Genomic DNA, 72,089 nt, shown 5'->3' on the forward strand with positions numbered 1-72,089 from the left:
AGGGCAGCGTACCTGTGAGGACGCCGTGGGGAAGCCGACGCCCTCTTCCCTCAGAGACCTGATGGTGGCGCCCACGAGGCTGAGCTGAGGGTCCTTCTGGAAGGTTTCTGCCCACTCCACCAGCAGAGCCTTGAGCTTCTCACACACCTTGGGGTGGGCCTGCAGGGACGCGGGCACCACGTTTTATTTAGAAACAGACATTCATATCCAAAACCAATACGTCTGTGAACACGAACACAAAAGTGAAACCTGATTCAAATCGGTTAAATACAATGATTTCGTCGCCCCTAGTTGTACTAATATCCTAAAGATACCTCTCTACCTGTAGGCCACCGTAGCTCTGACACACCTGGAAAGGGGCGGGGCTTAGCTGAGGAGTATTTAGTTGCCATAAACCACTAAAACGTGCACTGTGCCTTTAACCTGGTTCAGAGTGAACGTGACCGGAGTCATGAGTTATAAAGATATGTTATGAATAATAATAATAATAATAATCATAATAATGATGTACATACTCTGTTCACAACGCTCCGTACTTCACCAGCAAACTCCCGTGAGCAGATTTCCAAGTGGAATATTTTGCCGCAGTTCGACACGCAAGCGCCGAGCAACTGCAAGAGAAGAAGAGGAAAGACGGTTAAAGAAAGATGAAACAGCTGTTATTACACAGATAGAAAGGAGGGTTTATGTTCCAGCACTCGCATGAATGAGTTAAAACCAATAGGGATTAACAGCAGGTGAAGCGTCTGTAATCTTTAATGTTTTAAAGACGTGAAAGAGCGAGCGCACGACGTCTAAATATAGAGCGCCGTGTGACAGCGGCTGCTCATGATGATCCGCATCTCCCATCATTCCCATCGTTCCCAGTATGGACTCTTCAAACCTTTAACGACGAGATCAACTGCAGCTAAACTGTGAAAACTCACTTTAAAAAGAGTTTGAACCTCAAGAGGATGTTGTAGGCTTTGGTTTGAAAAATATCTATATTCTATTTATTTTATATATCATAAAATTCGGGTTACAAGACGCTACTGTTTTCCTCAACTTTGACCCGTGCGGCTTAAATATCGGTGCGGCTAATATGTGAATTTTTCCGATTCTAAATTTAGCAGCAGTTGCAGAGACAGAGAGCTAGCAACGACCTAGCCGCGAGCTAGCGCGCTAGCCCCAGATGCTGCTGGCTGCACTGTTTGAGCTCAAGTAAACAACACTGAAAATTCTGCACAAAAATAAAAAGTCTCGTCAGCTGCTGATGCAACAGCGGCTTATAAACCGCCGCGGCTTGTTTATGAAATAAATACGACTTTTGTTTTATTTAGTAGATGCGGCTTATAAAAGGGTGCGCCTTATAACCCGGGAACAAAAAGCACAATACTGGTTTGTTTAGAGAATGTTTGTTTGTCAACAATAAAAAGGCAGCGGCTGATGATGTGTGGACTAAACTTTGTTACGAAGATAAAAACTGAATACGAGACGGGAGAATTATGTTGTAAATAATGTGACAAAAGAATAAAACAAAGATCCGTTAATCTAGAAGAGAAGCGGCCGTTTAGTTTTCTTCCGTCCTGTTTTACTGCAGAACAGCGTGACGCTTTGTTTACCAGGATAGAAATAGATATTGATCCGGTCGATATGGATCCATGCACAGAGATCATGATGGATGTTTACGTGTGAAACCTTTAAGTCGGCCAGCAGTGAGGAGAACGTCTGGGGCGAGAGAGGAAAGAAAAGTCTTTACAGAGATGATCTGTAGGTGTTTAATGTGTTTATCCACATGCTTTGTGTATGCAACACCAGAAGACGGACGAAAAATAAGGGCGTCTAGTAATACCTTGTGGGAGGGGCCAAATGTTGGCATGAAGGAATTAAATAAATGAACAAACACGGACGGATAAATAAGTTTTGACCCAGTTTTTTTAATTCCTGCCATGTGACGCATTTTGAGATCAATTGGTGACATAGTTATTCACGTCATAATGTCCCGGTTCGTGACGATGAACATGTTTTTGCGTTGAAGGAAAGTGTATCATCATCATCATCATCATCATCATCATGGCTCACTCACATTGAGGGCCTGCATGGCCACGTGAGGAACTTTGTGGTTGACTCTCTTCATGATGGATCTCAAGCTGTCCTTCGGTCTGAAACACGAGAGAACGGAGAAGTCAGAGCCAATGCAACCCCACACACACACACACGCACAGACACGCACAGACACACAGACACACACACACACACTCCTTACCCATTGGCTGTCGTTCCAATCTTATCGCAGATGTCCATGATGAGCCCCCAGTCATCCACCGTGTTGGTTTCGTTGGTCGCCTTCTCTGGAAACACAGGGTTCACACACTGACCAATGCTTTTCCATGACTTTAAACCAAATGTCACGACAAACATTTAGTGAAGTCTGGGTGTAAACAGTAAAAAGTGAGTAAATGTAGTATTTAAACTAACAATGAGAATACAAAGCATACAGTGAACCTTAAATGACTCAAATGAATGAGACAATAGTTTGATTAAAAGAATAAACATTTATATAGATGCCTGTATGTATGCCTGCTTATATTTTGAGTCTTTCTTTTAAAAGCATATTCATTATTTCAAACTCAGCGTAAATGAACGTCATGAACACATCAATATAACACATTTACATGAACACATGAATATAACACATTTACATGAACACATGAATATAACACATTTACATGACTTCTCCAGGCCTGGAAATAACCATTTTAAAACTCCATGTCGCGAGTGTCTGACCAGAAGCTCAAAGAAACACTTTTTGTTCGTATGAGCCGTCGAGTCGAGAAGCGGTTTAGTCGGCGGCAGCCTCGACGATGACGTCATCGTCTGTTTTTCCTTTGGTTACGTCGTATTCTATAAAAGGTGTAGATTGTTATGAGGCAGTGGAGGAGGCCGTCTTTGTGTCTGCTGCCCTGTGACACGTCAACAGGGAAATCACTCACATGCTCAACTCATAGGAAGTCTTTTACCAACACTCAGAGCAACAAGACGAGCAACAGTTGAGCAACAGTTGAGAGCAACAGTTGAGAGCAACAGTTGAGAGCAACAGTGCTCTTTTGTCTGGTCATATCAGCTCTGTGGTGTCACAGCGACAGATAACTTGGTAGTTTGCATATAATTTTACATTTGACTCCAGATGTATTTTCTTCATTAATTATTTGACCAATGAAATGTAAAATGCTCATCATAGATACTTAAAGCCCAGGGTGACATCTTTAGAGTCCACATCCTTCATATTCACTCAGCTATCACAGAAGAAAAACAGCAATTAACTAAAATAATGTTTAACGAGATTATTTGGCACGTTTGCTTATTTTCACAACAATTAATGGACTAAAAAAAAAAAAAAGCTGCCAACTGGCAAACCCATGAATCCAAGTCAAATAACTTAATTATTAAGTGGAAAGCAAAACTATTAAAACAAATCTTTAAAAAAACATATTTTATTAAGAGGAGATTCTGAAGTTTAACGTCAGTTCTCCTAAAATGGGAAAAATCGACAACCTCAGACACAAATGTTATTTACACTGAACTTATCTGAAAATACTAAACAATAAAAACAACAATACAAAACATGTGTATCGTTTCTGTTTGAGGATTTTATACAAATCTAAACTAAATATACATTTTACATAGAATAACTTGGTGGCAGAATCGAGCAACACAACGTGTTGTCCAACACCAAAATACACAACTCACGTCAACAGACCTAAATGACATAACGACGTCATCCAGTCACTGTGTGACGTCATCAGACACAAAGTTAAGTGACCTAAGCCAATAATCGGATCGATAACCGTATTGGCAACCAGTCGGCTCCACTGTAACGACGTGTCTGAGGCTCGTGCACGTGCGATTGTGAACCACAACTAAATAAAAACACCAGAGAAGAAGAGAAGCCCAGCTGAGCTAACGCTAGCCGCAGTTAGCTCGGACACACTAAGAAAACAACAAACCAGCGGAAAACACATCGCTTTACTTACCGACGTCTTGGTCGAAAGGGTTCTGGGAAAACAAAGGCATCGTGAGGGTTCAAAAAGAAGTCACGCTACGTAACAAAAACAGAGTGTTTGTGTGTGATTTCGAGACTAAAACCTAAACAAATATCGCTTCCTCGTCCATTAGCTTTACACTCGCACCAGTTGCTCTTCCGGTAACGTGGCTGTCTTGATTAACGCCTGATCAGAATGAATTTAAAGGCCATTAGAGGGCAGTTGGTAAAATACGTTTCATATATACGTTTAGTGCGATTGGTGAGAGTTTTATTTATGTTGTTAAAAGTAAAGCACGTCGACGTAAATTATTTAAAAAATGGTTAAATATACCTGGCACTTGATTTGACACCTATGTTTACACAAAGGAGACCAGTGAAACACTGACATCTAGCGGGTGAAAGAGGAACGTCAGCCCGTAAAGATTTATTTAATGACGTCCAACATGTTTACATATTGTTACTCGAGTTAAATCACATACATTGAATTATGTGATTTATTTGTAATTAGTCTGAAAACTCAAGTACAACACAGATAATCAAAGTAATATGAAACGAACAATGAACTTAAATTAAAGTAAAAAGGGACATGACATACTTTAAAAATGTGGCTGAAGAATAGATGTATTAATATATTTATCAGAATCATAACCATTTATTGCAATGTATGTTTTCACATACAAGGAATTTGTATGGCGGGTGGTGCACAACATTAAACAATAAACAGAGTGCAAGAAATGGAAGCATGATTATTTACAATTAAATCTACAAAAGAATAACAAATATAAAATAAAATAAAGTGTGCAGACAACAGATAAGAGTCTTTAAGGTGAAATGTAAGTGGAATGGTAATGTGGCAAGTGTATTTAAATATGAGGTATGAAGTGATGTGCAGGGGAGTGACCAGTATGAAATTGTCTGGGGGTGACTTATTTTTATACATGTATTTATGTTATGTACATATATATTTATGTTTTTATTGGATCTATATATTTATATATATTGGAATATAATAACAATTATTTTTATTTTGAACATTTAATAGAATGTTGATTGAAAACATGTTAATCAACCTTGGCTCAAGACAGTTAGTTTTCTATAGTCCTAAACAGTCTATGGTTCTATTCCATATTAATACACTTATTTATATACATGTATTTATTTATTATGTATACTTATATGTTGTATTTAATTTAATTTTATATATATATATTCATATGTAATTTTTAAAAAACTTAAAAAAAATTTTTTTCCTTGAACATTTAATGTAAATAATTTCTCTGTTAATTGAAAACAGAGGAACTGACAAAGAGTACAACGTTGGCTCAAGATAGTTAGTTTTCTAATCGTCCTAAACAGTCTGTGGACACCCAGGGACAGATCAGCTCATTGTAATCCACGTAAAAACATAAAACTGTCTAAACAAATAAATGAATGAATACAGTTGCACATAGAGGATCTGTTTTTTCTAAAGAAACGTTTGATCGAGAGCGTCTTAAAAAAATCGAAGGCGGATGTACAGAAGAGTCACTTCCGGGTTTAGCCCCTCCCACACCCGTTCCCTTCTCGTTCGTTTCCGGGACTTCCGTGAAACCTGACAGCCGCCGCCGCCGCCGTCCAGGGCCCAACAGAGCGTAGAGGGTTGCAGTCATGTCGGCCGCTGCTCCGGGGACCAGCAAGGCGGTGGGCCACGGCGACGGGGCCGCGAAGAGGAAGAAGGGCCCCGGGGCCCTGGCCACGGCCTACCTGGTCATCTACAACGTTGTCATGACAGCGGGGTAAGGAGCGCGTGTCTCTCGTGCTAATGCTGCTGCGGGTCAGTGTGTGCGCGTGCTGTTGCGCAATACAGCGCTCATTCATTAATTGGAGCAGGATTTATTATTTGTAATGTTGCAGTGCTATTTTTTTATTTTTTTTTGTTGGTGTCAGGGGAGAATTACTATTGATTATTGATCCGCACATTGTATGTATTTATTATTGGAAACATGCACGCAGGGTGTGCAACGGTTAATAACGTCCCCCTCCGTCCAAGGGTTAATACAGATTAACAGACTACAGACTTTAGACTACAGACATCCACCTGTCCTGCTGGTTATGGCGACGAGACAATAAAATACAGTACACTACTATAAATACAAGACAATACCATACTATACAGTACAATACTAGACTACACAATAAATATATACATAATAAGACAGATGGGTGTTTGTCTGGAGCCAGCAGGCTTTTTTATTTATTTATTTAAGTGTGGGTTTTCTTCACGCATGGTCCTATTATGTTTTTTGCAGGACAACTACTGCATTTTGACTTTTATTCATCTCAAAGGTTAAATATACATCTGATTAATGTAATGGAATAAATACATAAATGGATAACAATGAACAAAAAAAGTGCATGGAGAGAAAAAAAAGACCGTTGACATTATAACATGAAAAACAAGGAGTGGAGTTAGGACTAAAACATAACTAATAGGTTTATTAATAGGTTAGTTGATGAATAAAGAAATAATCCCAATCAAGCACACAATGTCAAAGGTCAGTGAACTGACTCTTTAAATGGGAAATTCATACATATTATATATTTGTTTATATATATTTCTATATTAATTAGTTAATATAATGATTTATATACATTTGTTGTATTGTGTACATATTAATGAATTAATATTAGAATAGACATTCTTTGAGTTGTGTGCGTTGGTCAGATAAAAACAAGAAGCCCTCTCTGGTTTTCTCAACTCTTTGTTAAACGTTTCATATAAAGATGTCCTTGTTTTCCGGCCGGTGCCTTCAGGCGGCGTCAGTGAATGTGGGCGTCGTTCTGCTCGACCAGTCGGGTCACATAGCGAGGCCTCGGCACGGGGCGGCTTTGAGTCGGGTGTCGGAGTCCAGGAGCAGCAGACTGGCTCTGGGTGCCGCTCCATGAACGTCACATTCTTTGCAGCTGACCTTTGACCTCTGTAGAGCCACAGCTGTATTATACTAGTTAGTTGGAATTTCAGGAATATTCTTAAAATCTTTGTTCTTAATTTAATGTCTGAATTATGCTCATTATGCAGCAACAACATAAACAATTAATCAGACTCCTCCACTTGCACTACTCTCACTATTACCACCTTTCTGCACTCCTATCCAAAATTAATTGTTCATATATATTATACAGTATATATATTTATATTGTGTGTGTATATATATATGTTAAATGTTAATGCTGATGCTTTGTTTCTGTGTTCTACTCTGTTGTCCTTAATGTCTCTGTTATATTTATCTTGCTTATTTGTATATAATATGGACACACGGGTACGAAGAGAGCAAAGTGTAACTGTGTGTGTGTGTGTGTGTGTGTGTGTGTGTGTGTGTGTGTGTGGACACAGAATTCTGATTCTGAACTAAGATATGTAAAATGTATTGTTAATGATTGATGCTTTGAGGCAGCAGGTGCAAAACAAATAGCTGCATGCAAATGCATTATTTCAATATATTTTTTATTACATTGGATATTATGAGTTGAAACGGGTCACATATACTTAACTAGTTTCTAATATTTGCACAAAAGTAAAAACTTTTTTTTAAATAGTTTGACTTCTAATCTTGTTAGTAGGAAAGTTTATTAAATCCTCACGTCGGGGCAAAGGAGGAATGATAGATTTCTTAATACTGCTTTATATTTAAATATTTTTTGTTTATCAGTATTTCATTTTACTATCATCTTTTGGTTATTAAGTGTCTCGATCAACTGTAAAATATCTGGTATCGGATAGGTTTTCATACATTTTTAGATAATCAAATTATTTGGATCATCGGCAGATATTTTATGTAAAATAATAATAGTAATTTGTACATCATAATATATATATATATATATATATATAGATACAATTTATATATATATATATATATATTTTTTATTAATATACATATTAAAAACAAAATATATATATATTTTTATATGTATATATATATAGATACAATTTATATATATATATATATATTTTTTATTAATATACATATTAAAAACAAAATATATATATTTTTTATATATATATATATATATATATATATATATATATATAGATACAAAATATATATATGTATATTTATTTATATACATATTAAAAACAAAATATATATTTTTCTTTAAATATATATTTTTTATATATGCAGACATAATAAATATATATATATATATATATATATATATATATATATATATATATTTATATATATTTATATATATATATATTTATATATATTTATATATATATATATTTATATATTTTTATATATATATATTTATATATATTTATATATATATATATTTGTGTACACTGCAGCTGGCTGGTGATCGCGGTGGGTCTGGTGAGAGCGTATATGTATTTATATATATATTTATATATTTGTGTACACTGCAGCTGGCTGGTGATCGCGGTGGGTCTGGTGAGAGCGTACCTGGCCAGAGGAAGCTACCACGGTCTGTACTACTCCATCGAGAAGCCTCTGAAGTTCTTCCAGACCGGCGCTCTGCTGGAGGTGAGACACAGGGGACCGTTTATGATGTGACACCGTGTTCCTGTCCTCTCCTTCAGCTAGAATGCACTGGAACTTCCTTTACCAGAGGAGAGGAGATAACGCCGTCCCACAATGCCTTGCGGCGGCAGCATTTAAAGTGACGCAGCATGAAAACAATCGATGTGTTTATCTCACAGGTCTAAGGTTTATTTTCATACGTTCATAAACTGATGAGATTCATGAAGATGATGATGATGATGATGACTCTTTGTGACCTCTCCTTCCCACGTTTCCTAACTCCTCGTGAACTCTCCTTCACACGTTTCCTAAGTTATATGAGTAATAATAATAATAATAATGTTTGTATGAGTTTTAATAATCTTTATGAGTTATAATAATCTTTTATGAGTTATAATAATCTTTTATGAGTTTTAATAATCTTTCTTTCTGTTTTCTTTTCTCAGATTCTGCACTGTGCTGTCGGTGAGTCTCCTTCTGCCTCCGTTAATATCTACATAATACATAAATCACATCATTCAAATAAATATAAATATATAATAAATATTAATGGCTACTCTTCCAATTGTGATTACATTTTAATCTAAATAAAAAATATATATATATATGTATTTTTATATAAACATATATACATTATCTCACATTAATGAGGATTATCATCGACTCCCTGCAGCCGCTTTACACACACACACACACACACACACACACACACACACACACACACAAACACACACACACACACACACATATACACACACACACAAAGAGAGAGCATAAAACAAAACAAAAAACAATAAAAATGCCACTAAAAGATAGAACATATTAATAATTCAAGCATGAATTTCTCTTCTGAAGAAACTCAACTCTTATTCTTTGCTGACATTCAGTTAATTTCAAGCTTTTGTCACTTTCATTACATTTCTAGGAGATTAAATATCATATTTTCTCACAAACAACTGAAGAAATAATAATAACAGGGTAATAAATGATAAATGTTTAGCTGAGAACTTCTTGTGCTCGTGAAATAATATTTCTTCACATCCAATAATAATGAAGAACTGATGATTCTCTTCTTCATTAATTGTTTTAAGTCCTAACCCGTCTTGTCCTCTTTGTCTCAGGCATCGTGCCGTCCTCCGTGGTCCTGACCGGCTTCCAGGTGATGTCCCGGGTCTTCCTCACCTGGGCCGTGACGCACAGCGTCAGGGAGGTAGGGCCGCTTCCCTTCACACCTGTTTTAAGCCCCGCCCCTTGGCGTCAGGGAGGTAGGACCGCTTCCCTTCACACCTGTTTTAAGCCCCGCCCCTCAGCGTCAGGGAGGTAGGGCCGCTTCCCTTCACACCTGTTTTAAGCCCCGCCCCTCAGCGTCAGGGAGGTAGGGCCGCTTCCCTTCACACCTGTTTTAAGCCCCGCCCCTCAGCGTCAGGGAGGTAGGGCCGCTTCCCTTCACACCTGTTTTAAGCCCCGCCCCTCAGCGTCAGGGAGGTAGGACCGCTTCTTTTCACACCTGTTTCAAGCCCCGCCCCTTGGCGTCAGGGAGGTAGGACCGCTTCCCTTCACACCTGTTTTAAGCCCCGCCCCTTGGCGTCAGGGAGGTAGGACCGCTTCCCTTCACACCTGTTTTAAGCCCCGCCCCTTGGCGTCAGGGAGGTAGGACCACTTCCCTTCACACCTGTTTTAAGCCCCGCCCCTTGGCGTCAGGGAGGTAGGACCGCTTCCCTTCACACCTGTTTTAAGCCCCGCCTCTCAGCATCAACGTGTCTCCTGTTCTGCTCCGATAGATCGTAGCGAGTGAGTGACGGCGGATCCGGCTGCAGGTTTGCAGGAATGACTCCGCTGGTTGTTAGTGGCGTGAATAACAGACGCTTCTTCTTCTTCTTCTTCTTCTTTTTCTTTTTCTTCTTCTCCTTCTTCTTCTTCTTCGTGTGTATAACGGTTGCTTCTTTTTCTTCTTCTTCTTCTCCTTCTTTTTCTTCTTTTTCTTCTTCTTCTTCGTGTGTATAACGGTTGCTTCTTTTTCTTCTTCTTCTTCTCCTTCTTTTTCTTCTTCTTCTTCTTCTTCTTCTGCTTCTTCTGCTCCTCCTTCTTCTTCTTCTTCTTCTTCTTCTGCTTCTGCTCCTCCTTCTCCGTATGTATAACGGACGCTCCTCTTCCTCCTCCTCCTCCTCTTCCTCCTCCTCCTCCTCCTCCTCCTCCTCTTCCTCCTCCTCTTCCTCCTCCTCCTCCTCCTTCTTCTTCTCCGCGTGTCTGTCGTTGACGCTCGTCTCTCTCGTTAACATTTTGTCTGCATCGTTCTTCTCTAACACCCGGGACGCTCGAGCGTCTGCCTGCAGTTTGATCTGAAAGCATGAAGAGTGGCTCATGCAGCTCCTCCTCCTCCCCCTCCCCCTCCCCCTCCCCTCCTCCTCTCACCCTGCTGTGTTGGTTGCAGGTGCAGAGTGAGGACAGTGTGCTGCTGTTCGTCTCGGCCTGGACCGTCACAGAGATCATCCGCTACTCGTTCTACACCTTCAGCCTCCTGAACCACCTGCCGTACCTCATCAAGTGGGCCAGGTGGGAGCTTCACCCATACACACAGCTGTATATCTATATTATTACAACAGTTACTGGTTATTATAAGGAGGGTAATTATATGGAATATGACATTATTCAGTGAAATCTGTTGTATGTTCAAAAAAAAGTCTTCTCTTCTGCTCCATGCACATGAAAAAAGTATATTCCGTTGCAGGAAAAAGTGTTTTAGTGGAAAGCAGACATGTGTTTTTGAGTCTTTTCCCATCATGCACCTCCCCTGCAGGTACACCTTCTTCTTCGCTCTGTACCCGATGGGCGTGAGCGGCGAGCTGCTGACCATCTACGCCGCGCTGCCCGTCGTCCAGAAGACGGGGCTCTACTCCGTCACGCTGCCCAACAAGTACAACTTCTCCTTCGACTACCACTCCTTCCTCATCCTCGTCATGGTGTCCTACATCCCGCGTGAGTCACGGAGGTTTCACTTTTATTCAGTTCTTTAATTTAAAACGAGACGGTATTGTTCCTCCAGGAAAAACACAAATGTGTCACTCGTAAAGTGTAAACATTAGGGTTGAAAGATGTTGAAAAAAAATTGCACAATTTTTATATTAGTATTGTAATTTCAATTGCAAAACCTATTAAAGTGGTTTTGATTTCTGAGGTCACGGTTTTCTTAAGTCTGTAGAATATAATGTTGGTCAGCATCACAGTAATTCATTGACATGTTTCTTTGGCTCATATTTCAGGAGGCCATGTTTTGTGACTTGTGCCTCTCAATGTTGTTGTTGTTGTAAAGCTCATTCTGTTGGTAACACACTGCCCCCCCCCCCCCCCCCAAGTCTTCCCCCAGCTTTACTTCCACATGATCCGGCAGAGGAAGAAGGTTCTGGGCCATGTGGAGGACTACAGCAAGGTGGAGTGAGTCCAGCAGCGCCTGGCAGACCTGACGCAGGGCAAAGAACCCAAACAGCCACCAGGAAGAAGAACAACACCCGAGCCGAGTGTTCAAACCCGGCAGCAGATCCAAATTATCAACTTTATTCCTGTTTTTTATTATTATTTCCAGCGGTTGTGTAGAAGCTCACAAATAATCAACCAACTGGTGTTTTTGTTGTCGTTTATATTTATGAAGAATTGTGTTTTAGGGGAGCTGGAACCAAACCGTGGATCAGAAGCACCGAGCTGATCGACACCGATCGGATCAATAACCTTTTAGTCCGTAGAGACAGACGAGTGTAGAGGGAATAGAGAAACACGCAGGTCCAGGCTTCAGCCTGCCGGGTCTGTCGGAGCAACCTGCGATTCATTTTGCTCTTTTTGTTGTCTTCTTTCATTCATTTCAGTCAGAAGTCTGATTACATTCCTGATCAAGTTCAATAAACCTTTTCCATTGTGCGCCTGCATGCTTCTCTATGTGTTGGTGTGTTGTGTCTTCTGAGTTCTCCATTGTTTAATGTGCAGGTGGTTTTAATTATTTATTAATAACAATGTTTATCATCCTTCATCGTCACGTGAACAAACATCCGTCTTCTCTTCACGCCTTTTCTTTATGTTTTTAATCTAATGAAAAAAACAAATTTCATCTCTTTTTTTTAAGCTAAAATAAAGTGACGTTTTATAAAAATAGAGCGTTCACGCTTCATGAAGCTCTAATTAACTGAAGAGCTCGGTGTGTTTTATAAATGTGGTGTTAAAAAACATTTAAAGAACGACGTCATAACTTTTAAGTTTAGGGACATTTAATAAACGGAAAGCACAACTAACGGTAGCAACGAAAAGAAAAACCTGCATTGTAGCCTGAATATATGCCTTTATGGGCTTTTATTTTGAAAGACAGTGTTTGGACGAGCAGCACAAACAACTGTGACTCATTCTCCTCTTCGTGTTGTTTGTAAAGGTCACGTTTGTGGAAGACGTTTCATTTGAGACATGGAGGTGAAACTTTAGTTCATTTCAGTGCAGCGAGAGCTTCGGCCACTAGAGGGCAGCAGAAGCAAAGGTGTTGAGCTGAAGTGGCTCCTTAAAGGGCCAGCGTCTAGACATAAATCTCATGAATATCATTTTAAGCTCATTCTGAAATCCTGAGATGTTTTGAGCACACAAACAGAATTCCTTTCCCGTTCCTTGTACTTGGTTCGGAGGCAGAAGCCGCTGCACCGCCTGCAAGTCTGAATACTAAACTAGTCAGTGAGGCGTTTTGTTGTTTTTGGGTAAATTGGTTGAACTGGCCCTTTAATGTTTTAATGTTTTCACGTCCTATCAGAATCCACTCTTGTCGATGTCACGGATAACTCCGCCTCCTGCTGTTACCTTGACCATGAACCTTTATTCTGTAGCAGAGTGAGCTAGTGAAGTCACCCCTCATGACTGAGCATGGTTTGGGATACTTGTTGGAGACGTGCATGAAGGAACATCTGGATGCTGGAATAAAGATGTGTTACAACCTTTAATCAACTAATACAACAGCATGGCATATGTTCCAGAACTGGGTCAACTGAATAAAGATTTTGATACAAATGTTGTGCATGGGCCAGCAGACTTTGTATAGGTATGAATACTGAGTATATATATTTACAATAAACCAATAATATGGGAAGCATATTCACTATCTTTTTTATGACAACATGTATTAATGTGAGCGATGGGTCTGTGAGCATTTGATATTAGATATATAACTGTCATGTTGTGTCTTTGTGGTCCTTTGAGGTTGTTTTTTTGTCTCTGTAGTTTTTTGTGTCTTTATAGTTTTTTTAAAAATCTCTGTAGTTTACAGACTAGATACACAGAGGAAGACACAGACTAGATACACAGAGGAAGACACAGACTAGATACACAGAGGAAGACAGACTAGATACACAGAGGAAGACACAGACTAGATACACAGAGGAAGACACAGACTAGATACACAGAGAAGACAGACTAGATACACAGAGGAAGACAGACTAGATACACAGAGGAAGACACAGACTAGATACACAGAGAAGACAGACTAGATACACAGAGAAGACAGACTAGATACACAGAGGAAGACACAGACTAGATACACAGAGGAAGACACAGACTAGATACACAGAGGAAGACACAGACTAGATACACAGAGGAAGAGACAGACTAGATACACAGAGGAAGACACAGACTAGATACACAGAGGAAGACACAGACTAGATACACAGAGGAAGAGACAGACTAGATACACAGAGAAGACAGACTAGATACACAGAGAAGACAGACTAGATACACAGAGGAAGACAGACTAGATACACAGAGAAGACAGACTAGATACACAGAGGAAGACACAGACTAGATACACAGAGAAGACAGACTAGATACACAGAGGAAGACAGACTAGATACACAGAGGAAGACACAGACTAGATACACAGAGGAAGACAGACTAGATACACAGAGGAAGACAGACTAGATACACAGAGGAAGACACAAACTAGATACACAGAGGAAGACATAGACTAGATACACAGAGGAAGACAGACTAGATACACAGAGGAAGACACAGACTAGATACACAGAGGAAGACACAGACTAGATACACAGAGGAAGAGACAGACTAGATACACAGAGGAAGACAGACTAGATACACAGAGAAGACAGACTAGATACACAGAGGAAGACAGACTAGATACACAGAGAAGACAGACTAGATACACAGAGGAAGACACAGACTAGATACACAGAGAAGACAGACTAGATACACAGAGGAAGACACAGACTAGATACACAGAGAAGACAGACTAGATACACAGAGGAAGACAGACTAGATACACAGAGAAGACAGACTAGATACACAGAGGAAGACACAGACTAGATACACAGAGAAGACAGACTAGATACACAGAGGAAGACACAGACTAGATACACAGAGGAAGACAGACTAGATACACAGAGGAAGACAGACTAGATACACAGAGGAAGACACAAACTAGATACACAGAGGAAGACATAGACTAGATACACAGAGGAAGACAGACTAGATACACAGAGGAAGACACAGACTAGATACACAGAGGAAGACACAGACTAGATACACAGAGGAAGAGACAGACTAGATACACAGAGGAAGACAGACTAGATACACAGAGGAAGACACAGACTAGATACACAGAGAAGACAGACTAGATACACAGAGGAAGACACAGACTAGATACACAGAGGAAGACACAGACTAGATACACAGAGGAAGACACAGACTAGATACACAGAGAAGACAGACTAGATACACAGAGGAAGACACAGACTAGATACACAGAGGAAGACACAGACTAGATACACAGAGGAAGACACAGACTAGATACACAGAGGAAGACACAGACTAGATACACAGAGAAGACAGACTAGATACACAGAGAAGACAGACTAGATACACAGAGGAAGACACAGACTAGATACACAGAGGAAGACACAGACTAGATACACAGAGGAAGACACAGACTAGATACACAGAGGAAGACACAGACTAGATACACAGAGAAGACAGACTAGATACACAGAGGAAGACACAGACTAGATACACAGAGGAAGACACAGACTAGATACACAGAGAAGACAGACTAGATACACAGAGGAAGACACAGACTAGATACACAGAGAAGACAGACTAGATACACAGAGGAAGACACAGACTAGATACACAGAGGAAGACACAGACTAGATACACAGAGGAAGACACAGACTAGATACACAGAGAAGACAGACTAGATACACAGAGGAAGACACAGACTAGATACACAGAGAAGACAGACTAGATACACAGAGGAAGACAGACTAGATACACAGAGGAAGACACAGACTAGATACACAGAGAAGACAGACTAGATACACAGAGGAAGACACAGACTAGATACACAGAGAAGACAGACTAGATACACAGAGGAAGACACAGACTAGATACACAGAGAAGACATAGACTAGATACACAGAGGAAGACAGACTAGATACACAGAGGAAGAGACAGACTAGATACACAGAGGAAGACACAGACTAGATACACAGAGGAAGAGACAGACTAGATACACAGAGGAAGACACAGACTAGATACACAGAGGAAGACACAGACTAGATACACAGAGGAAGACACACACTAGATACACAGAGGAAGACACAGACTAGATACACAGAGAAGACAGACTAGATACACAGAGGAAGACACAGACTAGATACACAGAGAAGACAGACTAGATACACAGAGGAAGACACAGACTAGATACACAGAGAAGACATAGACTAGATACACAGAGGAAGACAGACTAGATACACAGAGGAAGAGACAGACTAGATACACAGAGGAAGACACAGACTAGATACACAGAGAAGACATAGACTAGATACACAGAGGAAGACAGACTAGATACACAGAGGAAGAGACAGACTAGATACACAGAGGAAGAGACAGACTAGATACACAGAGGAAGAGACAGACTAGATACACAGAGAAGACACAGACTAGATACACAGAGGAAGACACAGACTAGATACACAGAGGAAGACACTAGTGATGGGAATACCGGCTCTTTCGGCTCCCAAATGGCTCTTCAGATTTTTTGGTGCTTAAATTAATCTATTACCAACAATAATGTAAAATGATGCGCAATATGAATTACCAATGTAAAAAAAAACATGCACTATATCAAATGTGTATATAAATACACTTTTATTCATACACTCTACAGATTCTACAGAAAAAATTACAAAGTGCAAAAACAAACGTTTAACTATTTACAAATTAACTTAACTAAGTTTTAACTATTTTAAACTTTTAGCTTTTTAATACTTACATTTAAAGTGAAACAACATACAGAAGCTTACAGAATCACACAACAAAATATAAATCAAAATGTGAAAAACAAAAAGAAAAAAATCAGCATCCAGAGTGTTGTCCTTCAGTGAAGGTTTACATTGAGAAAGACCAGGTGCCTCAGCTTTGAGGGCTGATCCTTCTCTCCGTAATGATCTGCCCTGTTTGAGAAGCTTCTCTCTGAGGGACTGAAGCTGCTACAATGCGCAGTCTCCGTGCGTCACGTGAGTGAGGCGTGGGCCCCTCCCTCCTGGTCGTGTGCTTGCTGTGTGTGTGTGTGTAACTCCCGCCCCTCCCCCCTCTGCTCAGCGCATGCACAGAGACGACGCCACACATGTTGACCAATTAAATGCGGCTTGAGAGAGAGAGAGAGAGAGAGAGAGATTAGGCTCGTTCGAGATGAGCCAGTTCTGCACAGAATCGATCTGCGGCGATCGGCGCGCAATGCATGCCGGTTAGATTTGTGTCCGACTTGCTCCCGACTTGCTCTGACGTCATGCACACATGGTCAACGATACTCTCACGAGACTAAGTCGCTGTCAATTTCAGGAGGCTCGTTGTTAGAGCTGCGCCTCGCCCGGAACCCAGAGAGAGCAGCGGACCAGCAGGAGGCGCTGACAAGAAACTGTGATCAAGTCGGTCAGCTGTCAGCTGTGTAAACGCAGGAAGTCACAGAAAAAGTACTTCCTGTTAGTTCCGAACTTTTGTTTACTTGTAGTTTACAGATCACGTTTGGATTTATTATATGTGTTTATAAATATATATTTATGTAAAAATTAGTGTGTAGCTGCATCCTTTGGTCTTTTGATGTCTGCCTGTGAAATACATTACTACTAGTTTTGATGAGTGTTGTATGAATACGATTTTGTATTAACAACCACACAAGAAATGTTTTTAGATCAAACATGAGACTAATAGTCAACAATCCAGCATTAAGTATTACAACTACACATAAAATAATAGTTTTCTACAACACGTGGTGTTTGCTGTCAGATCTAAGAGCCAATCAGCTCTCTGATGTCGCGAGAGCCAAGCGTTTCCCATCATGCACTGGGCCACATATGTATATATGTATGTTTTAACAGGAGAGGAGGTCACATGAGAAGCACAAGCCTTATAGCCACAATATAACTGTGAAACAGTAGTTGATTAAGAGTAAATAAGTTTTTCTTCTAACACCAGTGCACGTCTCTAATGCTCGTGCACGTCTCTAATGCTCGTGCACGTCTCTAATGCTCGTGCACGTCTCTAATGCTCATGCACACTTGATACAGCACATTTAGAGGAGTTAGCAACAAGGAGGGCGTGTGTGCTGTTGACGGGCGGGGGGGCGCCGTGCTGATCGCGACTGACTCAGTGCAGGTAGGAAATCCACGGCCCGCCCCTGCGTAAACATCATATTCCGCTTCGAAGCGGGCGTGGACCCCAGAGGGTTAATCGTCCTAATTGCTGTGGAAGTGAACCGGGACTTCCCTAGCTGAGCTCATAAGATAGACAACACCCCAGCTGCTCAGGACATTGGGTGTGAGGCGGGTGTGTTCTTGCTGCGTCATTTATAATCACTGTGTAATTAGATTTGATGTAATTAGAAGTATTGCTAGCCTCGCTAGCTAACGCAGCACTGAAGGCTTCACAGCTAAATCTGTATCTAGAGACCAAACATCCAACGCTCGTGAGAAAGCCGGTGGGGTTTTCCAAGAGAAAGGACGATGGGCTCCAGATGCAGGAAAGTTCTGTCTGTCACTAACTGGCTACTCCAGATGTGCTGTGAAAGCCAGCTGTCACAGATATGAAGAGCAGGTGCGGTGTAGAGAGCAAACATGTAAGTCGCTTTGGATAAAAGCGTCAGCTAAATGTAATGTAATTATGTAGCAGCCCTGGGTCAGAATAGCTACGAGACCTGATCTTGCTTATTGTGTCCTCTATTGGGGGACAATACACAGGCCACTGTTGAGGGTTAGGGCCGACAGAACAGTCGACACCATTACAGGTTCTCTTAACGTGCTTCAGCCTCTGCTTGCGGTCAGAGACTAACTCTCAACAGGCTAGTAACACAAACAAAAACAAAATAACACTCATAACATAACAGGATAACATTACATGCCACTCAGTCCGTTACAGTTATAAGTCACGATAAACTGTTCATGAAATCACTTCCTGTTGTCAACTACTGATGGTTCTACACATATTTGGAGCAGTTGCTGCGGCAGTGAAGGTGCTCTGAGGTGTGAGAGAGGAAGGGGGGACTGATGTGTTCATTCTAGCTGCAGTGCACACCAACAACCACCAGGTGGCCCATGTGAGCAGTCAAGATGGCGCTCTGTTGTTCTCCGGCTGCCACACCTCGACACGCATCTAAAGCTGCACAGCTGAAGCCTAAAAAGACGAGGATGAGAGAGATTGTCCTTGAGTAGCCTCCATACCTCCAACACTGCAAGACTAAATTAATCTGAAGCCAATGCTGCAATTGTTGTGCCTATCCTACTACACTTCCCACTACCACCACCAGAACCACAACAACTCAAATTACCAGGACACACACTGGAACGCTGCCATGACATTTGGTCTTCAGACGACTGCAACTGTTGTGATTATTCCAAAACTATTCAGCCCTTTCTCCACCACAACAACCACGACTACTAAAGCTACCAGGACACATGCTGGTAACTTCTGTAATGGACGGCTCAATGGGCAATGCCCCAACCCCGATGACACATTATTTTACAGTTGTGCTGATGAAAGAGCTTTCATCCAACGCTGGCAACTCATTTAGTCTTCAAATACTGAAATTGCATCGAACTCTCTCCCTATTAAACTGATATAACTAATATCGCTCCTTCACCAATGAGGAAGGGAGCTGCCTTTTTTGTCCGGTGGGAGTGGCCAGCTTATCCAGTGAAGTTCAGTAAGCCTGCGCTGGAGCAGGTTCACATTTTTGGATGTGTTGCTATGGTGATTTATTAAAGCTTGCTTCGAGAAACCGAAAAGCCTGACCTACGTCATCTTATCCCGAAAATTAGCCCGCTAACTCAGGAAGCCAGCTACGAGAAATAGGGCCCAGGAGAGGTCCTTAAGCTTAAAGTCATACAATTTCCCAAAAGATATTTGTGTGATGGAGCCTGTAATCTGCTAAATTAGCCATGGACAGACAGAGAGATGCACGCTTCTGAGCGCATGATCTCCCCACTGTGAGAGGATATGTCCTGATTTTAGCAGCTTTTCACTCACATCTGAATATATTTTTGTTTTGTGGGTTTTTGTTTTGGAAACTCTGCGTCTGAATTGTTACTCATGTGCCAGTAGGGGGCGTCCTCTATTATTCTACTACTTTTCCAGACGCTTTAGATTGTTGCCGTCGTGTCGGTATGGAGGTATTTAGGCAGCATCGTGGCTCACCCGTCCCCGGCATGCAGTCCCGGCCCGCGATGAAGAGCTCGTACCCGCAGGCCTGCATCCAACGCTGGCAACTCATTTAGTCTTCAAATACTGAAATTGCATCGACTATCCCAAACATCTACCACAAACAACCCCAAAACAACCAGCACTACCCTCTCTGAAAAACCTGTGAACTCCTGTATTGGAAAGATCAACGGGCACTATGCCAACCCTGTGACCCAAAATGACCTTACAACTTTGCCAATCAGGAAATTGGGTGGGTACGTTGTTGTTGTTGTTGCGAAATGTATAATTACTATGTAATTAGAGGTGCGTCACATGCTGTTCCTCATTTACAAAAGGAAGCTAGACTGGTTTTGTGCATGTTTTGTTACTTCTCAATAGTTTCTGTATTGGACATCATCACAACACGATGTTATTTGAATTATAATTAAAATATAATTGTTCAATTCAGTTTATTTTATATAGCCCAACCTCACAAATACAAGTTTGTCTCAGAGGGCTTTACAGTCTGTAACATAACATCCTGTCCCGGGACCTCACATCGGATCAGGAAAAACTAAAAAAATAAAGATAGTAAAAACCCTTTCACAGGGAAAACAGAAAGAAACCTGAGGGAGAGCAACAGAGGAGGATCCCTCTCCCCGGATGGACAGAATGATGTCATGTGACCAGAATTAATAACAATTCTGGAGCGCCGTTCCAGTTGTAGCCTCAGGTCCGTGTTGTCCGGTGTGGTTTTCTGCTTCTTTAACCGTCTGCTTCAATGTTGAACCTGTTGTTGTGAGATGCTCTTCTACACACCTCTGTGGTAACGAGTGGTTCTGTGAGGTACCAGTCTGGCCAGTCTCCTCTGACTTTGCATTTTTGGAGAGGGCTGGATTTTTGATCTTCTTCCGAAACATTCCAACAGCCACTTTTCTTCTGTGCCAGTTCCATCAGCATAATTAGAGCATTGTGCCTTAATGGCCACACCTCATCAGCTCCCTATTTAAAGCATTGTAGCAATTCAACTGTCAGACATCAGTCCCAGCAGAATTTGCGGAGTTTATAATTACTATGTAATTAGAGGTGCGTCATGTTCCTCATTTACAAAAGGAAGCTAGACTGGTTTTATGCATGTTTTGCTACTTCTCAATAGTTTCTGTATTGGACATCATCATGTCACGATGTTATTTGAAATATAATTAAAATATAATTGTTCAATTCAGTTTATTTTGTATAGCCCAGCATCACAAATACAAGTTTGTCTCAGAGGGCTTTACAGTCTGTAACATAACATCCTGTCCCGGGACCTCACATCGGATCAGGAAAAACTAAAAAAATAAAGATAGTAAAAACCCTTTCACAGGGAAAACAGAAAGAAACCTGAGGGAGAGCAACAGAGGAGGATCCCTCTCCCCGGATGGACAGAATGATGTCATGTGACCAGAATGAACAACGTAACAGAGTTACAGCACATTACATGAATATGACAGACATTATTCATATAATGAGTAGTAGGCATGGACCACGATCCATGAAGCAGAAGGAGGTAGAGAGGAGGGAGGTGAGGGGGGCATCAGCAGGGCCATGGCAGGAGGGGAATCAGACATCATCAGACATCATCAGACATCATCAGACATCATCAGACATCATCAGACATCATCAGACATCAGTCCCAGCAGAGAGACAGTGTGCTGGCCCCATGGAATGAAACAGGGCTGGTGGGGAGGATCCGGCGGAAATCTGACTCGGAGGAGTGGAGGGCGACGGGACGGACCCTAGAGAAGGACCTTTTGACGCACGCCTCAGCTAAAAAGGGTGATCAAATTCTGATTTGGATTATTACAAACTCGTGCATGCGATAAACATATTAAAAACTAGACCGACACCACACACACACCATAGGGTATATTTGGATGAAAATGAAGGTTTTGGAAAATGACCATAAGTCATGTTAACTATTAAAGGTAAGATGTTCCATATTTGATTGACACGGAGCCACACTCTCAAATTTGAGGACGTCTGCTTTACCTGCCCCTCCTGAGAGAGTCAGATGTTGCAGAAGGGTTGGCTCGGTGGGCGTATCAATGAGTGAACCGTAGACAACGCTATTGTCGGTACAGTTGATGACATCACAGTCAAACACGTTTCTGCTGTCTGATTGCTCCCTATAAATTAGCTGTGAAGAGATTTAATGTGCATATTTGGAATTATTCTCACATCGGGCCCTGATGGTCCGATGGTGAGCGGACAAGGAACCGAACAAATAATGAAATATGACGCGGTGGATTTGTCGTACCGTTAGGAGTGGTCTTCAGGAACACGGGGGGAGGGGGGGCGTTACAGCTGACTGATTTTGCTCCACAACATTCACCACGTGTGGAAAGTCACATGCAAGTTGATTCACTACACTGCACCGCACACGTGGCACATGGGAGAGATGCAGATATGAGGAGGTGTGGTTTGGAGTGAATGAGGAAGAGATAGAGGGTTGGTTTATGAGGGACATTTATTGGACCAAGAGTAATGCTGCTGTTCCTGTCTCTGTCTCCCAAGCAAGCTGAGTTGTTAGGGGAGATTCCACATGTTTCCTTGGCCCGAGGCCAGGAATGGAGAAGAGGGCATGGCTGGCTGGCTGCGCACGCAGACTCTGCTTTCTGATCTCAGGCCTTCATGAGCTCCTCAGGACCGGTACAGTAAACAGTACGGGAAATAAATATTCACAGGTTTAGTGATTATTTGAGAAAGTACAATACGATGCTGCTTCACTGAAACAGTTGGCTGGACACAGTATAATGTATGACACCAGAGGGTCTGAGAATAACTACTGGCGTTAGTTAGTAAGTTATGCTAAGTAATGGTGATAGGAGGCAGATCTCCAGTACAGGGCACCTATTCCGAGGCCCGGGTGGAGGTACAATGTGGTTTCTGTACTTCTGTGCAGTAATAATTGTGTTCTCTATCACCAGAAGGGGCAACTGGGCAACACCAATTATAGTGAAATAGAACCAGCAACCACAGTCGTGTTTGAACCGACAGAGCACACATCAGAGGAGTGTGCCAAAGCTCAAAAACATTTTACACATCGTTAGTTGTTTAATCTGTTTTTCTAACTCATTCCAAGTTAAATTGTTCAAAGATGAAACCTTCTGTAAGCATGTTGCGTCATAAGGATTTTCCTCCGACAGACTTTGAAGTTCTAAAGTATCTCACTTTCACTGATTGCTTTGAATCAGAGAACACTGAGCACAATTTGGACATTAAATAAAACGTATTTGGAATCCACATGGAACACAACAGTGCTGTAATACGTCACAATAAAGGGCTGAATTTGGCTGAGAAGAAATATGCGAATGATCGCAAGGCTGACGTCTCGTTCGAATGAACGAGACGTTTGAGGCGGTTCAGCCTTTGAGGAACCGACATAGCCTGACGTCAATCATCTCGGTAATTTAAGATGGATAATAGGACATTTGATCGACTTGTTGAACCAGGTACGAGAAACAGGTCCCAGGACACCTACTGGAAATCCCTGTCATGGACAAAATGATGGGCAACGCGCCAACCCTGATGACACTTTAGTTTTCCTGCTGTGCCGATGAAAGAGCCTACATCCAACCCTGATGACACAGTAGTTTTCCTGCTGTGCCGATGAAAGAGCCTACATCCAACGCTGCCAACTCATCTGATCAGGAATTTTGCTCAGGACATTGGGTGTGTTCTTGCTGCGGAATTTATAATCACTGAGTAACTAGATGTGCCTTTCATGATGAGACTTAAATACTTGGTTATCTAACCTCTAACCTTAAGGTTCCATACTACAGCAAATGTCCCACTGACTCAGCATTAGACTCTGCATCGTGTGAAGATGCTTTTGGATGCAGCGCTCAACAGCAGAGGTCTTCAACAGGGTTTTTAGTTGATTATACATTTGTTTCATTTTTTTCATATCCAACATCTTGTAGCGAATGGATAAATGGAGGTGCTAGCGATACTAGCATCGGGCTGATGTGACCCTCTGCCCTGGCAACCTCCATCCATCCGAGGATAGATACGTTGTGTGCTCCTCATCAGTGTCAGACGTCTCACTAATGTCAGCATAGGCCATGAATGTGTGCATCCACATGGCTTGAGGATCCACTGTCCCCCTCTGTGTATGTTTAAAAAAGACATCTTTCCATTATTGTAATAGTTCAGTATTGTATGCAAGATAACATGTAACGTTTACGCATGGCAGTGGGACTAATAGGACATTACTCATTTCCGTATGTTTAAAATAAAAACATGAATAGCTTGAATAGATGATTATCATGCAATTGACAGACAATGTTTGTATTGACATGGTATCAGTTGACAAGGTACATTTATAAATGGCAGTGGCACAATCACTGTACCTTGCACATGTTTAAAATAAAAACATGAATATGTGAACCTGTGTATTATTTGACTAGCTTAGTATTGAATGCACAATAACTAGGTATGTTTATACATGGCACTAGGCCTAATGTAACATAAAACACAATGTTATACAATATACATAGTCGGGGGTCCCTGCTCCATCTCTATCAGTTTGGGGTCTTTGGCCTGAAACACGTTGAAGACACCTGCTCTACAGAGATGTAAGTTCACGTTCATCATATGTCAGGATAATATGTTCATAGGAATCAATGTGTGTTCTGAACTACTGGTGGTGCTACTCTTAACTGGAGGAAGTGCTGTGGCGGTGAAGGTGTATTCATGATAGAGACACAAGATGGACTCGTTTATGAAAATGTGGACTGCAAAATCATTTCAATGTACACTCACTGGCCAGATCAGCAGACATGTACAATCAAATGCATTTTAACAGTCATATAATAAGTGCTTTATAGCACATGCTCTGCAAAGAGCAGGCAATGTTTTTCCAGTCTTCTATTGTCCAATTCTGGAGCGCCGTTCCAGTTGTAGCCTCAGGTCCGTGTTGTCCGGTGTGGTTTTCTGCTTCTTTAACCGTCTGCTTCAATGTTGAACATGTTGTTGTGAGATGCTCTTCTACACACCTCTGTGGTAACGAGTGGTTCTGTGAGGTACCAGTCTGGCCAGTCTCCTCTGACGCATGGCATCAACTTTGCATTGGACTGGATTTTTGATCTTCTTCCAAAACATTCCTACAGCATTAGGGTCATTGTGCCTTAATGGCCACGCCTCATCAGCTCCCTATTTAAAGCATCGTAGCAATACATCTGTCAGACATCAGTCCCAGCAGAGAGACAGTGTGCTTCTTTCACCATTTGTAAGTATACCTTTACTTTGATCTTACAACAACTTTGTGTTATTACATGTATTGCTATCACATACAGGGATACTTATGTGTGGGCAGATGCTGAGCACCACCATGTCCTTCCTACTCTATACATATACTTTTGCATTTGATATCTGTATTGTACATCTTTCTCTGCATTATTGTCACTAAATTTGACAATTTGAATGTTAGTCTTGGTGAGACTGGAGACTATCCCTTCATATGTTGGTGGGAGCTGACTATATCAGTGTCTGTTGGCGACATCATATCTGCACAAATACACCACCTGTGTGAAATGTGTCAACAATTATTGTTTAATTAAACCTTTGCTTCGTGGCCCTGCTGGAACAACCACAACATATGAAACTGACCCACTGTGCGGTTGTCTGACTCAAAAACTATTGTGGATCACGTTATTAATAATAGCTCAGAGGATTTGTCTAGTTCATAATTCTGTTCATATTTCTCCTGCTGCATATTAATCCAATGCTTCTGTTTCTGCCCACACAGTGGCAACATGTGCAACCTCGTCCTAACTGCAGGTAAGATTGTTAAATTGAATGAAATGTACTTCTGTTGATTATTCATCAGAATCAGAATAATTTATTGCCAAGTATGTTTACACATACAAGGAATTTGTCCTGGCGGGACGTGCACAACATTTAACATTTAACAATAAATATAAAACAGAGTGCAATAAAAAGGGAGCATGAATATTTACAATTGGGTCTACAGAATTTAAAAATTAAAGTTATAATTCAAATAAAGTGCACGGAATGAAGTGATTGTGTGAAAGTGTAAGAAAACATACAACAGTTTCATTTAAAGAAGGTAAAACTAAATTCCATTCAACTGGGTGACTGCAGAAATCTCAGAGAGTATTCTCTCATTAACAGACAAATACAGATACAGACTAGTGGACGAAGGATATAAGACCTGTGTTGTAATCTTCATCTATGCACTGACCTGGGGTCTGTACCACGGAGCATTATTTGAGGTCAGCAAGGTAACTTCAGGGTTCAGTCTCCATGGGACAGTTCAAAGTGACTCAAAGTGACAGCTGGCAAGAAATGAATTTGTAAATGGACGGATTTAGAATATGGCTGCTTCATCTTGAGAGCAAGATAGCTGTGTATATGAATGAATGTGTGTATTCTGGTGAAGTATTGTTTAACTTCTACGTATTTGTCCGATATTATAGTTTTCTCTTCGCTCTGCTGACGGCAGACCTGTCCCCCTTTTTATGTGAACGCGCTCGTGACACAGAAGAAACCCTGGGATGGTTTACTGAGTTGATAACCAGCGGCTGTTCGGTTTAGTTGAACCAGATAACTGAAACATACCCTGGGTATGCTGAACTCCCTTTGTGGTTCAGGTCCCTGTTAAGCTTTGTTGAAGCCGATACTAACCAGTCTGTCACTTTCAAGGTCTCTGTGTGGTCATCGCCAGCTTGGGTAAGTTTATAAACATGTATAATTCATAATCAACAGTCTTACTATTCCATGCATTACGTCCTTAACTCAACAAGCGTTGGATAACCAGGAAGTGATGGGGTGGTGGTTTTCAGTGTTTATATGATGCAATGCCATCATCTTCAATGTCATCCACTTTTACTACATTTATACATTTGTGTAATGCACTGAAAATATATGTGCTCTTTCAGAAACAGCTATTAACACAAATCTGAATCTGATTATTTTAGGTTTACCTGTCCTCGGTGAGCTTCCTTACAACTACTGTGTTGGCGAACCAGATGGAGACATCCCTAACCCTGATGACGAATCTTCTTTTATCACCTGCGCACATGGAATAGACAATGTCAAACAATGCCCAGGAGATTTGTTGTATAATCCAACCATAAAAGTCTGTGACCATGCTGCTGTCGTTACTGCTCAAAACACTAATGACAACTTCTGTAATGGCGAATCCGACGGGAACTACTTTAACCCTGATGACGTAACTTCTTTCATCAGCTGTTCAGGTGGAAACGACCACGTCTTTCAATGCCAACCAACTTTGGTGTATAATCCAAACACAGATAAATGTGACTATTCTGCTTCACTCATTGGCGGAAGGTTTTGTGTTGGCAAAGATGATGGGAATTACCGCAAACGTAGTGACCAAAGTAAGTTCATCAGCTGTTCAGGTGGAACAACTTACATCCGACAATGCCCAGGAGGTTTGGTGTATAAAAAACGCAAGGATCGCTGTGAATAACGCAGAAGTTAATCCCCCTAAAGAAAACCCTGGTCATGGAAAAGAAAAACATAAAAATACCCTTAAGACTGGCAGTCTTTTCACTGTTAAATTGCTGACGTGAAAAGTTGGACAGTGGTAAATTATGTTCATTTATCTGACATGCCTTACTTAACTTCATGATGGTTGTTTATGATACAGGCCGATGTCACTGATGGTGTATTTAATCATACGGGTGTGTTCTCTTTGGTTTGTGTTTAACCTTTGGTGACTGGATTTGTTTCACATTATGACACAGATGTCGCATATTGCATATGTATGTATGTGTCTGAATGTACATAATAGAACAATATCATCACGGTAAAATAATGAAACAATAAATCAATCAAATGCTGCAAATATAGCAGACGTGTAATGGCTTGTTTTGGGGAGTTTTGGTCTGTGTTGGGCTGCTCTGTATTGGTTGCTCTTTTCCTATCTGTTTGTAAAAATGAAAAACACAACAGAGACCGGTTCATAACCAATGCCATGATGATGTCACGGTGTTAGCAGGAGGTACAAGGATATGGAGGCAAACACAGATCACTCAGAGTAGTGGGCTAGACTCACCCATTAAATATGTCATCTCTTTTTGGGAGACAGAATTGATATGGCATACATTTGAGATGATATACTTTGACTCTAGGCCAGGGGGCGCTAACCCGCATGTGGCTCTTCTGCCCTCTAGTGCTGCTCCCTGAAGTGGACCCTCTTTCAAAGGGAACACCTCTTCTCTTGGAGCATGAGGTGATACCGTGTCACTATGATGTCACATCCTATCACGTCGCTGTCGAGCGCCTTTCCCTGCAGGTGTCGAACTCCTCAATCTTCACATCTTCATCCTCCTAAATTACTGACTAGCCGAGGTACATTGTCTATCAGATTTAGGGGAACCAAATTATGGAATGACTCCATACCACTTTACCACTATGACACCATTCACCCATTCATACACTGATGAGAGGAGCTACCATGAAGGAGCCACATCAGATTATCACCCATTCACACACCGTAGAACAGCTACGGGAGACATGTAGGGTTAAGTGTCTTGCTCAAGGACACATCCACATATGCTAGCGGAGCCGGGGATCGAGCCGCCGATCCTCTGATTGAGGGACGACCCTGCTCACCCCTGAGCCACAGTCGCCCTGGTGGCAGCATTACCAGTGCTTAGGAAATGCCACAGGGGTAGAACCCAACATCCTGTTGTCGGAGTAGCAGCACTTGGGAGAGTCTGGACTCGGGAGTCAGCGCTCGACCCGTCGGCGTATCTTTTTAAGTCGGCCGATTCTTGACAAAGCGACCACAGATTTGATGCTTAAACCACTAACTTCTCGCCTGAAAACATCCTGAAATTACATTTTGTGACTCAACAACGGTAGTATTCAGAGAATGTTAACTTTCAGTTATGAGTTTTCTCATCCGCCATTGTTCCCCGTTTGCTGGTCCGAAATGCATTCTGGGATATTGGCTCTCTCAAGTACGCTCAAGTCTGCTCTGATGCATCCTGGGTAAATGGGAGGATCAAGTCACATCCGGGCATTTTCACCGTTCTTGGCGAGAAGCGGACTTTTGAATTGGAACAGTACTTGGGCCGCGACTGATGACGTTTCACGAGTCCAGAGAACACGAGTCCAGAGAAGAACGCTGATTGAGAAACGGCCAAGGACTTCACAACAAGATAGGACACCAGACAAACCAACATCGACAACCGTGCATCCCATCGCGAAAATAACGTAATCATGAGAAGCACAAGACTTCTGAGGACGTTTCCGTCTACTTAAATATTTGTAAGGATTTAGAAATGAGATGTAGCTTCAGTTTATAAAGTGCTCACGTTTCCGTCATGAGAGAAAGTTGTGGTCCGATTTAACATGGAGGTTGATGGAGCAGTTGGCCGGACTTCATGTTGTCGTTTGTTGGGTTCCACGACGCATGTGTACCACAAGCACAATATTTCCGACGTTTTCATATATAAATTATGCCGCAAAAGTAAATATTGTGGAGTGAATGGCAAAATACAAATATTTTTTCCGCAAGAGTCTGAAGCTCTTCCAGACTCTAGCGATGACATCACCGCTCTAACCTGCGCCATACACACCCATTGTAATCTCTGAAATGGTCCCCATATTTTCCTAAACTTGAACAATAATTACATGAAAACTGTGCTAGCTATCAAAAAATGCTCAATTGGGCAAATAAACTCCAGACTTTTGTCAACGTTTTAAACTTTAAATCACTTCTCTACGTTAAATTATGGCGAGTCACTATGGGCACAAAGATGAGTGTTTTTTTGCTCTCTTCACGCCGAAACCCCATTCAAGTCAATGGAACAATTTCTCGCCGTTTTTCGCGCTTTTCGGCAAAACGGCCGGTCGAAGCTCTTTGAAAACTCGACTTTATTCCACGGAACAAACATTTACATATTCAACTAATTATACTTGATTGCTGCTGTGAATCAGGAAGGATTGTGCAGGAAAGCACACTTTCCTTCAGGTTTGAGTGCCACTGACAAAGCTGTGTGTTTTTAACAAGCATTAGTGTGAAATGAGTTTAGATCAAAGCTCAGACACACGTGTCTTAACTCATCCTAACCATTTGAAATATAATTACAGCTGGAGAAAACTAAAACAAATCCCCAGAGTAATTTTGCCAAGAAAACAATACAGAAGTGTGTAATCCTTTTAAATGATTGTTTATATGATAACTAGGATATATTTTAGCTATAGTATTGGTAGTAATAGTAGTTATACTATTGGTCCTGATGACACGTCTAAAACAGCACGTTTTTGACCTGTAGGAGAAAGAAAATATATATATATATATTTAAATATATCTTAGACACTTCAATAAAAAAATTAAATCAACATGTTTCGCCATTTGGAGAAAACCAACTAGAGTATTAATAGCATCCCTCGTCTGAGCAACACATGAAAACCTACTTGTGTGTAACAGTGAAATGTTTTCTGTGTGAGAGAGCTCTGGCCTTTCATATTATTATTGTATGTATCTTTCATCCCAGTTGTTTTTATATCTTATTTTTTGTCCGTAAATTGCTGCTACTAAACACCAAATTTCCCCTTGGGGATTAATTAAGTATATATTCATTCATTCGTCCTGGTTTGAACACTGCAAATTACAAGCTCTACCCACTGGAAATCACAGAGGACAAAGGCCCACAAGATATTAACTAATATTAATGCGATTAATGTTCATGGTGGATACATTTGTTTTCCCAAACCTGAAACCTTTTTTAAAAGGAGAAGAGTAGACATTTGAACTCTGGCGTCAGGCAAAACATGATGGAGATCACCTGGTTTAAAACAGCTGCTGATGGTCTCACCTGTGTGTTGTAATTAAGGGATGTATATAACAGCTGGCGGTGGATCAGAAGGCAGTCAGTGTTGGTCTGTTGTTCAGTGCCTAGCGCTCCTCGCTGGATTCCGCTACTTCTTTTGTTTGGCTGCACTCAGACTGCAACATGTGGAGGCTTGGTAGCATGTAAGTTCAATTTCTTTTTTCGAAGACTGCTAGCTGCACACGTAATGTCTCTAAATGATGTGCTTTTACTTGTTTAAGATTGTTATGGAACTTGATGGCTGCAGGAATCCTCTTGGGTCAAGCAAGGCCGAATATGAAGCTCAATTCACAGTCGAGTAAGCCTGAACTCAAACAACGACTTTACCGTTGTTACAGAAAGTTGACTCTTCCTCACAAGCCTTTTCTTCTAACAGGCAGCGGCTTACACTCAGACTGTGTGGGTAATCTAATGAGGCTGACTGTGGACAAGGCCCTAGCAGTAGGGAATGAGCTTGAGGTGGAGGCCATAAGTGAGTCTACAAGGTGCTAACAAGCATGACTGGTTCCTCACTAGGAGAGTGGTGTCCTCATGTTTATCTTTATTCCCCCCAGACGACACCCAGCACATCGTGTTAACACCCACCTTGGCTGCTCAGTGTGGCTACAGCATGGAGTCTGACCCGTGGGGCGACACCAGAATCTACTCCTCTCTGCTGGGCTGCTACGTGGACAACAGCGTATGTTTTGAGCTCATTTTATTTGACGTTTTATTATCATTTCCCAGTGAGGAAAACGTGTCATCAAATGTTTGGCATTAATTCCTTAAACTGCTTGATTTCAGCTCTGACTTTCCTCATGTCAAATTCTTTCTCATGCATTTAACTTGTAGGACGATCAAACCTTTAATGTTGGCTTAAGGCTCCGGCTGTACGGCCCCAGTGGATCAGACGTGGTTTCCCACGATGTGATGCAGACGTGCCGCTACACTCGCTGGGCCTCTAGAGAGATTCTCTGCGACAGGAACTACATGGAAGTAGGTCACTAAACATTGATGGTTCTACCAACTCGTCTCTGAGAAACTAAGCCACCATTTCTTGTTCTGAGGTATCGCACCACATTTCTACTCCTGAAGCTAAGGGACCGGCTCAAGATGTTAAAGAGATCGACACCATTCCTGAAGTATGTGTAAAAAGTCCAATGTTGCTTTTCAACCATTTAGCTCATTGACTGGAGGAACTTATGACTTCTCCCCTTCCCTATAGGCCTCTGGGGCAGCACATGGTATCTGGAAGTTGACATTTTACACCCCAGAACCAGTGACGATGGCGCTGAGGGAGGCTGAACAAGCCGGCTATGGTGCCATGGTGACCTCGACCCGTCTGGTGATGCGATCCCCGTACAATGCAGCAGAGACTTCTTCAGAGGATGTAAGCAACACGGCCATCTCAAGTGTTTTGCATTACACCTTGCTTCGAAGCATGACATTAAACCTGACCTCTCTCAGGTGGGTGGAGTCTCCATGGAAGTGTTCAGGGTGAGCGCCTACTACAAGGCCCCACATGGGCTGAGTGTGCTGAACTTGGCAGCTGCTTGTCCCACAGGCAAGTCTGGAGCACTCGGTGGATGGACGCTGTTGGCGTTGCATTGTCACACAGTTGCATCAACAGTTTTTCATTAACAGGTGGCGTCCTCTTCATCAACGATGTCATCTCTTGGCACGTGCCTCGCCGTGTGACACCTCTGGTAGATGGCAGCTTTGAAATTCTAGAAATGCACATGGGCATCAACGGGAAGAGGCTTGATGGATCTCAGATGGCCGCACGGGGGTACACGCTGTCCACCACAGAGTTCTACATGGTCATTGAGATCCCAGTGGGGTCGCCTGATGGCCACTACAAGGTTGGGATGTCCTATCTTAAAAATGCAAGTCACTTTAGAGTAGTTTTATTAAATGTCGTGAATAATTGCAGAGCCATGCCCCAGATTACCAGTACCACATCACCTACATTGTGGAGCCCATGCTTGAGGTACTGTGGAGGGCCACTGACACCCAAGATGATACCAGATACAAGGTTTTGTTCCCCATTGCAACCCCTCTTGCGCTTCACCCTCCCCACGTCCAAGAAGGTAAGTCTCATTATCTGGCAGACAATAACTTCAGGCTAGTGGAGAAGGCTACACACCTGTCTCTGTCTGTCCCTCAGATACTGTCCCAGAGTCCCGGGTGTTCAGCGTTCTCCTGGGGCCCCTTCTTCATGATGTGGTGCTGAGGAACATCACCTTCTTCACCCAAGTTCTCACCGTTGAAGAGAGCAATGGCAGAGGCTTTACCGTCCAGGAGCACCGCTACTCCAATGGAACCAAGACCATCTCCGTTTTAGTGCCCTTTGATGCAGATATTGTCCTGAAACATGTATGAAGTTATAGATGCTAAATGTCACTCTGTGCCAGCTTATCTGCTCTGTATTGAAGCGTTTCAGTGACATGACTGGGCTGTTTATATCTGCAGAATCCTGAACCCTTGGTTACAACCTACTCCCTTTCTCTGATCTTTGGGTTCATCATCCTACCTGAAGAAAGTCCATTTGCACACCCAGTCGAGTTGCAGTTATCTCTGCAGGATGTTGGTGAGATATTTTTAATTGGTCTGAAAGATGTGTTATGGAAGCAAATTTACGATAATCTTCAGTGTCTCCCCTTATTGAAATGATGCCAACACAACCCCAGTGAGAGCCTAGGGGAGAAGGATGCTCAGACAAATGGTGAACCTCTTCTCTGCTTTTAGAGCTGCCCACCATCACTGGCACCTGTGACCAGAACCAGTTTTACATCAGCGTGACGTACGGAAGTCAAGGCAACCATTTCAAGGCAATGATTGGACATCAACAGCTGACACCTGAGATGGCTGACTACCAGGTCCAAGAAAACGGCACACATTTCAGCCTCGTACTGCCGTACACTGCCAAGGACACAGCCTTCGAGGTTTGTCTCTCTATAACATCCCGCCATGAATCTTCCGCAGTGGATGACTTCCCTCTTTGTCTTACAGCTGATCACCTCAGATTCAGTAAGAGCCCGCGTTGACTTCTTTCTGTTGCATGCCAGTAATGACTGGGTTCTTGCTGATCTCTTCTTGGCCTGCAACTTCCCCTTAAAAACAACCGGTAAGACTTAAACCTGTAGTTTTTCTGCTGATGAGATTGTAGGACATTGTCTTAGCCCTTACCACCTCTCCCCTCAGAGTGCTATCCCAATGGCACAATGACTGCTATGGCTGTGAAGGTGGATTCTGTGACTAATATCCTCCCAAGTAGGCTGACCCTAAAGGACCAGTCGTGCAAACCGGATTTCAGTGATGATCGCTTTGCATATTTCTCCTTCAGTGTTGCTTCCTGTGGAACCACTAGAACGGTAGGTGTTGGTTCACCTTAAATCCCCACATTATCTGTGTTAAACATTCTAATGCCTCTAGTCTTTATTTGTTTTAAGTTCTTTGACCACTACATGCTGTATGAAAATGAGATTGCCTCACCTTACAATAAAGGAGCACCCCCCACATCACCAGTTGGTCCGCAGTACAGGTAGAGGGACTCACTTGTTTATCCTAATAAACTGTCTAGTGAGGGCACCCCTTCAGTGTAATTCTCGTTTCTCCAAGACAAACCATTTCCTGCTACTATGTGGTCAATGAGACTCAGACTGTTGGCTTCAGCTCCAAACCAAGACTCTATGAACCCACCGCAGAGATCGGCTCGGGACAGCTGATGGTGCAACTGAGGCTCGCCCAGGGTAACGTTGACTTTATTAAAAACCTTCTCTTGCAAGACTGTACACTGTCTGGGCCATGTCTCTTTCTAATGACGCTTCTCCTCCAGATTCATCGTACGAGCTCTTCTACCAAGCAGAAGACTATCCAGTTGTACAATATCTGAGGCAGCCTCTGTATTTTGAGGTGGCGCTGGTTGAGTCTACTGACCCACATGTGGAGCTGATCTTGGAGAGCTGTTGGGCTACGCTTGATGAAGACCGGGCGTCTCTGCCCAGCTGGGATATCATTGTGGACGGGTAATGAGTATCATACAACTAAATGCAATCTCAAACTTCAGGTTTGACTTGTAACAATCATCATTTGATGGGTTTAAAAAAGAAGCATTAAAATGTGTGTTATGTATCCCCAGCTGTGAGAATCCTGATGACAGCTATGTGACACTTTTCCATCCGGTTGTGAGTGACGCCAGGGTTTTAGTCCCATCCCACATCAAACGCTTCTCCATGAAGATGTTCACCTTCACTAAAGATGAGGAGGTTCTGAAAGACGAGGTAAAATGAGTCGTGTCCAAATGAAGCGTATTGGCCGCATGGGAGCTCTGCTTAATAAACCCTTCTGTCGTCTACAGATCTATGTCCACTGTGATGCAGCGGTGTGTGACGCACACAGCCAAGCAGACGGTTCATGCAGAGGCCAGTGTGTGCAACCGCCACAACAGATGAACTACAGACACGAGAGAAAAGGAGTGAAACGGGGTAAGTGACACCTGGAATAACATTTTGTCAACTAAATCTACGTGCAGTTGGTGATCGCTTTTTGTTTTTCTAGTGCGACGAGGAACCGACTCTACCAACCAAAGGCAAATCTCCTCTGGGCCTATTCTTTTAACTTCTGAATAAACTTGTCTTTAAACTTTTACAATCATCTCTTCACTCAATTTGTATCAAAGCTTTGAAAAGTCCTTTTGGTTTTCACCCTGCATTACACCATACATACCCACTGTAATGGTGACTCTTTGTATGCAGATGCGGTAGAAGCTGCAAAATGCAGACTTTAGAAATTGTTCATTCAAAGCATCAATCATTTGCTTCATTTTTGTAGCTAGGGGATATGGTCCATGTGCATTAAACTCTGGTTTTAAATTGTTGCCGCCTTTACAGGCGCTTTAGCCCAGAGCTTCACTAGACCAAATGATCCCATGCGCTAAAGCTTTTTGAAAGTGACCCGTTTCATGTGTCTTTCTGCTGAACTCGCCACAAAGTGAAGCGTTACAAAGGCTGCACCACTTGGAGTGTTGTGTTCAGTATCGCTCACGAAGGCCACGAGATCCAGAGTGCGATTACCGTAAAGTCGGGTTACACGCCGCTACTACCTTCGGCCGGTGTCCCTGTTTGCGCCCTGCTGTAGCCAGCTGGCATTCATGCTAGTTCCCCCGCTAACTTCCACTAGCGCTGTTTGATTGGATGCTGCAGTTGATCAGACTGATCACTGGAGTTTAATACTAAGATGGATCACAGCTTAAACTCTTGTCTGGTTAAAATGTTCATTGACGGTTTGAACAACAAAAGGACCAGAAACTAAATTCTTTTAGATATTATCTTTTCTTGATCTGTTTCCCTCCAGCTTATGGATACACTTTATATTCAACACGCTGCAGAGGAAACACTTTTTACATTTATTGTCATTTTCTTTCAGTCTTGTGAGGATCATTCCTCAGTGTGGATTTGAATTATAGAATATAAGTTTAACCTGAAACATTGAGACTTATGAATTCCAGTGTTCAAGAGAAACTAATCGCATTCTGGTTATTTCATGAAATTGCAAAACATACAGACGCAAATAATTAAACTCATTCCGACGGTAGGCATCGGCCCTGTGCTTTAAGTAGAGCACAGTATAAATACTGGAAGAGCCACTTGGCGTCGGAGGAGCTGATGGCATGAAACACAAGAAATTAAGATTTTTTTTTTTTTTTTTTTTTAAATGACACCTTAGTAACATCAATGAAGAGAAAGTCACTTAATAAAATGTCTTGTGTTTTCTAAAAGTGGAAGAAAGGTGAGGAGGCACACTGACTAGTGGCAAAAGTACAATAGAAGTCCTATGGACGAGTGGAGATATTATCCCACTGTATTAAACAAATACAATTATTACATTTGGGCACAACATTAGTCTGTTAGTGGGCATTCTGCAGATGCCACGCAAAAGTGAAACACTTCATTATTGCAGCTGATTATGACTATTGAAGTAGGCCACATTTGTAGAGACTGTATTTTTGTTCCTTTCAAAACGGCCTAAATCATAGCGTTGTTAGCGGCGCTTCAATGAAGTGAATATCTGAATAAAGTTGACCTGGTTGCTCATCACAGATATAGTTTTAAGCTACGTAGAGCAACTTATTCACACCGTTGCAGTTATCATCCGATGTCAATGGGTCCGGTTTATGTTCAAGAGTTTAAGATCTACGTGTAGAAAACAAGTTAATTAGACTTTAATTCATATAGTTGTGCGGTTATAGTCGCTGTTACACTCGGTGTGTTCAGGTTTATCTGGTGGAAAAATAATTCCATTCTTGTCCTTAAGTGATGGACTCAGTAGTTTTCTACCTTCTGTCCTGGCAGAGATCTCATTCTCATCAAATTTGATGCGGCCTGTCCTGAACTCAAATGATTTAAAGAACGTATACAAGGTACCTGAAGGTATGTCTGATCAGCAATATTATGCATTTGCACGGAGATGGAAATCACAATTAGAAATATAGTTATACAGTCAAAACATTTTCAATAAATGACCACGATCTGACTTCTGCACCAACTCCTCTGGTTGCATTGTACTGAAATGATTCATATGATTATCATTCCATCGGATCAGTGCAGTGAGAACAAACCCAACAAGCGTTCTGAGTTGTAATCTGATCTTTTTTATTGTAGATGGAGCTTTTCAGTGCCAATGTGGGAATTCCAATGAACTGCATCTTCCCCGTGAAGAACTAGGATTCAGAAATCGACCTCGACAACAACGTTGACTCGCTGATCCCTGAAACGGATCAACTTCCACCAGAGTCTGACTGATCCGTCAGAACAATGATCTCCAGTGGGATCTTGATCATGAGTTCATTACGTTTAGTTTTTTCTATAAAAGCCTCTTAAAAACTTAAAATCTCTAGTGTGTCTCATCAGCATTAAATGTGCATGACTGAATGAGCAGCAATTAAAGAAAAAAAGATGAATATGTAATCAACAAGTCAGTTAATCTGCTTCTTTAGGACTGTTGGTTGGATCAGTTAAATGTGGAGGAGTGGTAAGAATGTTATAACAGTCGCTATAACCAGCATGTAGCTTCACTAACAGCTGGAACACAATACATCTGCTTCTTCCACCTTCAGCACAATGTGAATATTATTATTATTGCCATTAAAATGTGTTTCTACTTTTAAAAAGTTCACACAATGTTGAGTGACACAAAGTGTCGATGAAAGCGACGAGACGAATCGCTGACTTCTGGTTTCACGGGGAGCGAACAGCTGAACGTGACCGTAACCCTGCACTCCTGCCTCTGATGTGCTTTTTATACGTTCACGATTACGCAGATATTCTTTTCATGGCATATCTATGAATTGTGGCACGTTATTTTTCGTAGGTTTAGCGGCAAACGCTGGCTTCTTTTTCTTCAACGAGGAAGGATTATAGCATTATTATAGCATTTGTTTGCAGTGTATTCAGTACAGCAGCACTTGCTCCTGCTAGAGTACACGACCTGACTGCCTCCTCACCATTGTTGCTGCTCTCGTCCAGGAAGTCTTCACGTTCTGTTCAAATACCTGGTCAGTTTTAAACCTGCACATCCATATCAATATATATTCATATTAACAAGCAACTCACGATGCATAACTTTGTATGAGAATTGTATTCTCATTGTGTCAATCAACACTTGTTTTCTAAAATGCACTTACCAACTTCATTTGAAAATAAGATACACGTGTATTATTTTCTTATTGCGTCACTGACCGCTTACCTTCCATAGACCCATAAACATGAAATAAAGTGCAATAAGTAAAGTTGTTAGTCTCTAATCTCCTGCGGCCCTCAGATTGTAAATCTGCCGCTGAGCCAGAAGCTTGTAACCTCCTCCACAATTGCCAAAATATAGTTAAGCAAACCATAGAACCTCTGATGCACCTTTCACCCTCTGTCCTTGCATGTTCCTGTACCCGACCCGTCGGAAGGAAGAGTTTATAACGGAGCCCAGAACCAACGTTCCTTCTTGCAAGCGACATCTAGCACTACAGGAACGGAGGAGACTGCGTTACACTCAGGGATTCAAGGCAATTTAAAGGAGTTTAAAACCGGATTTAGTTATGTATTGAGAAGATATTGATACATTATCGTTCAAAATAATGATTCCAATATCAAGCCTGGCTACTGAAGAGGATGAACAATCTTTTAAACTCAGTTCATTAGACTTGCTCATTAAAGAAGTCTGTAAATTACAATACTTAGAAAGTCATAACTTGGAATCGGTCAAGTTTCATATAAATGTGCATCAGTAACGTAACTTCTCCTGCTGTGACTAAACCATGAGATGGATCTCACTGATATTGGGTGTATGTAGACAAAGTGGAAAGTTTCAGCGTAAATCCCTCATGGTGATTGTAAACTATAAAATGGATTTCACTGATACTGGACTGACGAACATCTGCAAATAATCTGTTTTGCACTGAATATATTTGCAAGATAATAACGTTCAACCTGTGCAAAACAGAATGAGTGGATCATGTTGTATCAGTGGCTGCAGCGAGCTGCTTTCCTCCAAATATTTTATAAACAGGGTTGTAGATTTGAGACGGCCGTTCTCAACTCATGCTCAATGTTGAGCTTAGATCAATATTCGGTTTTGAGAGTGTTATAAAACACTTCCTGGAAGGTCACTCTTGTGCGTCCTCGCTCCTTCCAGATCTCTACTCACAACTCCAGCAGAAGTAAGAGCTTTGGGACGGCCGTCAATATGGCGGCGCAGAACAACGACAAGACACCTGGGATGTACCCTCAGTTGACTAAAAATCAGTACCGTAAAAGTCGGGTTACAAGCCGCTCCTACCTCCCGCTGTAACAAGCTAGGAGCTAGCTGCTACTAGCTCCCGCCGGCGTCCCCCCTGCCCAAGTCGGGTGTCGAGTCAGGGCTGGTCCCACTACCGGTGGTTGTCGGGGCGCGCTAGTGGAAGTTAGCGGGGGAACTAGCATGAATGCCAGCTGGCTACAGCAGGGCGCAAACAGGGACACCGGCCGAAGGTAGTAGCGGCGTGTAACCCGACTTTACGGTAATCGCACTCTGGATCTCGTGGCCTTTGTGAGCGATACTGAACACAACACTCCAAGTGGTGCAGCCTTTGTAACGCTTCACTTTGTGGCGAGTTCAGCAGAAACACACATGAAACGGGTCACTTTCAAAAAGCTTTAGCGCATGGGATCATTTGGTCTAGTGAAGCTCTGGGCTAAAGCGCCTGTAAAGGCGGCAACAATTTAAAACCAGAGTTTAATGCACATGGACCATATCCCCCAGCTACAAAAATGCAGCAAATGATTGATGCTTTGAATGAACAATTTCTAAAGTCTGCATTTTGCAGCTTCTACCGCATCTGCATACAAAGAGTCACCATTACAGTGGGTATGTATGGTGTAATGCAGGGTGAAAACCAAAAGGACTTTTCAAAGCTTTGATACAAATTGAGTGAAGAGATGATTGTAAAAGTTTAAAGACAAGTTTATTCAGAAGTTAAAAGAATAGGCCCAGAGGAGATTTGCCTTTGGTTGGTAGAGTCGGTTCCTCGTCGCACTAGAAAAACAAAAAGCGATCACCAACTGCACGTAGATTTAGTTGATAAAATGTTATTCCAGGTGTCACTTACCCCGTTTCACTCCTTTTCTCTCGTGTCTGTAGTTCATCTGTTGTGGCGGTTGCACACACTGGCCTCTGCATGAACCGTCTGCTTGGCTGTGTGCGTCACACACCGCTGCATCACAGTGGACATAGATCTGTAGACGACAGAAGGGTTTATTAAGCAGAGCTCCCATGCGGCCAATACGCTTCATTTGGACACGACTCATTTTACCTCGTCTTTCAGAACCTCCTCATCTTTAGTGAAGGTGAACATCTTCATGGAGAAGCGTTTGATGTGGGATGGGACTAAAACCCTGGCGTCACTCACAACCGGATGGAAAAGTGTCACATAGCTGTCATCAGGATTCTCACAGCTGGGGATACATAACACACATTTTAATGCTTCTTTTTTAAACCCATCAAATGATGATTGTTACAAGTCAAACCTGAAGTTTGATTGCATTTAGTTGTATGATACTCATTACCCGTCCACAATGATATCCCAGCTGGGCAGAGACGCCCGGTCTTCATCAAGCGTAGCCCAACAGCTCTCCAAGATCAGCTCCACATGTGGGTCAGTAGACTCAACCAGCGCCACCTCAAAATACAGAGGCTGCCTCAGATATTGTACAACTGGATAGTCTTCTGCTTGGTAGAAGAGCTCGTACGATGAATCTGGAGGAGAAGCGTCATTAGAAAGAGACATGGCCCAGACAGTGTACAGTCTTGCAAGAGAAGGTTTTTAATAAAGTCAACGTTACCCTGGGCGAGCCTCATTTGCACCATCAGCTGTCCCGAGCCGATCTCTGCGGTGGGTTCATAGAGTCTTGGTTTGGAGCTGAAGCCAACAGTCTGAGTCTCATTGACCACATAGTAGCAGGAAATGGTTTGTCTTGGAGAAAAGAGAATTACACTGAAGGGGTGCCCTCACTAGACAGTTTATTAGGATAAACAAGTGAGTCCCTCTACCTGTACTGCGGACCAACTGGTGATGTGGGGGGTGCTCCTTTATTGTAAGGTGAGGCAATCTCATTTTCATACAGCATGTAGTGGTCAAAGAACTTAAAACAAATAAAGACCAGAGGCATTAGAATGTTTAACACAAATAATGTGGAGATTTAAGGTGAACCAACACCTACCGTTCTAGTGGTTCCACAGGAAGCAACACTGAAGGAGAAATATGCAAAGCGATCATCACTGAAATCCGGTTTGCACGACTGGTCCTTTAGGGTCAGCCTACTTGGGAGGATATTAGTCACAGAATCCACCTTCACAGCCATAGCAGTCATTGTGCCATTGGGATAGCACTCTGAGGGGAGAGGTGGTAAGGGCTAAGACAATGTCCTACAATCTCATCAGCAGAAAAACTACAGGTTTAAGTCTTACCGGTTGTTTTTAAGGGGAAGTTGCAGGCCAAGAAGAGATCAGCAAGAACCCAGTCATTACTGGCATGCAACAGAAAGAAGTCAACGTGGGCTCTTACTGAATCTGAGGTGATCAGCTGTAAGACAAAGAGGGAAGTCATCCACTGTGGAAGATTCATGGCGGGATGTTATAGAGAGACAAACCTCGAAGGCTGTGTCCTTGGCAGTGTACGGCAGTACGAGGCTGAAATGTGTGCCGTTTTCTTGGACCTGGTAGTCAGCCATCTCAGGTGTCAGCTGTTGATGTCCAATCATTGCCTTGAAATGGTTGCCTTGACTTCCGTACGTCACGCTGATGTAAAACTGGTTCTGGTCACAGGTGCCAGTGATGGTGGGCAGCTCTAAAAGCAGAGAAGAGGTTCGCCATTTGTCTGAGCATCCTTCTCCCCTAGGCTCTCACTGGGGTTGTGTTGGCATCATTTCAATAAGGGGAGACACTGAAGATTATCGTAAATTTGCTTCCATAACACATCTTTCAGACCAATTAAAAATATCTCACCAACATCCTGCAGAGATAACTGCAACTCGACTGGGTGTGCAAATGGACTTTCTTCAGGTAGGATGATGAACCCAAAGATCAGAGAAAGGGAGTAGGTTGTAACCAAGGGTTCAGGATTCTGCAGATATAAACAGCCCAGTCATGTCACTGAAACGCTTCAATACAGAGCAGATAAGCTGGCACAGAGTGACATTTAGCATCTATAACTTCATACATGTTTCAGGACAATATCTGCATCAAAGGGCACTAAAACGGAGATGGTCTTGGTTCCATTGGAGTAGCGGTGCTCCTGGACGGTAAAGCCTCTGCCATTGCTCTCTTCAACGGTGAGAACTTGGGTGAAGAAGGTGATGTTCCTCAGCACCACATCATGAAGAAGGGGCCCCAGGAGAACGCTGAACACCCGGGACTCTGGGACAGTATCTGAGGGACAGACAGAGACAGGTGTGTAGCCTTCTCCACTAGCCTGAAGTTATTGTCTGCCAGATAATGAGACTTACCTTCTTGGACGTGGGGAGGGTGAAGCGCAAGAGGGGTGGCAATGGGGAACAAAACCTTGTATCTGGTATCATCTTGGGTGTCAGTGGCCCTCCACAGTACCTCAAGCATGGGCTCCACAATGTAGGTGATGTGGTACTGGTAATCTGGGGCATGGCTCTGCAATTATTCACGACATTTAATAAAACTACTCTAAAGTGACTTGCATTTTTAAGATAGGACATCCCAACCTTGTAGTGGCCATCAGGCGACCCCACTGGGATCTCAATGACCATGTAGAACTCTGTGGTGGACAGCGTGTACCCCCGTGCGGCCATCTGAGATCCATCAAGCCTCTTCCCGTTGATGCCCATGTGCATTTCTAGAATTTCAAAGCTGCCATCTACCAGAGGTGTCACACGGCGAGGCACGTGCCAAGAGATGACATCGTTGATGAAGAGGACGCCACCTGTTAATGAAAAACTGTTGATGCAACTGTGTGACAATGCAACGCCAACAGCGTCCATCCACCGAGTGCTCCAGACTTGCCTGTGGGACAAGCAGCTGCCAAGTTCAGCACACTCAGCCCATGTGGGGCCTTGTAGTAGGCGCTCACCCTGAACACTTCCATGGAGACTCCACCCACCTGAGAGAGGTCAGGTTTAATGTCATGCTTCGAAGCAAGGTGTAATGCAAAACACTTGAGATGGCCGTGTTGCTTACATCCTCTGAAGAAGTCTCTGCTGCATTGTACGGGGATCGCATCACCAGACGGGTCGAGGTCACCATGGCACCATAGCCGGCTTGTTCAGCCTCCCTCAGCGCCATCGTCACTGGTTCTGGGGTGTAAAATGTCAACTTCCAGATACCATGTGCTGCCCCAGAGGCCTATAGGGAAGGGGAGAAGTCATAAGTTCCTCCAGTCAATGAGCTAAATGGTTGAAAAGCAACAGTGGACTTTTTACACATACTTCAGGAATGGTGTCGATCTCTTTAACATCTTGAGCCGGTCCCTTAGCTTCAGGAGTAGAAATGTGGTGCGATACCTCAGAACAAGAAATGGTGGCTTAGTTTCTCAGAGACGAGTTGGTAGAACCATCAATGTTTAGTGACCTACTTCCATGTAGTTCCTGTCGCAGAGAATCTCTCTAGAGGCCCAGCGAGTGTAGCGGCACGTCTGCATCACATCGTGGGAAACCACGTCTGATCCACTGGGGCCGTACAGCCGGAGCCTTAAGCCAACATGAAAGGTTTGATCGTCCTACAAGTTAAATGCATGAGAAAGAATTTGACATGAGGAAAGTCAGAGCTGAAATCAAGCAGTTTAAGGAATTAATGCCAAACATTTGATGACACGTTTTCCTCACTGGGAAATTATAATAAAACGTCAAATAAAATGAGCTCAAAACATACGCTGTTGTCCACGTAGCAGCCCAGCAGAGAGGAGTAGATTCTGGTGTCGCCCCACGGGTCAGACTCCATGCTGTAGCCACACTGAGCAGCCAAGGTGGGTGTTAACACGATGTGCTGGGTGTCGTCTGGGGGGAATAAAGATAAACATGAGGACACCACTCTCCTAGTGAGGAACCAGTCATGCTTGTTAGCACCTTGTAGACTCACTTATGGCCTCCACCTCAAGCTCATTCCCTACTGCTAGGGCCTTGTCCACAGTCAGCCTCATTAGATTACCCACACAGTCTGAGTGTAAGCCGCTGCCTGTTAGAAGAAAAGGCTTGTGAGGAAGAGTCAACTTTCTGTAACAACGGTAAAGTCGTTGTTTGAGTTCAGGCTTACTCGACTGTGAATTGAGCTTCATATTCGGCCTTGCTTGACCCAAGAGGATTCCTGCAGCCATCAAGTTCCATAACAATCTTAAACAAGTAAAAGCACATCATTTAGAGACATTACGTGTGCAGCTAGCAGTCTTCGAAAAAAGAAATTGAACTTACATGCTACCAAGCCTCCACATGTTGCAGTCTGAGTGCAGCCAAACAAAAGAAGTAGCGGAATCCAGCGAGGAGCGCTAGGCACTGAACAACAGACCAACACTGACTGCCTTCTGATCCACCGCCAGCTGTTATATACATCCCTTAATTACAACACACAGGTGAGACCATCAGCAGCTGTTTTAAACCAGGTGATCTCCATCATGTTTTGCCTGACGCCAGAGTTCAAATGTCTACTCTTCTCCTTTTAAAAAAGGTTTCAGGTTTGGGAAAACAAATGTATCCACCATGAACATTAATCGCATTAATATTAGTTAATATCTTGTGGGCCTTTGTCCTCTGTGATTTCCAGTGGGTAGAGCTTGTAATTTGCAGTGTTCAAACCAGGACGAATGAATGAATATATACTTAATTAATCCCCAAGGGGAAATTTGGTGTTTAGTAGCAGCAATTTACGGACAAAAAATAAGATATAAAAACAACTGGGATGAAAGATACATACAATAATAATATGAAAGGCCAGAGCTCTCACACAGAAAACATTTCACTGTTACACACAAGTAGGTTTTCATGTGTTGCTCAGACGAGGGATGCTATTAATACTCTAGTTGGTTTTCTCCAAATGGCGAAACATGTTGATTTAATTTTTTTATTGAAGTGTCTAAGATATATTTAAATATATATATATTTTCTTTCTCCTACAGGTCAAAAACGTGCTGCTTTAGACGTGTCATCAGGACCAATAGTATAACTACTATTACTACCAATACTATAGCTAAAATATATCCTAGTTATCATATAAACAATCATTTAAAAGGATTACACACTTCTGTATTGTTTTCTTGGCAAAATTACTCTGGGGATTTGTTTTAGTTTTCTCCAGCTGTAATTATATTTCAAATGGTTAGGATGAGTTAAGACACGTGTGTCTGAGCTTTGATCTAAACTCATTTCACACTAATGCTTGTTAAAAACACACAGCTTTGTCAGTGGCACTCAAACCTGAAGGAAAGTGTGCTTTCCTGCACAATCCTTCCTGATTCACAGCAGCAATCAAGTATAATTAGTTGAATATGTAAATGTTTGTTCCGTGGAATAAAGTCGAGTTTTCAAAGAGCTTCGACCGGCCGTTTTGCCGAAAAGCGCGAAAAACGGCGAGAAATTGTTCCATTGACTTGAATGGGGTTTCGGCGTGAAGAGAGCAAAAAAACACTCATCTTTGTGCCCATAGTGACTCGCCATAATTTAACGTAGAGAAGTGATTTAAAGTTTAAAACGTTGACAAAAGTCTGGAGTTTATTTGCCCAATTGAGCATTTTTTGATAGCTAGCACAGTTTTCATGTAATTATTGTTCAAGTTTAGGAAAATATGGGGACCATTTCAGAGATTACAATGGGTGTGTATGGCGCAGGTTAGAGCGGTGATGTCATCGCTAGAGTCTGGAAGAGCTTCAGACTCTTGCGGAAAAAATATTTGTATTTTGCCATTCACTCCACAATATTTACTTTTGCGGCATAATTTATATATGAAAACGTCGGAAATATTGTGCTTGTGGTACACATGCGTCGTGGAACCCAACAAACAAATACTGTTTTGTCAGCAAGCCTGAAAGCAACATGAAGACCGGCCAACTGCTCCATCAACCTCCATGTTAAATCGGACCACAACTTTCTCTCATGACGGAAACGTGAGCACTTTATAAACTGAAGCTACATCTCATTTCTAAATCCTTACAAATATTTAAGTAGACGGAAACGTCCTCAGAAGTCTTGTGCTTCTCATGATTACGTTATTTTCGCGATGGGATGCACGGTTGTCGATGTTGGTTTGTCTGGTGTCCTGTCTTGTTGTGAAGTCCTTGGCCGTTTCTCAATCAGCGTTCTTCTCTGGACTCGTGTTCTCTGGACTCGTGAAACGTCATCAGTCGCGGCCCAAGTACTGTTCCAATTCAAAAGTCCGCTTCTCGCCAAGAACGGTGAAAATGCCCGGATGTGACTTGATCCTCCCATTTACCCAGGATGCATCAGAGCAGACTTGAGCGTACTTGAGAGAGCCAATATCCCAGAATGCATTTCGGACCAGCAAACGGGGAACAATGGCGGATGAGAAAACTCATAACTGAAAGTTGACATTCTCTGAATACTACCGTTGTTGAGTCACAAAATGTAATTTCAAGATGTTTTCAGGCGAGAAGTTAGTGGTTTAAGCATCAAATCTGTGGTCGCTTTGTCAAGAATCGGCCGACTTAAAAAGATACGCCGACGGGTCGAGCGCTGACTCCCGAGTCCAGACTCTCCCAAGTGCTGCTACTCCGACAACAGGATGTTGGGTTCTACCCCTGTGGCATTTCCTAAGCACTGGTAATGCTGCCACCAGGGCGACTGTGGCTCAGGGGTGAGCAGGGTCGTCCCTCAATCAGAGGATCGGCGGCTCGATCCCCGGCTCCGCTAGCATATGTGGATGTGTCCTTGAGCAAGACACTTAACCCTACATGTCTCCCGTAGCTGTTCTACGGTGTGTGAATGGGTGATAATCTGATGTGGCTCCTTCATGGTAGCTCCTCTCATCAGTGTATGAATGGGTGAATGGTGTCATAGTGGTAAAGTGGTATGGAGTCATTCCATAATTTGGTTCCCCTAAATCTGATAGACAATGTACCTCGGCTAGTCAGTAATTTAGGAGGATGAAGATGTGAAGATTGAGGAGTTCGACACCTGCAGGGAAAGGCGCTCGACAGCGACGTGATAGGATGTGACATCATAGTGACACGGTATCACCTCATGCTCCAAGAGAAGAGGTGTTCCCTTTGAAAGAGGGTCCACTTCAGGGAGCAGCACTAGAGGGCAGAAGAGCCACATGCGGGTTAGCGCCCCCTGGCCTAGAGTCAAAGTATATCATCTCAAATGTATGCCATATCAATTCTGTCTCCCAAAAAGAGATGACATATTTAATGGGTGAGTCTAGCCCACTACTCTGAGTGATCTGTGTTTGCCTCCATATCCTTGTACCTCCTGCTAACACCGTGACATCATCATGGCATTGGTTATGAACCGGTCTCTGTTGTGTTTTTCATTTTTACAAACAGATAGGAAAAGAGCAACCAATACAGAGCAGCCCAACACAGACCAAAACTCCCCAAAACAAGCCATTACACGTCTGCTATATTTGCAGCATTTGATTGATTTATTGTTTCATTATTTTACCGTGATGATATTGTTCTATTATGTACATTCAGACACATACATACATATGCAATATGCGACATCTGTGTCATAATGTGAAACAAATCCAGTCACCAAAGGTTAAACACAAACCAAAGAGAACACACCCGTATGATTAAATACACCATCAGTGACATCGGCCTGTATCATAAACAACCATCATGAAGTTAAGTAAGGCATGTCAGATAAATGATCATAGTTTACCACTGTCCAACTTTTCACGTCAGCAATTTAACAGTGAAAAGACTGCCAGTCTTAAGGGTATTTTTATGTTTTTCTTTTCCATGACCAGGGTTTTCTTTAGGGGGATTAACTTCTGCGTTATTCACAGCGATCCTTGCGTTTTTTATACACCAAACCTCCTGGGCATTGTCGGATGTAAGTTGTTCCACCTGAACAGCTGATGAACTTACTTTGGTCACTACGTTTGCGGTAATTCCCATCATCTTTGCCAACACAAAACCTTCCGCCAATGAGTGAAGCAGAATAGTCACATTTATCTGTGTTTGGATTATACACCAAAGTTGGTTGGCATTGAAAGACGTGGTCGTTTCCACCTGAACAGCTGATGAAAGAAGTTACGTCATCAGGGTTAAAGTAGTTCCCGTCGGATTCGCCATTACAGAAGTTGTCATTAGTGTTTTGAGCAGTAACGACAGCAGCATGGTCACAGACTTTTATGGTTGGATTATACAACAAATCTCCTGGGCATTGTTTGACATTGTCTATTCCATGTGCGCAGGTGATAAAAGAAGATTCGTCATCAGGGTTAGGGATGTCTCCATCTGGTTCGCCATCACAGTAGTTGGAAGGAAGCACACCGAGGACAGGTAAACCTAAAATAATCAGATTCAGATTTGTGTTAATAGCTGTTTCTGAAAGAGCACATATATTTTCAGTGCATTACACAAATGTATAAATGTAGTAAAAGTGGATGACATTGAAGATGATGGCATTGCATCATATAAACACTGAAAACCACCACCCCATCACTTCCTGGTTATCCAACGCTTGTTGAGTTAAGGACGTAATGCATGGAATAGTAAGACTGTTGATTATGAATTATACATGTTTATAAACTTACCCAAGCTGGCGATGACCACACAGAGACCTTGAAAGTGACAGACTGGTTAGTATCGGCTTCAACAAAGCTTAACAGGGACCTGAACCACAAAGGGAGTTCAGCATACCCAGGGTATGTTTCAGTTATCTGGTTCAACTAAACCGAACAGCCGCTGGTTATCAACTCAGTAAACCATCCCAGGGTTTCTTCTGTGTCACGAGCGCGTTCACATAAAAAGGGGGACAGGTCTGCCGTCAGCAGAGCGAAGAGAAAACTATAATATCGGACAAATACGTAGAAGTTAAACAATACTTCACCAGAATACACACATTCATTCATATACACAGCTATCTTGCTCTCAAGATGAAGCAGCCATATTCTAAATCCGTCCATTTACAAATTCATTTCTTGCCAGCTGTCACTTTGAGTCACTTTGAACTGTCCCATGGAGACTGAACCCTGAAGTTACCTTGCTGACCTCAAATAATGCTCTGTGGTACAGACCCCAGGTCAGTGCATAGATGAAGATTACAACACAGGTCTTATATCCTTCGTCCACTAGTCTGTATCTGTATTTGTCTGTTAATGAGAGAATACTCTCTGAGATTTCTGCAGTCACCCAGTTGAATGGAATTTAGTTTTACCTTCTTTAAATGAAACTGTTGTATGTTTTCTTACACTTTCACACAATCACTTCATTCCGTGCACTTTATTTGAATTATAACTTTAATTTTTAAATTCTGTAGACCCAATTGTAAATATTCATGCTCCCTTTTTATTGCACTCTGTTTTACATTTATTGTTAAATGTTAAATGTTGTGCACGTCCCGCCAGGACAAATTCCTTGTATGTGTAAACATACTTGGCAATAAATTATTCTGATTCTGATGAATAATCAACAGAAGTACATTTCATTCAATTTAACAATCTTACCTGCAGTTAGGACGAGGTTGCACATGTTGCCACTGTGTGGGCAGAAACAGAAGCATTGGATTAATATGCAGCAGGAGAAATATGAACAGAATTATGAACTAGACAAATCCTCTGAGCTATTATTAATAACGTGATCCACAATAGTTTTTGAGTCAGACAACCGCACAGTGGGTCAGTTTCATATGTTGTGGTTGTTCCAGCAGGGCCACGAAGCAAAGGTTTAATTAAACAATAATTGTTGACACATTTCACACAGGTGGTGTATTTGTGCAGATATGATGTAGCCAACAGACACTGATATAGTCAGCTCCCACCAACATATGAAGGGGTAGTCTCCAGTCTCACCAAGACTAACATTCAAATTGTCAAATTTAGTGACAATAATGCAGAGAAAGATGTACAATACAGATATCAAATGCAAAAGTATATGTATAGAGTAGGAAGGACATGGTGGTGCTCAGCATCTGCCCACACATAAGTATCCCTGTATGTGATAGCAATACATGTAATAACACAAAGTTGTTGTAAGATCAAAGTAAAGGTATACTTACAAATGGTGAAAGAAGCACACTGTCTCTCTGCTGGGACTGATGTCTGACAGATGTATTGCTACGATGCTTTAAATAGGGAGCTGATGAGGCGTGGCCATTAAGGCACAATGTTCCTAATGCTGTAGGAATGTTTTGGAAGAAGATCAAAAATCCAGTCCAATGCAAAGTTGATGCCATGCGTCAGAGGAGACTGGCCAGACTGGTACCTCACAGAACCACTCGTTACCACAGAGGTGTGTAGAAGAGCATCTCACAACAACATGTTCAACATTGAAGCAGACGGTTAAAGAAGCAGAAAACCACACCGGACAACACGGACCTGAGGCTACAACTGGAACGGCGCTCCAGAATTGGACAATAGAAGACTGGAAAAACATTGCCTGCTCTTTGCAGAGCATGTGCTATAAAGCACTTATTATATGACTGTTAAAATGCATTTGATTGTACATGTCTGCTGATCTGGCCAGTGAGTGTACATTGAAATGATTTTGCAGTCCACATTTTCATAAACGAGTCCATCTTGTGTCTCTATCATGAATACACCTTCACCGCCACAGCACTTCCTCCAGTTAAGAGTAGCACCACCAGTAGTTCAGAACACACATTGATTCCTATGAACATATTATCCTGACATATAATGAACGTGAACTTACATCTCTGTAGAGCAGGTGTCTTCAACGTGTTTCAGGCCAAAGACCCCAAACTGATAGAGATGGAGCAGGGACCCCCGACTATGTATATTGTATAACATTGTGTTTTATGTTACATTAGGCCTAGTGCCATGTATAAACATACCTAGTTATTGTGCATTCAATACTAAGCTAGTCAAATAATACACAGGTTCACATATTCATGTTTTTATTTTAAACATGTGCAAGGTACAGTGATTGTGCCACTGCCATTTATAAACGTACCTTGTCAACTGATACCATGTCAATACAAACATTGTCTGTCAATTGCATGATAATCATCTATTCAAGCTATTCATGTTTTTATTTTAAACATACGGAAATGAGTAATGTCCTATTAGTCCCACTGCCATGCGTAAACGTTACATGTTATCTTGCATACAATACTGAACTATTACAATAATGGAAAGATGTCTTTTTTAAACATACACAGAGGGGGACAGTGGATCCTCAAGCCATGTGGATGCACACATTCATGGCCTATGCTGACATTAGTGAGACGTCTGACACTGATGAGGAGCACACAACGTATCTATCCTCGGATGGATGGAGGTTGCCAGGGCAGAGGGTCACATCAGCCCGATGCTAGTATCGCTAGCACCTCCATTTATCCATTCGCTACAAGATGTTGGATATGAAAAAAATGAAACAAATGTATAATCAACTAAAAGCCCTGTTGAAGACCTCTGCTGTTGAGCGCTGCATCCAAAAGCATCTTCACACGATGCAGAGTCTAATGCTGAGTCAGTGGGACATTTGCTGTAGTATGGAACCTTAAGGTTAGAGGTTAGATAACCAAGTATTTAAGTCTCATCATGAAAGGCACATCTAGTTACACAGTGATTATAAATTCCGCAGCAAGAACACACCCAATGTCCTGAGCAAAATTCCTGATCAGATGAGTTGGCAGCGTTGGATGTAGGCTCTTTCATCGGCACAGCAGGAAAACTACTGTGTCATCAGGGTTGGATGTAGGCTCTTTCATCGGCACAGCAGGAAAACTACTGTGTCATCAGGGTTGGATGTAGGCTCTTTCATCGGCAGTAAAACTAATGTGTCATCAGGGTTGGATGTAGGCTCTTTCATCGGCAGGAAAACTAAAGTGTCATCAGGGTTGGCGCGTTGCCCATCATTTTGTCCATGACAGGGATTTCCAGTAGGTGTCCTGGGACCTGTTTCTCGTACCTGGTTCAACAAGTCGATCAAATGTCCTATTATCCATCTTAAATTACCGAGATGATTGACGTCAGGCTATGTCGGTTCCTCAAAGGCTGAACCGCCTCAAACGTCTCGTTCATTCGAACGAGACGTCAGCCTTGCGATCATTCGCATATTTCTTCTCAGCCAAATTCAGCCCTTTATTGTGACGTATTACAGCACTGTTGTGTTCCATGTGGATTCCAAATACGTTTTATTTAATGTCCAAATTGTGCTCAGTGTTCTCTGATTCAAAGCAATCAGTGAAAGTGAGATACTTTAGAACTTCAAAGTCTGTCGGAGGAAAATCCTTATGACGCAACATGCTTACAGAAGGTTTCATCTTTGAACAATTTAACTTGGAATGAGTTAGAAAAACAGATTAAACAACTAGCGATGTGTAAAATGTTTTTGAGCTTTGGCACACTCCTCTGATGTGTGCTCTGTCGGTTCAAACACGACTGTGGTTGCTGGTTCTATTTCACTATAATTGGTGTTGCCCAGTTGCCCCTTCTGGTGATAGAGAACACAATTATTACTGCACAGAAGTACAGAAACCACATTGTACCTCCACCCGGGCCTCGGAATAGGTGCCCTGTACTGGAGATCTGCCTCCTATCACCATTACTTAGCATAACTTACTAACTAACGCCAGTAGTTATTCTCAGACCCTCTGGTGTCATACATTATACTGTGTCCAGCCAACTGTTTCAGTGAAGCAGCATCGTATTGTACTTTCTCAAATAATCACTAAACCTGTGAATATTTATTTCCCGTACTGTTTACTGTACCGGTCCTGAGGAGCTCATGAAGGCCTGAGATCAGAAAGCAGAGTCTGCGTGCGCAGCCAGCCAGCCATGCCCTCTTCTCCATTCCTGGCCTCGGGCCAAGGAAACATGTGGAATCTCCCCTAACAACTCAGCTTGCTTGGGAGACGGAGACAGGAACAGCAGCATTACTCTTGGTCCAATAAATGTCCCTCATAAACCAACCCTCTATCTCTTCCTCATTCACTCCAAACCACACCTCCTCATATCTGCATCTCTCCCATGTGCCACGTGTGCGGTGCAGTGTAGTGAATCAACTTGCATGTGACTTTCCACACGTGGTGAATGTTGTGGAGCAAAATCAGTCAGCTGTAACGCCCCCCCTCCCCCCATGTTCCTGAAGACCACTCCTAACGGTACGACAAATCCACCGCGTCATATTTCATTATTTGTTCGGTTCCTTGTCCGCTCACCATCGGACCATCAGGGCCCGATGTGAGAATAATTCCAAATATGCACATTAAATCTCTTCACAGCTAATGTATAGGGAGCAATCAGACAGCAGAAACGTGTTTGACTGTGATGTCATCAACTGTACCGACAATAGCGTTGTCTACGGTTCACTCATTGATACGCCCACCGAGCCAACCCTTCTGCAACATCTGACTCTCTCAGGAGGGGCAGGTAAAGCAGACGTCCTCAAATTTGAGAGTGTGGCTCCGTGTCAATCAAATATGGAACATCTTACCTTGAATAGTTAACATGACTTATGGTCATTTTCCAAAACCTTCATTTTCATCCAAATATACCCTATGGTGTGTGTGGTGTCGGTCTAGTTTTTAATGTGTTTATCGCATGCACGAGTTTGTAATAATCCAAATCAGAATTTGATCACCCTTTTTAGCTGAGGCGTGCGTCAAAAGGTCCTTCTCTAGGGTCCGTCCCGTCGCCCTCCACTCCTCCGAGTCAGATTTCCGCCGGATCCTCCCCACCAGCCCTGTTTCATTCCATGGGGCCAGTACACTGTCTCTCTGCTGGGACTGATGTCTGATGATGTCTGATGATGTCTGATGATGTCTGATGATGTCTGATGATGTCTGATTTCCCTCCTGCCATGGCCCTGCTGATGCCCCCCTCACCTCCCTCCTCTCTACCTCCTTCTGCTTCATGGATCGTGGTCCATGCCTACTACTCATTATATGAATAATTTCTGTCATATTCATGTAATGTGCTGTAACTCTGTTACGTTGTTCATTCTGGTCACATGACATCATTCTGTCCATCCGGGGAGAGGGATCCTCCTCTGTTGCTCTCCCTCAGGTTTCTTCCTGTTTTCCCTGTGAAAGGGTTTTTACTATCTTTATTTTTTTAGTTTTTCCTGATCCGATGTGAGGTCCCGGGACAGGATGTTATGTTACAGACTGTAAAGCCCTCTGAGACAAACTTGTATTTGTGATGCTGGGCTATACAAAACAAACTGAATTGAATTGAACAATTATATTTTAATTATATTTCAAATAACATCGTGACATGATGATGTCCAATACAGAAACTATTGAGAAGTAGCAAAACATGCATAAAACCAGTCTAGCTTCCTTTTGTAAATGAGGAACATGACGCACCTCTAATTACATAGTAATTATAAACTCCGCAAATTCTGCTGGGACTGATGTCTGACAGTTGAATTGCTACAATGCTTTAAATAGGGAGCTGATGAGGTGTGGCCATTAAGACACAATGCTCTAATTATGCTGATGGAACTGGCACAGAAGAAAAGTGGCTGTTGGAATGTTTCGGAAGAAGATCAAAAATCCAGCCCTCTCCAAAAATGCAAAGTCAGAGGAGACTGGCCAGACTGGTACCTCACAGAACCACTTGTTTCCACAGAGGTGTGTAGAAGAGCATCTCACAACAACAGGTTCAACATTGAAGCAGACGGTTAAAGAAGCAGAAAACCACACCGGACAACACGGACCTGAGGCTACAACTGGAACGGCGCTCCAGAATTGTTATTAATTCTGGTCACATGACATCATTCTGTCCATCCGGGGAGAGGGATCCTCCTCTGTTGCTCTCCCTCAGGTTTCTTTCTGTTTTCCCTGTGAAAGGGTTTTTACTATCTTTATTTTTTTAGTTTTTCCTGATCCGATGTGAGGTCCCGGGACAGGATGTTATGTTACAGACTGTAAAGCCCTCTGAGACAAACTTGTATTTGTGAGGTTGGGCTATATAAAATAAACTGAATTGAACAATTATATTTTAATTATAATTCAAATAACATCGTGTTGTGATGATGTCCAATACAGAAACTATTGAGAAGTAACAAAACATGCACAAAACCAGTCTAGCTTCCTTTTGTAAATGAGGAACAGCATGTGACGCACCTCTAATTACATAGTAATTATACATTTCGCAACAACAACAACAACGTACCCACCCAATTTCCTGATTGGCAAAGTTGTAAGGTCATTTTGGGTCACAGGGTTGGCATAGTGCCCGTTGATCTTTCCAATACAGGAGTTCACAGGTTTTTCAGAGAGGGTAGTGCTGGTTGTTTTGGGGTTGTTTGTGGTAGATGTTTGGGATAGTCGATGCAATTTCAGTATTTGAAGACTAAATGAGTTGCCAGCGTTGGATGCAGGCCTGCGGGTACGAGCTCTTCATCGCGGGCCGGGACTGCATGCCGGGGACGGGTGAGCCACGATGTTGCCTAAATACCTCCATACCGACGACGGCAACAATCTAAAGCGTCTGGAAAAGTAGTAGAATAATAGAGGACAAAAGACGTCTATTAAAACTTTTACAATTTAAAAAAATGCAATTAAAAAAACATGACATTGTATGGAGTCATGGTATTTATTCTTAAACAGTGCTTTTTGAGGGGGGGTACAACAGCGCCCCCTACTGGCACATGAGTAACAATTCAGAAAATATATTCAGATGTGAGTGAAAAGCTGCTAAAATCAGGACATATCCTCTCACAGTGGGGAGATCATGCGCTCAGAAGCGTGCATCTCTCTGTCTGTCCATGGCTAATTTAGCAGATTACAGGCTCCATCACACGAATATCTTTTGGGAAATTGTATGACTTTAAGCTTAAGGACCTCTCCTGGGCCCTATTTCTCGTAGCTGGCTTCCTGAGTTAGCGGGCTAATTTTCGGGATAAAATGACGTAGGTCAGGCTTTTCGGTTTCTCGAAGCAAGCTTTAATAAATCACCATAGCAACACATCCAAAAATGTTAACCTGCTCCAGCGCAGGCTTACTGAACTTCACTGGATAAGCTGGCCACTCCCACCGGACAAAAAAGGCAGCTCCCTTCCTCATTGGTGAAGGAGCGATATTAGTTATATTAGTTTAATAGGGAGAGAGTTCGATGCAATTTCAGTATTTGAAGACTAAATGAGTTGCCAGCGTTGGATGAAAGCTCTTTCATCAGCACAACTGTAAAATAATGTGTCATCGGGGTTGGGGCATTGCCCATTGAGCCGTCCATTACAGAAGTTACCAGCATGTGTCCTGGTAGTTTTAGTAGTCGTGGTTGTTGTGGTGGAGAAAGGGCTGAATAGTAGTGACAAATATGTGTAGAACCATCAGTAGTTGACAACAGGAAGTGATTTCATGAACAGTTTGAGGCCTTCAGTGCTGCGTTAGCTAGCGAGGCTAGCGATACTTCTAATTACATCTAATCTAATTACACAGTGATTATAAATGACGCAGCAAGAACACACCCGCCTCACACCCAATGTCCTGAGCAGCTGGGGTGTTGTCTATCTTATGAGCTCAGCTAGGGAAGTCCCGGTTCACTTCCACAGCAATTAGGACGATTAACCCTCTGGGGTCCACGCCCGCTTCGAAGCGGAATATGATAATATGATGTTTACGCAGGGGCGGGCCGTGGATTTCCTACCTGCACTGAGTCAGTCGCGATCAGCACTCCTCTAAATGTGCTGTATCAAGTGTGCATGAGCATTAGAGACGTGCACGAGCATTAGAGACGTGCACGAGCATTAGAGACGTGCACGAGCATTAGAGACGTGCACGAGCATTAGAGACGTGCACTGGTGTTAGAAGAAAAACTTATTTACTCTTAATCAACTACTGTTTCACAGTTATATTATTAATCACATACTGTGTGAAGGCTTGTGCTTCTCATGTGACCTCCTCTCCTGTTAAAACATGCGTCTGCTTTCACAGTGACCTTCTGATGGTCCTGAGATGTGGATGCCTCCATGTCTCTGTGTGAAGAACGTGGTGTTCCTTGTTATTATGACCATGCCGATGCAAGCCAATCTGAAGACGTCATGAGAGCTTCTGTGATCGTGTCATTCATGAATTTAAAAGGTAACTCTCTCTCATTCAGGGAGCAGTCCAGGATACGCAATCGACATATCATGTTGTGATTCTGACTCTGCTCCTCTTTGCAAAGATTAAATGTCCTGATCTATGATTTTACCACCAGGTGTTGAGTAAAGTTTTCTATCAACTGGAGCATAGAGGACGTGCATGAGCATTAGAGACGTGCATGAGCATTAGAGACGTACACGAGCATTAGAGACGTGCATGAGCATTAGAGACGTGCATGAGCATTAGAGACGTGCACGAGCATTAGAGACGTGCACTGGAGCATAGAGTACGTGCACGAGCATTAGAGACGTGCACTGGAGCAGAGAGGACGTGCATGAGCATTAGAGACGTGCACGAGCATTAGAGACGTGCACTGGAGCAGAGAGGATGTGCATGAGCAGAGGGTACAAGCAGGAAAAGCAGATATTTGGCGCAGATATCCTATTTTACAAATATTACTGGGTACATTCCATAGCTCAAAAACACAGATGTTGACAATGTGTATAATTTATGAATATTATTATATTTTTTATAATTAATAATATTATAAAATTATTTTTATTTTTGGTGGCTCAAGGTGGGTGGGGCCAAGCCCCGCTGCCCTCTATTGGCCGGCCGCCACTGATAAATACTGTAAGAGCCACTTGGTGTCAGAGAAACTGATGGACTGAGACCCAAGAAATTATTATATTTTTAAAAAAAGACACTCTAGTCACATCAATAAAGAGAAAGTCGTTTGATAAACTGTCAGTGGAAGTTGTTTTCCAAAAGTGTAAGAAATGTGAATAGAAGAGGCGGCACACTGACTAGTGGCAAACGTACAATAGAAGTCCTATAAGGACGAGTGGAGATATTATCCCACTGTGTTAAACAAATACAATCACAACATTTGGGCACAACATTAGTCTGTTAGTGGGCATTCTGCAGATGCCATGCAAAAGTGAAACTGTTCATTATTGCAGCTGATTTTCTTTCAAATTTCAGATTCCTAAAAAAATAATTAAATAATCCTTTATTAATCCCACAGTGGGGAAGTTCTTCTCTGCATTTACCCAATGAAGGAGCAGTGAGCTGCTGTGAAGCTCTGGGGCTTCAGGGGCTCAAGGACACTTCCACATGAAACTATGAGACCAGGAGGAACCGCGGCCTTGTGGTTCAGGACGACCTCTCTCCCCATGAACATGATAACTTTACATAGTACACAAGTATAAACATATTCTCATATTCTATAATTCTATAATTGAGATGAATGTGCCCCTTAAGTCTCGAGTTAACAGACTTAAAATGGTTTTTATTTTATTTAATAAAACACACTGCAGCAAGTCTCAACATTTCTTTTGATTACACACATTTCAGGGATTTTTTAAAGATTTTAAATCAATAAATTAAAACCCAGATGACTCCTTATAACCAACATATGTGACCTTTTTAAACCCGTGACCTTTAATACTATAAACTACACTCTGAATATCGATGTTTGCCAACAGAACACACACAAACTACAAAAACAATAATAGTTGTATATTATCATAATATATCATTATTATTATATATTAAATTATAATTGTTATAAATGATATTGTGTTGCGGGTGAGAGGGAAGCCTGGGTCGGCCTGCTGAACCTGCTGCCACCGCGACCCGACCCCGGATCAGCGGCTGATAATGGATGGATGGATTTTGTAATTATAATATATTATAACAATTATATATCATTATTATTTATTAAATTGCGGGGAGAGAACATACTATTAAAGAACATTTACATGATATCTATTGACACAAGTTGAAATTAATCTGTGAGATACTGTTAAGTCTTTCCCTCACCCTGCCGACTCATTTATTGTCACACAATAGGCAACTTTGACTGGGCCCTGGACTTCATCAAATAGCTCTGTGCTGCCATCTGCTGGCGAAAATACTTCATTACCCAAAGTGCAGCAGGGTTCATTTGTGAATTTGTGTAGTCTTTATTTATACTGACACATCATAATGTGTTCGTTGATTATAATTTGGATTATTAATCGGATAAATAATACACATATTGGAGTACAATACAAAGTATAATGTAGAAAACGGAAATTCTCAAGTAAAGTACAAGTACCTCAAAGCTGTACTTGAGTACAGTACTTGTGTAAATGTATTTAGTTACTTTCCACCACTGAATTTTGAATTTTAATCTTTTTTTTTATACCTAGTACAGTGCTTTTATACACTGAAACTGGTGTTCAGTTAAATTCAGTTAAATATTGTTTTCTGGTTTGTGGTTGTTTTGTGTCTCTTTGTGGTTGTTTTGTGTCTCTTTGTTGTTGTTTTGTGTCTCTTTGTGGTTGTTTTGTGTCTCTTTGTGGTTGTTTTGTGTCTCTTTGTGGTTCACACATGTCTCTTTGAGTGACATTTTGAGGTTGAAGGCCTGTGCCCTGTCGGGTCTGTGCAGTAATGCATCCGCGGGTAGGGAACCTCAAATAGACATCACCAAACAGCAAGGTTTTTATGGAATGTGGACTAAACTTCACCAATGTTCCTGGAATTTTCTGGTTAAATTCAGCTCAAACGTGTCTTTTAGCTTCAAACAAGGATACCAGGCCCTTCCTTTGTCTTGTAAATCCATCTTTCATCATAAACAAAGATGTAAACCATCCCTAGGATCTTCTTCTTGATATGATCTGTACATCCTGACATGATGGGCCACCGTGTTAGTGGCCTGGACATGTTGGACACAAACACACACAAACAGAGAGATAAACATACTGATAATCTGAGTCGCATCCCATCAAACAGGCTGGTGAACGACAGCTGGTGAACTCTGGGCTGCGAGCCAATAGGGAAGCAGAAAGTGGGTCAGCATGCTGGATTCTCCTCCACCATGAATCAGTGACATACATGAATATTAGTTTTCCTTCTATTGTTCAGTTAGTCAGAGAGGAATCACATTGGCCAAAGCCTCTTAGAGCCACTTACAGTGATTATATTAATCAGATTTAAAGGGAATTACTGAGATTTATTGAGCGTTTTAAACATTGGAGCTGGAACCAGAGTCTGAATATAAGAAGTGGACGTGGTCGTCGTGTCGTCACTCATCGGTTTGAGGGTGTTTTGGAGCCTCAAGTTCGACGTTTGGATTATGGCCGTCACCATGTTGTTTTTTCCGCAATCAATGAACAGGAAGTGACCATATTTGGACTGAGGTACAGGCGCCGTATACGTCTCTGGTGTCGACCTGTCAATCACCTTGTAGCCCCGCCCAAAAGCATCCCCTGCTCTATGGTCTGACTCTAAATGGACCATCATTTCTTCTAAAGACTTTTATACAACCAGAGGAGTCTCCCCGTGGTGGTCAATATATGCAGGGCTCTCAAGTGTCACGCATTAAGGGTGACTGTCACGCATTTCGGTCTTAAGTCACGCCCTCCCGCCACACATCGTATTTCTCACGCTGAAAAAAAACTCTAGGCTATTTAATGTGCCGCAGCGCACAAACATGACCTCGCGCTGCCCTCACCATGGAGGAATCAAGCACGTCTCCCCCGAATCCCCTGGAGTTCTGCTGTGAGGTGCCACTCATCAGCCAATCAAAAATAAGAAATGGGCTACACGAATAGCCAATCAGAAAAACGCATCTGTTGTATCTGGGTGAAATGTAATCCAGCAACCAATGAAAATAAAGCTAATAATAATAATATGGGGGGGAGGGGGGCTGGTCTGTGGGCATACGGCATGGGCGGGGGCGCGGACGGGGGGGGGGGGTCCTGGTCCTCTCTAGACCTCAGTGGAGTCCTGGTCCTCTATAGTCTCAGTCTAGTCCTGGTCCTCTATAGACCTCATGTAGTCCTGGTCCTCTATAGACGTCAGTGGAGTCCTGGTCCTCTATAGTCTCAGTCTAGTCCTGGTCCTCTATAGACCTCATGTAGTCCTGGTCCTCTATAGACCTCATGTAGTCCTGGTCCTCTATAGACCTCAGTGTAGTCCTAGTCCTCTATAGACCTCAGTGTAGTCCTGGTCCTCTATAGACGTCAGTGTAGTCCTGGTCCTCTATAGACCTCAGTGTAGTCCTGGTCCTCTATAGACCTCAGTGTAGTCCTGGTCCTCTATAGTCCTCAGTGTAGTCCTGGTCCTCTATAGACCTCAGTGTAGTCCTGGTCCTCTGTAGACCTCATGTAGTCCTGGTCCTCTATAGACCTCATGTAGTCCTGGTCCTCTATAGACCTCAGTGTAGTCCTAGTCCTCTATAGACCTCAGTGTAGTCCTGGTCCTCTATAGACCTCAGTCTAGTCCTGGTCCTCTATAGACCTCATGTAGTCCTGGTCCTCTATAGACCTCATGTAGTCCTGGTCCTCTATAGACCTCAGTGTAGTCCTAGTCCTCTATAGACCTCAGTGTAGTCCTGGTCCTCTATAGACGTCAGTGTAGTCCTGGTCCTCTATAGACCTCAGTGTAGTCCTGGTCCTCTATAGACCTCAGTGTAGTCCTGGTCCTCTATAGTCCTCAGTGTAGTCCTGGTCCTCTATAGACCTCAGTGTAGTCCTGGTCCTCTGTAGACCTCAGTGTAGTCCTGGTCCTCTATAGACCTCCATCAGTAACCAGACTACCAGAGAGAAGAGGGTCTGGTTCTATAGAGTTCTTCTTAAAGATCCTCATCAGAGCCACCGGGTCGTATTCTGGTGAAACCAGATGACATCATGCAGGTTCACCAGAACCTCCTTCAGCTCAGACTCCAGCAGAGACCAGTCCACCGTGGACCCGCTGGAGGGAAGGGAGGCAACGAGAGAACCAGGACTGAGAGGACCAGACTGTCAGACCCGCTGCAGTAGAATGAGAGGTTTTCTAAAGGGACCCTGGTGCTCAGAGACACTACCACTGTAGTCCACAGGGGGCACCAGAACCAACAGATAATGAAAGTTTCTAGCAGCAGCTTAAGGCAGCAGTACCTGGAGTTCATATTCATAGGAGAAGTTTTTCATTGTAAAACTCAAATATCTGCAAACGGCCAAACAGCACAAAGAGCATTGGACCTCCAAAATGGCTTCCAGGTGTTGCATCACCTGAGAGTCAGAACTGAGTCACTTCTTGGGATGCAGAATAAAACACACGGACATGTTGGCGGACCGAAGGCTCTGGATCTGTAATGAAAGGCCTGAGCGCACACAGGAGCTTATGTGAGGGGGTCGGAGGTCATGCATATAAAGGCCACCCATGACCAGGTATTAAGAGGGAAAACACACACACACACACACAGCGGTTTCACATGCCTGCCAAGCTCTGTCTCTGAGGTCATGCTGTTGAACCCCTGAGACTAAAGCAAAAGCCAACACAGCATATTGTAAATCAAGCTTTTGAGTGGAATCACACATCAACACCTGTACTTCCCTCGGGCCTTATACATGTGTCCTGAGACAGGTGTTGGAAGTACATCACATGATATGCAATCATATGTAATTATACATTTTTAATAGTATTTTATAGATTTGCTATTGATGGCGTTAATACAAAATTCTCACCCTGAAGTGTTGACTTTAGTTTTCACTGTAAAATGTACAAGTTCATTGGGGTTTGGGCGTGTTATATAACATTTAGTGTGTCTGTGTGTGTGTGTGTGTGTGTGTGTGAGACTGGTTTAACGTGTGTGTGAGTGTGTGTGCATGTGTGTGTGTACGTGTGTGTGTGTGTGTGTGTGTGTGTGTGTGTGTGCAGGAGCACGTCTGTTTCACATCATAAGCTTGAGCTGGTAATAAGAGAGACGGATGGTTTTTGTGGTGTAAATTACACACTCTCTCTCTGTGTGTGTGTGTGTGTGTGTGTGTGTGTGTGTGTGTGTGTGTGTGTGTGTGTGTGTGTGTGTGTGTGTGTGTGTGTGTGTGTCTCTGTCTGTCTGTCTGTCTGTGTGTCTCTCTGGGTAATAAAATGTTGATCAGTAACTTTTCTTTCTGTTGTGTAACGATCAAAATGGCCACTGGAAGAACTGAAACACTTCATCCCTTCATCCCTCCATCACTCCATCACTTCATCCCTCCATCATGAATACTCTGAGCTGCACGACACCGGACAGATTCAAAAGCGTGTCGGTCCCCACAGAGGGACATGGGGTCGCTGTCCTTTTGAAGCCTTCACGTCGTGCAGGGGAACCTGGGTTTTCCTCAAAGGTCACGGCCTCTCTTGTGTCTGTCCCACTGCAACACATCCCATCCTGGCTCTGGTTCTTCATGGATCTGGATCTTAATGGGTCTGGTTCTTCGTGGATCTGGTTCTTCATGGGTCTTACTCTTATTTATGGATCTGAATCTGGTTCTTCATGGATCTGGTTCTTTATGGATCTTACTCTGGTTCTTCATGGATCTGGTTCTTTATGGATCTTACTCTGGTTCTTCATGGATCTGGATCTGGTTCTTTTTGGATCTGTTTCTTTTTGGATCTTGTTCTTCGTGGATCTGGTTCTTCATTGATCTGGGTCTTGTTCTTTATGGATCCGAATCTGGTTCTTTGTGGATCTGGTTCTTCATGGATCTGGATCTGGTTCTTTATGGATCTGGTTCTTTATGGTTCTGGGTCTGGTTCTTCATGGATCTGGGTCTGGTTCTTCATGGATCTGGGTTTGTTCTTCATGGATCTGGGTCTGGTTCTTTGTGGATCCACACTAATCAACTCTGTCGCTGTCTCATCTGACGAAGGTCAGTGAGATAAAAAGTAAATTTGTACAAATGAGTTTTGTATGTGAAGAAACTTTGGCTTCCATCCAATGTTTATGATAAAAAATATCATATTCAAGCCAGCAAAATACACTCAGATCCGCACAGTGCTCATCTGGATCTGCACCAGAGAGCCTCAAGACTTGAGATCCCCGTCTGAAGGGGTTCCCAGAGGAACCACCAGGGTTCCCCTGAGCAGGAGAAAAGTTCTTCAAAGCCATCCACATGGATGAGAGTGTCGCTGAGGACAAAGGCCCAGATGAAAGTCAGACCTAATCCATTTAGTTTAATGCCAGCGAAGGTCAGCCTCGTGTGCCCTCCCACCCACCTTCACCGACGCACACATGAAAGGGACTCGAACACAAAAGCATGCGGGTTCCTCTGAGCTGCAGACTGAACCGTGACTGTTCCTGTGTGGGCGTGTCCTCATGTTACCTGGTGAACTGTACGTAGGTACAGCGCTCAGTCCCGTCATGTACTCTCAATGTCAGTCACTTTACACCCGGTTCATGGTTTCTGTGATTTAGTAAAGTGTGTGTCAGCTGGATGTGTGTGGATGAGGAGTAGTTGTTGAGAAGGGACTCCAGCCTTTGTAGATGAGAGGAAACGTCTTCATTTTAGCCTTACAGCAGCACAGACGCGTGCAGTTTAAACACTGACCCAGGGGCCCAACAGGTTAGATGGGCCCTGGGCCCTGGACCAGGTTTCTGGTCGAGGTTACTCAAAAGGGACATAAAACGACTACAAATGGATGCAAAAGGACTAAAAAGAGACACAAAACGACGAGAGTGAGATGCAAAATAACCAAAGACATATCTCTTTGAATCTGCGGCCCAGGGGCCCGTCGTGTGTCTGGGCCCAGGGGCCCGTCATGTGTCTGGGCCCAGGGGCCCGTCATGTGTCTAGGCCCAGGGGCCCGTCATGCGTCTGGGCCCAAGGTCCCGTCATGCGTCTGGGCCCAGGGGTCCGTCATGCGTCCGGGCCCAGGGGTCCGTCATGTGTCCGGGCCCAGGGGTCCGTCATGTGTACGGGCCCAGGGGTCCGTCATGTGTCCGGGCCCAGGGGTCCGTCATGTGTCCGGGCCCAGGGGTCCGTCATGTGTCTGGGCCCAGGGGTCCGTCATGTGTCCGGGCCCAGGGGTCCGTCATGTGTCCGGGCCCAGGGGTCCGTCATGTGTCCGGGCCCAGGGGTCTGTCATGCGTCTGGGCCCAGGGGTCTGTCATGTGTATGGGCCCAGGGGTCCTTCATGTGTACGGGCCCAGGGGTCCGTCATGTGTACGGGCCCAGGGGTCCGTCATGTGTCTGGGCCCAGGGATCCATCATGCGTCTGGGCCCAGGGGTCTGTCATGCGTCTGGGCCCAGGGGTCTGTCATGTGTACGGGCCCAGGGGCCCGTCGTGCATTGATGCAGTCGACTGACTCTTCTCTGATTTAAACGTGCATTAAAGGAAAACGGTTTCTGGACTCAGGCTCATTGAAGCGTTACGTTGGTTCTGGCAGAGCGATGAAGTCGTGCCAGCTGTCAGCCAATCAGCATCAGCGGCTTCCAATAATCACCAGTCACATGCACACCAGTCACATGCACACCAGTCACATGCACACCAGTCACACGCACACCAGTCACCCACAGCATGACCCCTCTGTTTCACCCCCACCCTCATTACAAACTGTGATTCTACATATTCTTGCCAATGTTTGCACAGTGAAGTTCACACATAGACACATGTATGGATGGATGGACATGCACAAATACATTGATTCATGCATACACACACACACACACACACACACACACACACACACACACACACACACACACACACACACACACACACCTTGTCTCTGGTTCTCACGTCACTGGAGGCTTAAATTCTTCTGAGCGGATATCTAGATGTATAAATGTCAAACAGAAACCTGACATGTTTTTCCTTCCAACAGCTCGGAACCTCTCGAGTCCCATAAATCACCACACAATTAAATTTTGTGGGGTTTTCAGCCGGGTGGAAACAAAGCGGCTGCTTTTTGTTTTTGCACGTATGGACGGACGCCGGCTGAAGGGCCCCGTGAGGTCATCGCTTCATTGCAACACGAGCGCTTCACCAAAGCTGCAGATCGTGAGTGAGGAAAAGCATCTGAGGGAGCGTCACCAGGGGTCCTGTGCAGGGAGGCGCATGCTTCTCTGTCTCGGTCAACAGCCAAGCAGAGGGAGGGAAACACGCTTAATTTCTGTTTTGACATAAATTCCCGAGAGGGATGGATGGTATCAGGCGTGAGCTCATTGCACAGAGAGCTACGAGCTGGCATGGGGAATCTGGCTGCCCTAAAACTCCCCTTTGAAAACAAAAGCAAACTTTACAGTTGCCGGGAGGGCAGCTGACAGAGAGAGAGAGAGAGAGAGAGAGAGAGAGAGAGAGAGAGAGAGAGAGAGAGAGAGAGAGAGAGAGAGAGAGAGAGAGAGAGAGAGAGAGAGAGACTTTTTTTTTACTTTTACAAAACCTTTATTTAACACTTGTTTAAGCACAATGTTTAAGACTCTTTAAGGACGTGAAGCACGGCCTCCTCATGTCCGTCTGTCCCGCGCTGCACAGCGTGTCGTCCAGCGCTGACGGTCCGCTCCGCTCTGCTCCAGAACCCCCTGGGACGTCCCACAGCAGGCAGGCGGCTCGGTACCGTGTAGGCCGGCCCTCCTCTCCTCTGCCGGTCTCTGCAGCGTCCTCCTCCTCCTCCTCCTCCTCCTCCTCCTCCTCCTCCTCCTCCTCCGTCTCTCGGTCCACCAGGTCCTCCGCCGGCTGGACTCCAGCTCTCCTCCTGGCCCCGCTCACTTCCTGGTCCCACAGATCCTCCTCATGACCTCACTCTCCTCTAGCAGCTCGTCGAGGATCCTCACTATGAGCTTCTTCACTCTGAAGCGCTCCAGCGTAGTGAAGCCTTCACTCCCTTGTTTGCGGAGGATATTTGTAGCAGATACTCTCAACCCGTCCTTATCAGAGAAGTAGTCTCTACTCTAGCTTTATCTTCCTCATTCCCTTCGTGTCTTTGAGAAACGTTCTAATCCGTCCCAGACCGTATTCCTTCATGCCCTCATCCTCGGAGCCAGAGGTGAGACAACTGTCAGAGAACTCACTGGACTCACCCTCCTCTCTGTCTCTCTCGACATCCCCAGAGCCCCCTGGTCCCTTCTTGGCCTGCGAGCTCCCAGCGCCCCCCACTCTTCCTCTTGAGCTGACGAGCTGTACCCCCTTCCTCCTCTTCCTCCAAGTCAGCCTCGTTTCCTTCCTCTACACTCACCACCTGCCTACTGCTGGCCTTCATCTGTCCTCCAGCAGTCGCCTGCTTGTCCTGCCCAACACCCACCTCCACCTGTTGGACCACCTCCACCTGTTGGACCACGTCCACCTGCTGGACCACGTCCACCTGTTGGACCACGTCCACCTGTTGGACCACGTCCACCTGTTGGACCACGTCCACCTGCTGGACCCTGTCCACTCCCTGGACCACGTCCACCTGCTGGACCACCTCCACCTGCTGGACCACCTCCACCTGCTGGACCACGTCCACCTGCAGGACCCCGTCCCCCTGGAGCTTACCTGGCTCCTCCTGACCCTCCTCTTCCACCTGTCCTCCCACGTCCTCCTGCTGGACGTCTCCCTCCCCCTCCTGACTCTCCACCACACCCTCCTGACCCACCTTCTGGACCCCACCTGTCCCCTCCTGTGCTGCCTGGTCGTCCTGGGGGTCTCTGCCCTCCGCCTCCTGCTCTGCAGCCCTCGGCTCCCCCTCAGGAGCTCCTGCAGCGCCCTCACCTGCTCTCCTCTCGGGGCAGGCTCTGGCCAGGTGCCCTGAGCTCCTGCACACAAAACACTTCGACCCTGAGGTCGCAAACATCATGTAGTCAAAGTTATCGACCCTGATCCTGACCATGTGGTCGAGGTCTCTGCTGTGGTCATTTAAAACCATGAGCACCTGCCTCCTGTGTGACACCACGTGCTTTAATAATGGCGACTTGAACCCAGAGGAAACCTTCCTCACCTGGGACATAATCTTGCCATACTTTCCCAGTTCCCTCACCAGCGCCTCGTCCCTGATAAACGGCGGCACGTTGGACACCGTGACCCGGACCGCCGGCGTGGAGAGCGAGAGAGAGAGCGAGAGAGACAAGAAAAACAAACAGGAGAAATACTCCAGAAACTTGTAAAACAGAAACATGTTTCGTGTCTTCAACAAGTAGCGTAGCGGCTCCCGAGAGGCTCGCTAAAGGTCAAACACAATGTTGCAACATGTTGTATTCAGGGCTTTTTTTTGCATCCCCTGAATGATTGCTAACGTTAGCTCAACACAAACCACGACCCGTACGCTAGCGAGTCCCGTTTGAACACAGAATCCGCAGTAATTGGCTTGCAGCTGTTTTGTGTTCAGATCGTGGTTATCGATACAGGACAAATGTTTGAGACCTCTAGCCTCGAGACAGTCAGGTCAATCCCAACATCCATCCACCTACCTACCCATCCATCCATCCATCCATCCACCTACCTACCCATCCATCCATCCATCCATCCATCCATCCACTTAACTACCCATCCATCCATCCATCCATCCATCCACCTAACTACCCATCCATCCATCCACCTACCTACCCATCCATCCATCCACCTACCTACCCATCCATCCATCCATCCATCCATCCACCTACCTACCCATCCATCCATCCATCCATCCATCCACCTACCTACCCATCCATCCATCCATCCATCTGTCTACCGGATTCATAAACACATGAAGAGCTTCCCAGAGTTTATTCTTTCTATTTTTGTTTGACAGTTCCGGGCTCTCACTTCATGGCACCGTCATCTTCACTTTTGCTAAAGAATAAACTTTACCAAGTGTCTGAGAGACCGAGGAGGAGAAAAGACGGATGACTTCATATTTCCTGGATGTAACGACACATTTAGTCATTTTATTTATGCTTTTAAAATTGTCTTCTGATGTAATTTATTGGGAAGTCTAACTTTACAGTGTTGTTCCTCAGACTTTATTAAAATGTGGTTTCCTTCCTTGACTGAAACCATCACAAGCCTCTTCTCTCTGCAGTGTGTTTACACCCGTTGACCTTTGACCCCGTCCCGCTGTACAGGCCTGTAAACGATCCGTACGACATCATGAGCTCATCCACTGGGTGCAAACCTCCACTCAGGTATGCGGAGCTCTAAATACCAGCAGCCGCTGACGGTTTCCTGCACACGTTACACGTTACACGACACACACACACACACACACACACACACCGGCTGTCAGGAGACGTCTTGATGTTCCTGTCCAGCTCGTCCCGTCCCGATGGCATGGCGGCGGCATCAATCATCTCTGACAACCAGTTGTTAAACGCCACAAACTCCGACACGTCTGCTGCTGTTTCCCTTCGGCTTCACACACACACACACACACACACACACACACACACACACACACACACACACACACACACACACACACACACACACACACATCGTTACACCTGAGGTGCATTCATCACTTTTATGGCTTGTTTCAGGTGCTGGACTTGAGGTTCTCACATGTTTATCTGGATTCCTCCGGTTAGATGCTGCAGCCTCAGAGCCCAGCGATGGTGTTGCTCCATTCATGAACAAAATAACAAAATACAGGCTGCAAAATAAAGTGCATCAACTTGCAGCCATCTTTTTTAGCGGGAAGAGAATGAACCATAAAAGAGGAGAAACTCAGCGAGTCCGCTGCAGAGATTCTACTTGTCCTGCATCGTCGTTCACCGTGTCCTGCAGGTGATGAGCAGGTGATGCGGTGGACATTTACATAAACAGGTAAGCGATACAATATGAAACATGATAAATGCACAATATATACAAAAAATAGAATAGAATAATAACAATAGATTAAATTAACTAACAAAACTAAACAAACAAAACAGTAGTATAAAGATGTTGCCGAACAGTATGCGACCACAAATATAAATACCCCACAATGCAATGCGACGGTGACGGCAATGTTCTTAACAGACGAAGGCAGACGGCTCTGTAACTTTGCAAGGTTTAACATATTTCTCCTGACGCAGCGTCACGTCGCTGCGCCTCCAAACCGACGCCTCCAAACCGACGTCTCCAGACCAACGCCTCCAAACCGACGCCTCCAAACCGAAGTCTTCAAACCGACGCCTCCAAACCGACGCCTCCAAACCGAAGTCTTCAAACCGACGCCTCCAAACCGACGCCTCCAAACCGACGCCTCCAAACCGACGCCTCCAAACCGAAGTCTCCAAACCGACGTTTCCAAACCTACGCCTTCAAACCGACGCCTTCAAACCGACGTTTCCAAACCTACGCCTCCAAACCTACGCCTCCAAACCTACGCCTCCAAACCTACGCCTCCAAACCTACGCCTCCAAACCTACGCCTCCAAACCGACGCCTCCAAACCGAAGTCTCCAAGCCGAAGTCTCCAAACCGACGCCTCCAAACCGACGCCTCCAAACCGACGCCTTCAAACCGACGCCTTCAAACCGACGCCTCCAAACCGACGCCTCCAAACCGACGCCTCCAAACCGAAGTCTCCAAACCGACGCCTCCAAACCGACGCCTCCAAACCGAAGTCTCCAAACCGACGCCTCCAAACCGACGTTTCCAAACCTACGCCTCCAAACCGACGCCTCCAAACCGACGCCTCCAAACCGACGCCTCTAAACCGACGCCTCTAAACCGACGCCTCCAAACCGAAGTCTCCAAGCCGAAGTCTCCAAACCGACGCCTCCAAACCGACGCCTCCAAACCGACGCCTTCAAACCGACGCCTTCAAACCGACGCCTCCAAACCGACGCCTCCAAACCGACGCCTCCAAACCGAAGTCTCCAAACCGACGCCTCCAAACCGACGCCTCCAAACCGACGTTTCCAAACCTACGCCTCCAAACCGACGCCTCCAAACCGACGCCTCCAAACCGACGCCTCCAAACCGACGCCTCTAAACCAAAGTCTCCAAACCGAAGTCTCCAAACCGACGCCTCCAAACCGACGTCTCCAAACCGAAGTCTCCAAACCGACGCCTCCAAACCGAAGTCTCCAAACCGAAGTCTCCAAACCGAAGTCTCCAAACCGACGCCTCCAAACCGAAGTCTCCAAACCGAAGTCTCCAAACCGACGCCTCCAAACCGACGCCTCCAAACCGAAGTCTCCAAACCGACGCATTCAAACCGAAGTCTCCAAACCGAAGTCTCCAAACCGACGCCTCCAAACCGACGCCTCCAAACCGACGCCTCCAAACCGACGCCTCTAAACCGACGCCTCTAAACCGAAGTCTCCAAACCGAAGTCTCCAAACCGACGCCTCCAAACCGACTCCTCCAAACCGACGCCTCCAAACCGACGCATCCAAACCGACGCCTCCAAACCGACGCCTTCAAACCGAAGTCTCCAAACCGACGCCTCCAAACCGAAGTCTCCAAACCGAAGTCTCCAAACCGAAGTCTCCAAACCGACGCCTCCAAACCGACGCCTCCAAACCGACGCCTCCAAACCGACGCCTCCAAACCAAAGTCTCCAAACCAAAGTCTCCAAACCGACG

At 43.7% G+C, this 72,089-nt stretch overlaps 4 protein-coding genes and 2 long non-coding RNA genes across 6 annotated transcripts in view; 3 read left to right on the forward strand and 3 right to left on the reverse strand.

Moving 5' to 3' along the window:
- Nucleotides 1-4,140, reverse strand: part of stam2 (signal transducing adaptor molecule (SH3 domain and ITAM motif) 2) — a gene marked incomplete at its 3' end in the record, with an annotated part of 13,046 nt that extends 8,906 nt beyond the window's left edge. The window contains exons 1-5 of the mRNA XM_079226286.1: nt 4,014-4,140; nt 2,246-2,330; nt 2,066-2,141; nt 516-611; nt 13-159 (exon numbers count right to left, since the gene is read on the reverse strand). Of these exons, the coding sequence (XP_079082412.1) occupies nt 13-159; nt 516-611; nt 2,066-2,141; nt 2,246-2,330; nt 4,014-4,053 (444 nt within the window). The 5' untranslated portion in view covers nt 4,054-4,140. The remainder of the gene's footprint in view (nt 1-12; nt 160-515; nt 612-2,065; nt 2,142-2,245; nt 2,331-4,013) is intronic.
- A 1,481-nt stretch (nt 4,141-5,621) lies between these two features.
- hacd2 (3-hydroxyacyl-CoA dehydratase 2) lies at nt 5,622-12,459 on the forward strand. Its single transcript, XM_079230089.1, has 7 exons — nt 5,622-5,799; nt 8,436-8,553; nt 8,997-9,015; nt 9,672-9,760; nt 10,982-11,103; nt 11,348-11,526; nt 11,904-12,459. The coding sequence occupies exons 1-7, from the start codon at nt 5,672-5,674 to the stop codon at nt 11,984-11,986; spliced, it is 738 nt and encodes a 245-aa protein (XP_079086215.1). The 5' UTR covers nt 5,622-5,671; the 3' UTR covers nt 11,987-12,459.
- A 12,998-nt stretch (nt 12,460-25,457) lies between these two features.
- Nucleotides 25,458-28,133, forward strand: LOC306735585. Its single transcript, XR_013770984.1, has 4 exons — nt 25,458-25,525; nt 26,045-26,076; nt 26,962-26,988; nt 27,237-28,133. It is a non-coding gene; the product is annotated as an uncharacterized lncRNA (long non-coding RNA).
- Nucleotides 28,134-31,538: 3,405 nt separating this feature from the next.
- LOC306743801 (uncharacterized protein) lies at nt 31,539-35,737 on the forward strand (the record flags this gene model as incomplete). Its single annotated transcript, XM_079226362.1, has 18 exons — nt 31,539-31,599; nt 31,682-31,806; nt 31,959-32,102; nt 32,332-32,496; nt 32,574-32,670; nt 32,817-32,968; nt 33,040-33,196; nt 33,274-33,482; nt 33,579-33,696; nt 33,855-34,051; nt 34,119-34,233; nt 34,311-34,379; nt 34,542-34,650; nt 34,728-34,858; nt 34,945-35,134; nt 35,248-35,389; nt 35,467-35,593; nt 35,667-35,737. 18 exons carry the CDS (start codon nt 31,539-31,541, stop codon nt 35,735-35,737), a joined length of 2,379 nt encoding a protein of 792 aa, XP_079082488.1.
- A 4,862-nt stretch (nt 35,738-40,599) lies between these two features.
- Nucleotides 40,600-44,796, reverse strand: LOC306743865 (zona pellucida sperm-binding protein 2-like; the record flags this gene model as incomplete). Its single annotated transcript, XM_079226430.1, has 16 exons — nt 40,600-40,670; nt 40,744-40,870; nt 40,948-41,089; nt 41,201-41,390; nt 41,477-41,607; nt 41,685-41,776; nt 42,284-42,480; nt 42,639-42,756; nt 42,853-43,061; nt 43,139-43,295; nt 43,367-43,518; nt 43,665-43,761; nt 43,839-44,003; nt 44,233-44,376; nt 44,529-44,653; nt 44,736-44,796. The coding sequence occupies 16 exons, from the start codon at nt 44,794-44,796 to the stop codon at nt 40,600-40,602; spliced, it is 2,178 nt and encodes a 725-aa protein (XP_079082556.1).
- Nucleotides 44,797-48,222: 3,426 nt separating this feature from the next.
- On the reverse strand, nt 48,223-50,883 carry LOC306745984. The gene is made up of 4 exons (XR_013771120.1): nt 50,831-50,883; nt 50,280-50,311; nt 49,368-49,394; nt 48,223-49,119 (listed from the first exon to the last, which is right to left on the reverse strand). It is a non-coding gene; the product is annotated as an uncharacterized lncRNA (long non-coding RNA).
- Between the last annotated feature and the right edge of the window lie 21,206 nt (nt 50,884-72,089).

The sequence above is a fragment of the Taurulus bubalis genome (genome assembly GCF_910589615.1).
Source record: "Taurulus bubalis genome assembly, chromosome: 1".
Taxonomy (NCBI): Eukaryota; Metazoa; Chordata; class Actinopteri; order Perciformes; family Cottidae; genus Taurulus; species Taurulus bubalis.

Coding starts and splice junctions, on each gene's coding strand:
- hacd2 (XM_079230089.1), top strand. CDS start 5,672: ATGTCGGCCGCTGCTCCGGGGACCAGCAAGGCGGTGGGCCACGGCGAC. Junction 9,761..10,981: donor TGACGCACAGCGTCAGGGAG/GTAGGGCCGCTT, acceptor TGTTGGTTGCAG/GTGCAGAGTGAGGACAGTGT. Junction 11,104..11,347: donor TACCTCATCAAGTGGGCCAG/GTGGGAGCTTCA, acceptor CCTCCCCTGCAG/GTACACCTTCTTCTTCGCTC.